At 45.8% G+C, this 71,133-nt stretch overlaps 1 protein-coding gene and 1 long non-coding RNA gene across 3 annotated transcripts; one reads left to right on the forward strand and one right to left on the reverse strand.

Annotated features, from left to right (window-relative positions):
- Window positions 1–6,688: 6,688 nt before the first annotated feature.
- On the forward strand, window positions 6,689–60,013 carry BOD1L1 (biorientation of chromosomes in cell division 1 like 1). 2 transcript variants are annotated; one of them, XM_043572953.1, is made up of 27 exons: window positions 6,689–7,059; window positions 13,289–13,413; window positions 18,368–18,558; window positions 19,041–19,655; window positions 19,838–19,987; window positions 22,103–22,269; window positions 24,546–24,657; window positions 25,311–25,449; window positions 26,136–26,208; window positions 28,202–34,187; window positions 36,458–36,522; window positions 37,392–37,476; window positions 41,365–41,408; window positions 42,900–42,960; window positions 44,510–44,580; window positions 45,202–45,274; window positions 46,516–46,589; window positions 48,220–48,304; window positions 48,670–48,743; window positions 49,707–49,782; window positions 49,985–50,019; window positions 51,082–51,127; window positions 52,902–52,951; window positions 53,049–53,133; window positions 53,547–53,700; window positions 56,281–56,421; window positions 59,240–60,013. In XM_043572953.1, the coding sequence occupies exons 1-27, from the start codon at window positions 6,829–6,831 to the stop codon at window positions 59,355–59,357; spliced, it is 9,126 nt and encodes a 3,041-aa protein (XP_043428888.1). In that variant the 5' UTR covers window positions 6,689–6,828; the 3' UTR covers window positions 59,358–60,013. The 2 variants fall into 2 exon arrangements, with proteins under 2 accessions (XP_043428888.1, XP_043428889.1); XM_043572954.1 differs by lacking the exon at window positions 56,281–56,421.
- LOC122479032 lies at window positions 10,382–12,279 on the reverse strand. The gene is made up of 3 exons (XR_006296215.1): window positions 12,214–12,279; window positions 11,133–11,227; window positions 10,382–10,492 (listed from the first exon to the last, which is right to left on the reverse strand). It is a non-coding gene; the product is annotated as an uncharacterized LOC122479032 (long non-coding RNA).
- Window positions 60,014–71,133: the final 11,120 nt, after the last annotated feature.

A 71,133-nucleotide genomic window follows, 5' to 3' on the forward strand; every position in this document is an offset into this window, starting at 1 on the left:
CAGCTAAGATCATTTAATTGATCTTTTTTTTTAATGTTTTATATATTTTTTCAGTTTTTATTTATTTTGAGATAGAGAGAGAGCATAAGCAGTGGAGGGGCAGGGAGAAAGGGAGAGAGACTCCAGGGCTCAAACCCACAAACGACGAGATCATGACCTGAGCAGAAACCAAGAGTTGGATGCTTGAACCGACTGAGCCACCCAGGCGCCCCAAGATTCTCTAATTGATCCTAATGGCTGATACCTAAAGGCTGAGGGGGTTCAGAAGAAGCGTCTCCAAAATATGCCCCTTTGGCATGGGGATTATCTTTGATTTACTTATTATTTTTTTAAGTTTATTGTCAAGTTAGCTAACATACAGTGTATAGAGTGTGCTCTTGGTTTCTTGGGTAGAGTCCCCGTGATTCATCGCTTACATACACACCCAGTGCTCACCCCAACAAGTGCCCTCCGACATGAGGATTATCTTGAACTAAATTCAGGTAGCCAAAACCCAGCAGATTTAGGAAAATCTCTTTATCTCCACCTCAGCTGCCTAAATTTACACTGGAAAGGGAGCCTATACCAGGAAGAGAACAATTACCAGAAGACATTTATTTTTTGATGTTTATTTATTTTTGAGAGAGAGAAACGGAGCACAAGCAGGGAAGGGACAGAGAGAGAGGGAAGCACAGAATCCGAAGCAGGCTCCAGGCTCTGAGCCGTCAGCACAGAGCCCAACGTGGGGCTCGAACTCACGAACTGCGAGACCATGACCTGAGCTGAAATCGGACGCTCAACCGACCGAGCCACCCAGGTGCCCCAGAAGACACTTTTTTGAATTCAGCTTTTTATTGAACACGTTACAAAACAGGTTTGGTCAAAAAGAGCAAAGCCCATCTCGAGATCAGACTCCTCAGATTCTTCTTTCTTTGCTTCCACTTTCTTCTCTTCAGCTGGGGTAGCAGTGGTAGAGGGGGCGGGGGCTCCTGCTGGTGCAGCACCAGCTGCTGGGGCAGGTCCCCCAGCAGCTGGTGCAGCACCAGCTGCTGGGGCAGGTCCCCCAGCCCCGACACTGCAGCTGAGGCTCCCGATGTTGACATCGGCCAGGGCCACTGCAAATAAGCCTAGCCAGAAAGGTTCAACGTCTATACCGGCTGCTCTACTGAGGGCATTGGTCTTCTCTGTGGGGGTCATCTCCTCACCTTGCAGATTAAGGACGGAGTGCAGGCAGGTAAGCATGCCCTCAGCTTCCTCGGAAGGACCGATCACTTTAGTGCCAGCTGAGGAAAGGGGCTAGAAGATCCCTTCTTACCTAAGAAACTTCCCTGGATAACAGGGCAAGCTTTGTTTTCCAAACGTCTCTCCCCTTCCCGTGAATAGCCTTCCTTCCCTTTGTATCCCCAGACCCCTACCAGCCTCTTTAGCTAGGATGTTACAGAAGCCTGTCACCTGGCTGTCCTTCAGGTGTCACAGGTTTGCGGCTCCTGGATGTGCAGAATTACACTAGTTTTTCTCCTGTTAATCCTGTGCAATCTCCATTTGGTTGTTTGGCCAGCCAAATAACCTAGTGGGGAGGAAGGGAAAATTCTTCTGCAAATATATACTCTCCACGGAGACAATGCCGATTCCAGACACTGTAAATCCCTCCTTTTCAGAAACCTTGTCTGTCATCTCCCCTCTGAAAATATTCCTTTCCCAGAGGTAGAATATTCTCATTACTTAAGTATACAATTTCTTGCTTATAATTACTATTTTCTCCTCCTCCTCAGAATTTCTAACTAGAATTTCTCCCTAGATTCCACTTAGACCTGGATTAGATTTAGGGTATTCAGATAATATCACATAATTTCTACAGATCTTCCTTTCATTTCTGCATTTCCTCGTTTCATTCCTGGAGGTGTGACTTTTCATGTTCAGGGCACCATGTACCTTCTAGACTATTCAAGGAACATATACACAAACTAAAGCTATTTTAAAAATAAAGAGAGTCTTCGTGACGACTAACTCACAAATGCAAAGTTCCTTTCCATCTTTATAAGCACATAAAGGAATATTTTTTTATTTCAAGCCATCTGCTATGTTACCCCAATTGTCAAAACAGCCAGCAACTCAGTAACATTAACAGATACTGGCTTCTTAACTTCATAATAAATCTTACTTTTGTTAATCTGATTACTGTCATTACCAGAAGCTTAAATCTTAAAAGCAAAGAAATATGAAAAAAGTGACGTTACATGCATTAAAGGAGTATTTTCTTATAAAAAAAAAAGTGTTCAAACTAGAAAGCAAGGAATAAAAATATGACAAAAAGGCTATCGCTTAAGGGAAAGATAAATGGCCATCAGAGTTCCCAAATGTAGATGAGAAAATTCCTATTTTAGAGGTCTAGGTTGGTATACCCAGCCCCTCCCTCCTCCAAGACCAATAGCAATTTCCTCACAAAGTAGCAAATCTCCATGTGTGTTAATGGACAGTTTAATGTTAACTGATGGGCTACATCACAGAATATTTCTAACAGAAATGAAATAAATATCCCATAATAAATGAACATGTGTGCCCAGCACCATGCTAGAGACCTGGTTTTCTACCTTGATTATATTCTCATTTATGGAGTGACTGGAGACTGGAACAAAGGCACACTCTGACTCTTTTCCTTTAGAGCGTGTTCCTTCCTCAACAAGGCGTAGCTTCCCCTTTCTCTCTCTATCTAAACTTCTTCCGTTTTGTTTGTTTTTTGTTTTGTTTTGTTTTGTGTTTTTACAGAGAAAGCACGCCCACTGGGGCACGAGCAGGGGAGAGGAGCAGAGGGAAAGAGAGAAGCTTAGGCAGGCTCCATTCGCGGAGCCCTGGGTAGGGCTCAATCCCATGACCCTGGGATCCTGACCTGAGCAGAAATCAAGAGTCGGACACTCAGTCGACTGAGCCACCCGGACTCTCCAAAACACCACCCATTCTTAATAATTCACTTCATCTGGGCTGCACAGTACAAACCACGGTCATTTATAAGACTTGGCTTCCCTGCTAAGTAGGCATTATCTCCTCTGTTGGGAGTACCTTGTTATCTAGTGAATGGCAGAAGTTCTGGAATACAGGCTTCCCAAATGGAAAGCCTCACCACCGAACCTTTGCGGCCTCCTTCCAGCCCAGGAGTTTGGCAGACGTTTTCTATGAAGGGCCACACGGTAACTAGTCTCAGCTTTCCCAACCACACAGTCTCCAGCTCAACTCCAACCTTACAGTGAAAGCAGCCAGACACTGGAAACCAAGCAAACCCAGTGGGCGTGGCTAGGTTCCAGAGAATACTTAATAAGGACAGGTAAACGGGACTAGGCCTGTGGGGTGTGGTTTGTCTATCCAGTGTTTCTCAGACGGTGATCCATCAGCATTTGTTGCAAACACAAGTCTCAGGCCCTGTTCCAGACCTACCAGATTAGACTCTGGGCCTGGATGGGGCCAGCACTGTGCGCTCACCAGGCCTCCAGGAGATTCTGGTGCATGCTAAAGTTTGAGCACCACTGCTAATCTTCCTGACTACCCACACAGGACTCCCTATCACGTAAAGTATGAGTAACTAAGGTGATGGGTACGTCCTACTTCACCAGAAAGTGTCCCTTCCCAGCTCCCCCCACCACACCCCACATCATGATTTCTCTCCTCTGGACTTCCTGCCCCAGTATCCCAGGGCCCAGCCCTGGTTCTCAGTTGCCATCACTGCTATCTTGCTGTGCTAGTCCCACCCTCCACTGTCCTACCAGCTAGGACTCAGCGACCTTCTTGGACTCTGCAGCTCTAGCATATGCTCACACAGCCACCGTTGCCAAAGCACCTCTACTCTTGAGCACTCCCAGACCGGCAAGGAACAAGGAAGTTTCCAGTGCCTGCCAGCCAAATGCTGCCCTGGACAACCAGCCCTCTACCTGACCGTCTCCCCTCTGACACCCATCTCCAGGTCCTGACCCTGGAGCAAGGGGCAATTCTTTGAAGTTCCTTCCAGAGAAGAAAGCACCCCCCGCTCCCCGCTTCTCACATTCACGTTTTATAACGCTCTGTGCAACGGCCACTTCCGTCTTTACTGGGTATTTTATACTACAGCCGAAATGGAGGGCTGGCTGTGACTGCGGAGCTTGCTGCGGGGAGGCAAGCCACACATCCTTTCCTCTCCCCACAACCTGACAAAAACTGTTACAAAAACTTCGTGGGCGGGGCCCCCGGGGGGCTCCCATCATGATCTCATGATCTCACAGTTCGTGAGAGTTCAAGCCCCAAGTCCGGCTCCGTGCTGACAGCTCAGAGCCTGGAGCCTACTTTGGATTCTGTGTCTCCCTCTGTCTCTGCCCCTCCCCTGCTTGCACTCTATCTTTCTCTGTCTCTGTCTCAAAAACAAATAAACTAAAAAAAAAATACAATTAAAAAAAAAACTTAATGGGCATTTGAACCCCACCTAAAAACGTGTTCTAGTGTCATTGAAAAAGTGAACTTTCAGGGTTTTAACTGGGCTTTGGGTGGGTGGAGGGTCATTTAAGAAATGATACTGGTCTTTTTGGATTATCTGTTTAAATTATAATCAGTTCTTACATAGAACATATTTAGGATTTTCTAAAATGTTCACAAAACAAAAAATTTACTAGCCAATGAACCAATTTATTTTTAGTAGCAAAAATGCTTTATTATTTTTTTTTTTAGGTTTGATCACTATGACTGACTATATTCATGGAGTTTTGCTGAATTTTTATGGATGATTCATACTTAGTTATTCCCCTAAAGCTGAATAAGTTTGGTGATACAAGCACCCACACATACCAAATGCCATGCCTTTTATCATACTAGACACACTTAATAAATAATATAAATATATTTAGCAAATTATATTGCACTGTTGATAACTAAGGGAAACATCATATTTGCATCTCATTTTCACTGATTTTGAAAGTGGGTAAAACAATTGTGTCTTACACTATTTTAATCTTTATTGCTTTTAGTAAATCTTTTACAATTCATTCAATGACTTTTTCTCTCCGCAGTCTTCATTACAATCCTCAAAATGCAAGACACTTTATTTAAACTGAAACAAGGAAGTCAAAGTGTTTCTCACGGAAACTAAATCCAATTTGGCTGGTTCGATGGCGAAAACGGGCGCTATTAATTAGGGTATATGACAAACATTTTCCATGCTTGACAAAGTTTCAACTGGAATGAGCTGTATAATTAGCTGCAAAGTCTTGACAAAACAAAACCGAGCTATCCGATAACAAAACAAAATTTAAAAAAAAAATTATCTGCAGCCACTTACGAAAATGAACAATGTCTAGATTTTCCCCAAATTTTGAGTGTGTCAGGTTACACAAGATACATCTCACTGAAAAAAAAAAAAAAAGTCTAATTCATAGTCATTTGATATGTTGTTAAGCCTATTTGTTATATTTCCCAGAAACTGAAAAAGTGGAACAATAAGGACTAGATACACAAATCCTTGACAAGTCGGGTGGCTTTCAATTCTTTGCTTTCAACAAAATTGAAGGAGGCTGAATTGAGTAAGTGAACTCATAAGTCATCAACTCTAATTTTTTGAGATCAAGAATTGAGTGACATTGCTATAGTAAGACTCCATTCACAGGTATGTACTTGTTTATATGAACACGGTTTATATGAACAGGTTTTTCACGTAGAGCTATAAAAACTAGAAATAACAACAGAAGTCATGCTCAGCCTTTCTCCTTCCAACAATGAAGCGTATTCATCCACAAATGAATTTGTAAAAGCAACAGTATCCGCTTAACCAAGATGTATTTTCCAATAAATTTTGCATTCTACTAAATAATTACGAAAATTTGTTAATACTTATTTCACTTTGTGTACTAATAATTTTAAAAAATAGATTAGTCTAGAATCGGGCCATTTGCTTGCTGTGTAACCTTAGGCAATTTACTTAACGTCTCAAGGGCCTCCGTTTCCTGATTTGCAGACCGATGACAGTACTAAGACCTAGTAGCTTAGTGTCGTTCCAAAGACTGAACTAATTAATGCATATAAGAAGCTTTCAGGGCCATGCGGGGCACACTGTGCTGAATGAGAGCTACAGGAGCGTTACCTGTTCCTATCAAAATAATCCATAACAAACCGTTAAAACTAAAAGCCTGGGGGCTTGTCTTCACGGGCAGGAAGGTGCTGTTGGGATGGAGCGAGTTCCAGACCACGGGCACATTCGGAGTAAGAGGGGGACGCCCACGGAAAAACCGGAGGGAGAGAGGGGAAGAAAGACAGGAGGCGGCTGGAGCTACCTGCTTGGAAGAAAACTGGGCAGGATCGTAGGCTGAGCGAAGACGGTTGGGAGAGTTTAGAGAAAGAAGCACTTCCACCTACGGTTCGCATTACAAACGACTATGGATCTCGACTGCTCCGTGTAAGAGAAGCAAGGGCGTCAGGCCTAAATGCCACCGCGCAGGGAACCCGGCCGGCGCCGCGCGGGCGCCCAGTCGGCCCCCTGGCCGGGAGAGTCGCGTGGCTCGCTTGCCCGACCACCCCGGATTCCTGACCTTGATCTTTGGCCCCGACGCCGCGGCTCGCAGCGCCTGGTCGCCGCCGCTTCCGCCGCAAGCGCGCCTCGCGAGGGCGCCCGCGGGCGGCCGGAACTGGCCCCTCGCGGCTCCCGTCGCCAAACCTCCGTTGCTATTGTCACCTCCTTTTCCTCTCTTCCCCTGGTTCCCTTTCACTTCCGGGGTTGCTCTGGATCCGCTGGTTCCGTAACAACATCCCGTTGGCTTCCCTCAGGCGGCGGGACCGGTGCAGCCGCCGCCTCCCAGGAGCGCCCGCCCGCCCGGGCCTGCGCCTTCCCCGGCCCAGGCCTCCATGGCCACCAACCCGCAGCCGCAGCCGCCTCCTCCGGCGCCGCCGCCTCCCCCGCCGCAGCCGCAGCCGCCGCCGCCGCCGCCGGGCCCCGGGGCTGGCCCGGGTGCGGCGGGCGGCGCGGGGGCCGGCGCCGGGGACCCGCAGCTCGTGGCCATGATCGTGAACCACCTCAAGAGCCAGGGGCTCTTCGACCAGTTCCGCAGGGACTGCCTGGCCGACGTGGACACCAAGGTTCGGGGCGCACGGGGGCTGCGGGGGCAGGGCGAAGGGGAGGACCCCGAGGGCGGCCCTCTCGGGCAGTGTCCCGCACTCGTCCGTCGGCCGGCTGCGCCTCGACTTCCCCAGCTGGGGCCCCTGCTGAGAGCGCCTCTCCCTCCCCAGGTTCCCTGGGCAGCCGCTTCCTCTTTGAGCGGCTGCTAGGGGCCGGGCACTGTGCGAGGCTCGGTGCGTTCATTCATTCGCCGATCCTGTCGTTCGTTTAACGGGCTCGTGTTAATCACCTGCCCTGCTTGGACGTGGGGAGTATGGTGGTGAGCAAGACTAAGTCATGGTTCTTCGGGAGACTCGTCTGGAAACACTAATGCTAACAGGGCTTTCGTCTCTGGTCTTTTTTTTTTTTTTTTTTTTCGTGGTTTACTTTGTATCCAAGTTATTTTTGCGTGCTCTCTTGAAGATTTTTGGGCGGGAAGGGTCATGTCTGTGTCCTTTGGAGGAATCCAGTGGTAATGAATCAAATTATTAGCATTGTGCATTGCTGGTCACTGTGTGCGTGGGGGCAGAGGTAAGGAGACAGAGCCGGACGGTGGAAAGGTGGGCTAGAGAGACTGAGACTCTTGTTTCCACCGCTGACTGCCGGATTAAGGTGGTTCAGGCCAAGTCACTTCTCTGAAGTGACAAGGGGCAGGGGGATAGGGAGAACCAAGCCATTCAGTGAGGAAAGGTTGGAGGAGAGGTGACAGCAGGTATTGAAGTGGAAGAAGGACAGGAAAGAAGAGAGTTCTGGAGAGTAATGGGAAGAGGAGAAAGGTCAGCAAGGTGCTTCCTTGCATGGAAAGAGTTAGGGGCTGGGAAGGGGAAGGATTTTGTACCAAATTTCAGAGTGAAAGAGGGTGGTAGCCGGAATCAGTACACTTTGCTGATTCTGCAAAGAATGAGCAGTGGACAACCAGGATAGAGCAGTCAGTGAGGAGGATGGAACACAGAGTCTGGAATTCTGGAAATGATTGAAGCAGGAAGCTTCAGTTGGAAACAATTAGGAAATTGGGGTATTTGGCTTATATCTGGTTGGGTCCCTCAGATTGGAGTTTGCACGGGGTGAGGGTTTTCTCAACACATTCCTCACATTTTCTGAGGAACCTCATGTCTTTGAGACAAGGAGTGTTTGCATCCTTACACGGATTTTTCCTTGTGGCTCTGTCCACCAGGATTTGATGGAAACTGCACATGATTCTGCTGTCTTCCCTGGGGAAACCCTCTGGAGAATCTGGGGATCTCTGATCCACCATGTGGACCAGAAGTAGAATGTGCTTTTTCGGGGTGTTGGGGTTTTTACACCACAGAGAATTCAAGATACTTGGAGATGTTCATCTGTGTAGGAAGTATATAGTTTTCTCACTTTGTTTTAGGGAATATGCACAGCCATCTTTTTGAAAATAATGTCTGTTGCCCTTTTTTTTTTTTTTTTTAAATGGGAGATGAGACAGATTCAGGTACGTGTTATGTAGATGACGCTGATTATTTGTATCGGGAAAATAGAGATTTCACTCTGCTGTTCTGAGAAACCACATCTCTATGTTACCCTTGCTCAGGCACATTGGAAACTTGAATATGCTAAAGGGGGCGCTGCAACACCTAAGGCTCAAATTTATCTTCATCCCCCATCCCCACTAAATGTTATTGTTACATGTTTGTAATGCCCCTGCCAGATCCTCTCAAAGTGGAGCCTGAAAACCTTTCTTGGTGGGAAGGAAGGGAGGACGGTTGCTTGGACAATCTAATGAAGCCAGGACCTTCTCCCAAGAAAAAATGTACCTGTGCATATTAAAGTGAAACTTTCGTCATTCAGAAACGGTCGACTGTAGGCAGTTACATGTGGCTCAACCTAATACCCAGTTGCAAGGACTTCAGGGGCCGCAGAACAAGGTCCCTTGTTTTAATGTTGGAAACTAGAGAACTGAAATAATACCCCTTCCCTGACGGAAAAGGATGCCTGTGTGCAGCGGAAATTCTTTCCTCACCCCTCCTGTGCTTGCTTTCTCCCTCTGTCTTCACTCCTGATGCCTCCCCTCCTCTCTTTTTCCTCCTTGTCTTCTACCTCTGTGCCTCCTGGTTCTGGTTCTCTTTCCTCTTTCCCCCATGAGTGTCTCACTCTTCCTGTTCCTTAGCTTTACTAACGATTATGCAGATTTTAATCTGATTTAAAGTGTTTCTTCTTGTTTTGTAGCATTTTATATCCTTTTTCACATATACGTATATACGTATACATACATATGACTTAAATTTGAAAGTCTCAAAAATCCTACAGAAGCCAAGGTTTTCTTTTGAGCCTGACATTCCTCTCCATGTGATGAGTGGGTCAGAGTAGACGTAAGATCCCCTGTTCATGCAAAGGAGCATCACTTTTAGGGAACTGTCGAATCTGCTCTGTAAGAACAACTTGTAATTGAGACCATTTGTGGTATGGTGCTTTTGATAATTGAACCCTGAAGACTGACCTGCTTTATGTCAAACTCTGACCTGCAGTACAGAATCTATAGGGTTATAGCAGTAACTGGCTTGTCAGTCACATGCATATTTAAGAATCAAGACATTTGACACCTAGCAGGAGCTCTCCAAGAGCAAAGCCACCATCCAGCCCAGTGTGGTTAAAGCAAGATGAGAAGTACGAAAGTCCGCTGGCGTTCCTGCGGGCCAGAAAACCCTCCAGACTGCCCTGGGGTTATTGATGGCCAACCAAGAGAGGGATCTGACCTTAGCAAACCAATCAGCCCTCCTACCCAAAGAATGAGAACCTTAGTCATCCCAAGATCTAACTAAGGCTGAGGCTCCTCTGCTGTAGATTACTGGTTCTCAGATCCCTGCCGTTTCTGACCCCTTGGCTCTGAGGTCACCCTGGAGAGTGTGAAGAGGGAAGATCAAGAGAGGCCTGTCCTTCTGTCCCAGGCAGACAACTCACCAACCAAATAAATATGGCACCTTTCTCCCCAGGTAATAAAGGCCAAGTTTTGTATACTTTCTCGGTTACAAGTGGCTCCTGGTCACTGTGACTATTGCCTCTTTTTTTTTTTTTTTCTTTTTAGATTTGAAAGGAATATTGAAGACAGAGTATATAAACTTACTCACCCAACACATATTCATTATGTACAAAGCACTGTTCAGATGCCAGGATACAGCAGTGAACAAAACCTCCCTGCTTTTATGGAGCTTGCATCCCAGCAGCGAAAAACAGACAGGGGATAACATGTAATAGGTTCTGTGGAAGAAATAAAGCAGGGTGAGGTTGGGAAGGGTTGCTGATTCGTTTTCAGTAAGTTGTCCAGGGAAGATTTCGAGAAGGTGTTACTTGAGCCGTCACTGAAGGAGCCAAAGAGACCATCCAGCCAGCTGTGTGGGGCTCAGTGCTCTAAGTAGAGACCACAGCCAGTGGGAAGGCCTGAGGCAGGACCTGGTGAGGGAGAAAGTGACAGAAGGTGAGATAGGAGTGGCCCTCCGTCCCCCCTCCCCCTTCATGGGTCTGGCAGGCCTTGGATGCCATGGTAAGAAACTGGCTTTTACTGGAGCTGAGAAGCCATTGGCACCTTCTGAGCCTAAGGACGTGGTCTGACTCCCCTTTTAGATGGGTTGGGTTTAGGTGTGTAATTATTAAGGGTGTCCCCTTCACGCTCAATCATGATGTGGTTTGGACAATAAATATATGATTACCCTAATTTTGGAAGATTAACCCCAGCCACTGTGTGAAAAATAGACTTCAGGTGGGCAAGTGGTCAGAAGTAAGGAGATGGGTTGGGAATCGAGAGAGGAGATGAGAGCACCTTGGACCAGAGGGGTGGCAGTAAAGGGGGTGGAAAGTGGTCAGATTCTGAGTGTATTTTGATGCTACTGCGGACAGAATTTGCCAAAGGTTTGGAGGTGGGGTGGAAGAGAAAGGGAGGAGTCAAGGATGACTCCAAGGCTTTTGAGCAGAGCACTGGAAAAGGAAGAAAAGAGGAAAAGGAAAGCTTCTCAGAGGAGTAATGGGATCCAAAATATTGCTGAAGTCACTAGGCTTTTTACTGAAAGGAGAATGTGGCAACAAGGAGACTTACCTGTTGTAGTTCAGATTGGAGCTTGTTTGGGGCAGCAAGAGTGCTGAATGCTTTGTGATGATGTTTGAGTCCAGTGGTTCTGGGATTGGGGGATACTGGAGACAAGAATTATGTTTTAGAGTCAGTGGGGAGAAAGAATTCGTTTTAGTTCACGTTGATTTTGGATAAATGGAGAGGGATGTGAGACGGGATCCTGAGTGTTTCTTGTAGGACAGGAAATAGGAATCAGGAAAGGTCTGGAAATTGGGAGGGATGAGGGGGCATCACAAAGGGATGAAGTCTTATCGTCTGTGCCTGAGATAGGTATCTGGCCATCTCCGTGGACAGCTACTTTTTTAATTGCTTATCTGCCAAGCAGTGTGAGAAGCTATGTGGAAACAAAGATGAAGGGAATGTGAGGACCCGGCTTCCTCTTCAGTGGAGAGATAAATACCCCCCTCCCCAAAATACAGTACAGGGCAAGCATTGTTGGAAAGGGGGGATGTACACAGGATGGGAGGAACATGGGGGAAAGCCAGGGGTGACATCACAGATGAGGGTGAGCTCTGAAGGCGAGAAGTTTGCCAAATAGAGAGTAGAGGGAATGGTAGGTACAGAAGATTGAAGGCGTGAGAATGTTTCACTGGACTACGGGCTTTGAAGGGTAAGGTTAGGAGCCACAAACAGCAGATGAAGCCGTATGGCCATTCAGGGACTCTCACTCCACTACATGAAAAGCCACGTGACAGACCGCGAGTGGTGGGGGTTGGGGGCAGGCTCTAGGAAGGAGGGGTGCAGTCCTGATAGGGTGGTCAAGCACTCCTAGGCATGTCCTTTTAAGAAGTGACATACGGGGATGTCACAGTCACTTAAGTCTGTGCCTGGATGGCACAGTCACTTAAGCGTCCGACTCTTGATGTTGGCTCAGGTCACGATCTCACGGTTCTCTCGCGGGTTGCGAGTTGGAGCCCAGCATCGGGCTCTGCGCTGACAGTGGAGCCTGCTTGGGATTCTCTGTCTTCCTCTCTCTGCCCCTCCCCTGTTCTCTCTCTGTCTCTCTTTCTCTCTTTCTCAAAAATAAACTTAAAAAAAAGTGACATACCATGTGTTCTCTCTCCTGCTTCCCTTAACTTAGGGGTTCTCAGCCTCAGCACCACTGACATTCTGGGCTGGAACGTTCTTTGTTGTTCGGGTTCCCTCTGCACTCTGGGGCACTCAGCGGCATCCTTGCCCTCAACGCACAAGATGCCAGTGGCAGCTCCCTGAGTTGTGGCCACCAAAACTGTCTCCAGACATTGTCTAAAGTGCCCTGGGGTGGGGGTGGTGGAGGCAGAATCGCTTCTGGTTGAGGACCACCGCTTACGTTAGATCGAATGCCTGCTTGCAGTGTTGGTTCAGCCCGTTTCCACTCCCCCGGTACACATCTTCATCGCTGTAGTTACTGCCTCCTTTCCAAAGTATATCGTGTGTCTCTTTACTCTCTCCCTGTCGGAAGATTACTGGACAGAAAGCTCAGCCATAGCATATCCCTCTGCTCACGTGCAGTGAGTTCCTGTCCTCAACCCCATAATCCCAGACGTCTACACGTCTGGGATGCCCTCCAGCCCGTGGCCGCGGGCTGTCTGCAACCTCGTATCTCTGCTTTTTTATATTCTATTCCCCCACCAACTTGGAGGCTCCCAGATGCTCCTGACCCCACATTTTCTCATCCACTTGCACTGCTTCTATTGTTGGCTGTATGTGCAAGGCCTGCGTCTCCGATGACCAGCTGCTTTGTGAAACTCGGAGGGTCCAACTCAAATGCCACATCCTCAGCAAAGACTTATTCCTCTGCTCCCCTCCCTTTCTTGGCTCCAGATCATCTGAAGCTAATCTAACCCAGATAGTTACTTGTATCTGATTTTCGAGTCCTTTGTCTACAGATGAGAGGTATGTCTTTCTTCTTTGTGTCCTCCTATCTCCAAACATCTTGGCTTCGACAAAATTAGCAATATTTGCATGTCTCAGTTATCCTGAAGCAGGAAGGTCCTAAGCTGAGAAACCTTGTGGCCACACTGATGCTGTAATGTAAAAAACGTTAACACTGTTAAGCATCCTCAAATTCCTGAGACTTAGAAATATTGATGTTATGTAACACTTGTGATTTTTAACATTTGTCTTTCCCCCCCACTTCCCAGCCTGCCTATCAGAACCTGAGACAACGGGTTGACAGCTTTGTTGCGAACCACTTGGCAACTCATACATGGAGTCCTCACCTCAATAAGAACCAGCTGAGAAACAACATTAGACAGCAGGTGCTCAAGTAAGTCTTCCAGACCCAGAGTCCCTAGGCAGGCTTGAAGGCATCAGTCTGCTCTGTGGAAGGCAGAGACCATTTTGTGGAAGCTAGATGTCGTTTTATCACGTCTGGTTGGCTGTTTCGAGGATGACGCAGTGCAGTTTTAGAGGGGGCTCAAATCGCTTCACGTTTCCCCATGAATTTTAGCAGTCTGACTTCTGCAGACCTTTGGAAATACCTGAAGGACCAGGATGCCAATGTGACTCCAGAAACAAAATACTAGGGTATAATGTTAATTGCTGGTAAGTGCCAGAATATCCCATAAAGATCAGGCTTTATTATTCTGCTTTGATAAATAAAAAAGGCATTCTAGATCACGGCAGTTAAAATAATTTCCCCTAATTTGAGGCCATGTCTCCTATCTTCTAATACGACGCCCCTCTTTTTTTTTCTTTTGCACTTTACTGTGACTTTTAAGTCTGCTTCTTAGTGATGATATAGCCAAAAAAAAAAAAAAAAAAAAGCAGGAAAGTGTGTTTGGACCTGTCAGAGCCATTTTGGGTAAGATAAAGAGAATGAGAAGAGCTGGAGTGTTTAGAGGGACCTATAAAAAAAATCATATTTGTTCCCAGAAAAGTAGATTTACAATACCATCTTGTTCTTGAATATAAATATTTGCCAAGACAGGAAGACCCGGACCTCGTATCCCTGCGTCACCCTCCCCGCGGAAGGGGTGACTGAGTTATTTAAAGAGTGCCCAGTCTTCCTTTCTTGACAAATATTTACGTTCAAGCTCATCTTTTAGAATGAAATGTGACTTTTAAACAGTTAAACAAATTCATCTTCTACCTCCCACCTCTTCAAACCCTCTAACTGGGTAGGAACCCTGCAAGCCTACCTGGTGTGCAGGCCCCGGGGAAGCCCCACAAACAAAGCTTCACACTCTGACTCAAAGACCCATTTAGCCACACGTAATACTAGACACCTGGAACCTGGGGGCCCTGACTGTCTCCTACTGAATAAGAGAAGAGGGAAATTTAACAAAAGCTTTGTTGTCTGCATTTTAAAGGATGTTTGCGAAACCTATAAAACAGTCCCTGAGAGGTCAAAAGACACCAGAGAAGGCTGCAGAGTTAATACCTGATGGGAAAAGCCAAAGACTTTCCTGAAAACCCGAGGGTCTGTGGCTGCCAACGTTTCCAGGCTTTTCAGACCAGTAGCCGGAATAGCAGGGGGTGGGGGTGGGGCAAACCTCGGGGCAAGGTCGGGGCCTGCCCTCGCTTCTACGGAGCACTCCAGATTACAGAGGGTGGAGCTGCCCCCCTTTTCAAACCAGCCGTTATGTCCCTTTGGAAGCATAGAGTTTTTACTGGGGCGGTGTGGGGGAGGTGCATTCTTTTTTTTCAAAAGTTGAGCGACCGAAGTCATAGGCAGATTTCCTGGCATTGTATTTATCCCTCAGCAGGCAAAACCTATCAAGGAGGGAAGCAGTCCTTCATTCTTTTCTCACCCCTGTAAAATCGAAAGCACTTAACAATTCTTAATAGCCCCCTTATAAGACATTTTCACAGAATCATGCTTAGTGAGGGGTTGCTGTACATTGCAGTAAAGGGTTCTTGTGACCACCAGCCTGGGTCTTGGGAACTATCTTCTAGAGACACTTAAATTTCTTTTTTTAATGTTTATTCAGTTTTTGGGAGAGAGAGAGACAGAGACAGAGCGCACACAAGCAGGGGAGGAGCAGAGAGAGAGGGAGACACAGACTCCGAAGCAGGCTCCGGGCTCTGAGCCGTCAGCACAGATCCGGACGAGGGGCTCGAACTCACAAGCCCTCAATTGGGACCTGAGCCGAAGTCTGGCATTTAACCGACTGAGCCACCCACGCGCCTGTCTTCTAGAGACATTTTATAACAGGACAAACAGCTTCCCTTGGATAATTTAGGAATTGCTCTTCTTAGACTAACATCTGTAAATTCTCTGCTAGCTATGTTGTTTATTATTTTTTTTTTAATGTTTATTTGAGAGAGGAAGAGAGCATGAGCTGGGGAAGGGCAGAGAGAGAGGGAGAGAGGGAATCCCAAGCAGGCTCCACGCTGTCAGCACAGAGCCCGATGCGGGGCTTGAACTCACAAACTATGAGATCATGACCTGAGCTGAAATCAAGAGTCAGATGCTCAACCAACGGAACTACCCAGATGCCCCATTAATTAAAATATTCTCTTACTGAGTAAAGTTACATATCACTTGAGTATATCATTTTCAAGCTTCCTTAAGGAAAGATACCACAGTATTTAGTTGTCCAGCTGTTGTTGTAGAGAGGGACCAGCCCCTATACATACAATTTCAAACAGTTTTTCCTACAAAGACTTTGAGAAATATTCAATTGACCATTAGCCTGAACCGTCTACAATTCCCATTTTTGTAGGACAAAAATACGGCAATTTCAAATGGTTCGACTTAATAATTGATTTTCGGACTCAGTGGTATTTTTTTTTTTTTTTAATTTTTTTTTTTCAACGTTTATTTATTTTTGGGACAGAGAGAGACAGAGCATGAACGGGGGAGGGGCAGAGAGAGAGGGAGACACAGAATCGGAAACAGGCTCCAGGCTCTGAGCCATCAGCCCAGAGCCTGACGCGGGGCTCGAACTCCCGGACCGCGAGATCGTGACCTGGCTGAAGTCGGACGCTTAACCGACTGCGCCACCCAGGCACCCCAGTGGTATTTTTTTTTAATGTTTATTTATTTTGAGAGATTGCGAGTGGGAGAGGGGCAGAGAGAGAGAGAATCCCAGGCAGGCTTCATGCTCAGCGCAGAGCCCAACGTGGGGCTCGATCTCACGACCGTGACATCATGACCTGAGCCCAAATCAAGAGTCAGAAGCTTAACCCACTGTGCCACCCAGGCACCTCTCAGTAGTGTTCTTTTTATGCATTCATTTGAACAGCAGAATCTAAAATGCCAGATAGCTCTAAATAATGATCTTAACAGAATTTGAAAGGAAAAGAAAGTAGCTTTAATCAGGAAAATACTACCTACTGGCATTTCGGCTTTGCCCTTGAGTCCAAGGCTGTAGCATCTCCCTCTGGTGAGGCTGCTGTGACCACACCATACTAGAGTGGGCCCACTAAGAGCAGTGTGTTCATTAGGATGGCCCCCACTTTGATTTAAGATCAGAGCTGACCTCGCGGGAGACTAGACTGAAATAGACGAGGGCCTGGAATAGAGGCAGAGAAACATCGGCTGCAGCAGTGATGTTAGGGTGAGTGGGTTTTATTTTTTTATGCTGTGCCTTTGTAGTGTGCCTGAAAACATTTTTAAGATTGCTTGTCCTTATTTCTTTTACACCTGCTACATGTTAAAGGCACCTCTAAGATGTAACGATGTGTGCAGGATTTGGATTTTTTTTTTTATCTTAGAACTTTAAAAAGCAGGTTACCTACTTTGTCCGGTGTTGACTCATTTTTCTCTATGGCCCACATAAGTAGAATTATAGTATCACAAGGCTGCAAGGTACCTCAGGAAATGGAAATCAAATCCATCCTCCACTCAGAAAGAGCTGCACTCAAAAATAACATTGTCAAGTGTAAGGAGAGATGGCTCCCCCGTTCTGCAGAGAGAGCCGAGGCCTAGAAGCTGGAAGAGACAGCCCCTGGCTCATCCAATACTGTCCAGAAACGTTGGCTCCTCAGGTGGTTGGTTTTGTTTTGTTTTGTTTTAGCAAGAAACGAGGTGTAAGTGCGTTTCTTAAAACAAATCCACATCCTCTTATTTTACTCACGCTTTTGTGATTTTCTGCACATTTCAGCCTGTGTCGCCCCCTTTGCTCCTCCCGTCTCTTGCGTGTATTTCTCTCAGCTCTTTCCTCCTCTTTGCTTCTATGGAAATCAAGGCTCAGTGGAAGTGTCTTCTCTTTGTGAAGCATTCCCAGATCACCTTAAACATATTTAATACTTCCCTATTCCCCTCTTTCCTAGAGTAGACGGTGTCTTATGGTGCCTGCCCTCTGGTATTTTAATCGTGTCTGTCTCTCCTGCCAGACCAGAAACCAGGTCTGATTTGTAACAGACCGATCCCCAGCACGGTGCCTGTTATGGAGAAGACACTCGTAACCTGATTGTTGAATGAATAAATCATCAGTTTTTACAGCAGGAAGATAATGTAATAAAAAGAAAACGAGAAGTCTTAAGTTTTTCTTTATTTTTCTGAAGTTTGCTTTCTTTTCTTTGTTTTATAAGCTTGTTGAAATTACACTCTGTGTATGTTCTTCAGTTTTCCTGGAGATTCTCATATTTCTAAAAGGCTTACATTTTTCTGTTAAAAAAAAATTTGTGGAGTCCATAGATTTATACCCAGAACTCAGCTTTAGTGATCATTTATTCCCATATGCCCTGGCCAGGGTTGGGGTAAGGTAAGCATCACCTGGAAGTGTGGGCTCTAGATAATGTATTGTGTCTAGTTCTTTTTTTTTTTTTTTAACGTTTATTTTTTTATTATTGAGAGACAGAGACAGAGCATGAGCATGGGAGGGGCAGAGAGAGGAGGAGACACAGAATCTGAAGGAGGCTCCCGGCTCCGAGCTGTCAGCACAGAGCCCGACGTGGGGCTGGAACTCACAAACCCAGTGAGATCATGACCTGCGCTGAAGTCAGATGTTTAACCGACTGAGCCACCCAGGCGCCCCGTATTGTGTCTAGTTCTAAAGGTGTTTTGTTTCTTGTTTTGCCTGCTTTAGCGTTTCCACTAGTGACACCGCTGGTAGAAAGTATACAGACTTTCTTGCAGTGTGATCGACCTAAATGCTGCCTGGTGTGAAACTGACTCCCCATTGCCTATTCTTTCCATATATTGAGATGAGTGGATTGGGTAATTTCAGGTTGAACATATATGTGACAGGTACAATTTTATTTAAAAGCAGTTAATGTAAATCATATGAAATTGTGTTTTACCTTTCTGTAAAACTTATTTTGTGTTTCAGATCAGGAATGTTGGAGTCTGGTATTGACCGAATTATTTCTCAGGTTGTGGATCCAAAGATCAACCACACGTTCAGACCTCAGGTGGAGAAAGCTGTGCATGAGTTTTTGGCCACCCTAAACCACAAAGAGGAAGCAAGTGGCAGCACAGCCCCCGATGATGAGAAACCAGACTCTTCCGTCATTACACAAGGTGCTTTGCTTTTACTCTTGGTCAGTTCCTTTGCTTTGCTTCTTGAACTGGGTATCAAGCTAGGGATATAATTATCAATTTTGTTCCTTGGCTACTCTAGTGAAATTGTATTTATTTCAAATATCACATTCCTCAACTGATAGAACATTTCTTTTTGAGATTAATGCAAAATGGTAGACATTTTCCTGACGTGTTGGCTGTGTGTATGTGTGTGTGTTTCAACTGAGGGAATAATTAATATAACCGAAGAGAATTAGACTATTCTCAGATTTGCATGGTGCCTTTCCTATGACACAGTGTTAGAACAGTAGAGGATTTAGAATGTTCTTGGTGTTAGCATTGGTATCCGAAAGTCTAAAAGAATATGAATGGTCTGCACAGCATACGTGTCTTATAAAGATGAGAGCATCTTGTAGCATCAATTCATCAGAGGGGCTTACCTTCTGCATAAGTTTTTTCTAACGCTCATCTTTCCCTCAAAGGTGTCCCAGTGCCTGGACCCAGCGCTAATGTAGCCAATGATGCCATGTCAATCTTGGAAACCATAACTTCTCTTAACCAAGAAGCTAGTGCAGCCAGAGCTTCAACAGAAACATCAAACACCAAGACCAGTGAGAGAGTGTCCAAAAAACTCCCATCTCAGCCCAGCACTGACACTAGTACTGAGAAAGAGAGAACTTCAGAGGACATGGCTGACAAAGAAAAGTCTACACCCGACTCTGCAGGGGAAGGACAGGAAACAGCCCCCAAGTCTGAAGAATTAAATGATCTCCCTTGTCCAGTTGAGGAAATTAAAAATCACACGAAAGAGAGTAATAGTTCAATTCTGCTAAATAAGGATGTTCAACAGGAAAGCATTGACCAAAAAAATAAATCAACGGACAAAGGTGAAAAGAAACCAGAGAGCAATGACAAAGGAGAAAGAAAGAAAGAAAAGAAGGAAAAGATGGAAAAGAAGTTTGACCACCCAAAAAGGAGTGAGGACCTACAAAAAGCGAAAGAAGAAAAGCAAGCAAAGGAAAAAGAAGTAGAGTGTTCAAAACTCCCGTCAGAAAAGAATAGTAATAAAGCTAAAACCATTGAAGGGACAAAAGAAGGTATATAAAAACTTGCAAAAATCTACAACAGTTTACAGATCAAAGAGTGTCAGTTGGGGGGGGGGAGGGCAATTTTTTTGACCTGTATTTAATGCAGAGTATTTTAAATGTAATTTAGGAATTGGGTGCTGAGTTTGTTCTTATAACATGACTTATCTTTGTGTTTTATTTCCTCCTCGAAGATTGCTCTTTGATAGATTCTGATGTGGATGGACTTACAGACATCACAGTTAGCTCTGTCCATACCAGTGACCTTTCATCTTTTGAAGAAGACACCGAGGAGGAAGTTGTAATGTCTGATAGCATGGAAGAAGGAGAGATTACATCAGACGGTAAAGCATTTTACTTAATAACGCCTCTGGGAAGCTTCCTGTCGAGCATTGTTTGTATATTCACATGGCTATATCGTGAAAGACAGTGTGGTATACTGGCAAGAGCATGGGACTTTGTAGTTGGAAGATGTGTTTCTGAGTCCCAGCTCCGAGGTTGTCTGTCTGAGCAAGCTTGGTAAGTTACTCCACAAGCCTTGGTTCTCCATCCTTGAACTCCATCCTGCAGGTTTATTAGAAGATGTAGAGGAGACAGTGTATATGACAGTGCTGTGGGTGTGGGTGTCTGTGGGTTTGTATGGGTGGTGTTGGGGGAGCACAGTCCCCAAGGCTGCTCTCACTTCTGACACCATTTGCAAAGTTGAGGTCTCCAAGCCTACCCTTAGGTTTGACGATTCTCCAGGAGGACTCCTAGAACTCAGTGAAAGCTTTACAGTTCATGGTTGTGGTTTATTACAGTGAAGGGACACACATTCAGATCAGCCAAGGGAAGAGGCACACAGGCCAGAGTCCACGGAGCTTCCGGAAGCCCTTTCCCTGCGGGGTCACAGAGAGCATTACCTTCCTGGCATTGATGTCAGAAATATGTATATGGCTAATCGCCAACCAGGGAAGCTCACAGAAACCTTGATGTCCAAAATTTCTACTGGGGCTCCATCATGGAGACATAGCGTCAGATCTTAATCTCCAGCCCCTCCAGAGGTCAAGCTGATATGCCATGGCCCAAAGCTACTGACCCAGATCATACCGTGAGTTGATTTAGCTTGACCCAAGACCCCCAGGCAGACAAACACTCGTGTCAGACATGACATTCCACAGACTTAGAGATTACCTCCCAGAAGCTACGGGCAAGACCATACTTCTCTGTAGAGTTTGTTGTTCACCCAGCCCTTACTAAGCACTTACTGTGTTCCAGGCACTGTGTACTATTCTGTGTCCTAGCTCCTGTAATCCTCAACAATCCTGAGAAGTAGGTCCAGGTGAGGAAAGAGAGTCACCAAGAGAAGGTGTCCTGTCTAGGGTCACGCAGCTGTTGAGCTCCGGTGTCAGTTTCAACCCTGGTCTGGGCTTCTGACCAACACTTTGTGCTACTCTGTATCACGTGATTAAGTTCTGTTTACGACCTTTGTTAAAAATCAAATATTATTTGCAACTACTTGTAAGCAGCATTTTGTAAATTTGCCGTGGGCTTTTGGATAGGACACCTAGAGAGAAAATCCTAGAGGAGAAAAAGTAGAAGCTTTTAATTCCACCTTTTAATTTCAGTCCATCCCAGTTTGCATCCTTAGTATCCCCCTAAAACCGAAATGACCAGCCCAGAAAACAACATCAGGTATGCTTTTCATACCTCGTTGCGAGGTCAGTTCCGTAGGCCCTGTGTATGATGGATATCACTCATCCTGTGTGTACCCCACTTTCTGAAGCCTGACTAAAATTCTCATCCTAGGTGCTTTTGTGGGGCTTTCCACGTTTTTTCATGGGCAGGACTAGGTTTTATATGTCTGAGATCCAAGAAGTAAGAAGGTGACTGGTTGGAGACTACTAAGTGGTAGAAATGAAGACCTTGTTTACAGGTTTTCTACTTCACTTGCTGTGTTGTGGGAAACATACCCACCTTCCTAGGGTAGAGAGCTTTTAGTACATACTTGGTGTGGGCCAATTATTGACTCTTGCCTCTTGCGTAGTGAGAGACTCTCAGGTGGTCATTAAAATCTCAAAATTAAAAAAAACAATCTCAAGCCTACTTTAAAGTGTGGGTTCAAGTGAACTTGTTCAGTTTTACAGTGGCAAAGCCGCGTCCGTACCAAGTCTACTGACATACTAATGAGAATTAAGTATTTGTCAGGGAACCCTGAATGGTGACAGGGTCTAATTTTTTTTTGCCTTCTTTATGTGTGAGAAGCTCATTGGAAGAAGTAAATTTCAATATGGATGGGATGATAGCCTTTAAAAATGTTTATTTCTGATTTTTTTTGCATCCTGATATTTTCCATTGGGCTGACAAATGCACTTGAACTCTATCGATAACTGCTTTTGTTGCTTGATGTTGATCAAGCATGGTGTCAACTTTATTGGTAATTCACAGAAGCACTCCTCTTTCTGTTGGCTTTCTTCCAGATGAGGAGAAGAACAAGCAGAACAAAACAAAAACTCAAAACAGCGACCCCAGTGAAGGGAAAGCAAAAAGCGTGCGGCATGCTTATGTTCACAAACCATATCTTTACTCAAAGTATTATAGCGACTCTGATGATGAACTTACCGTAGAACAACGACGCCAGTCTATTGTAAGTCAGATTCGATCTGTCGCTATTTTAACCTGTCACATCAGGTTGACAAACCTGGCTAGTCTGTGTGCAAGGTACTGGGCAGCAGACAGAACCATGACACGGAGGTTCTGCCTTCAGCAGCCTGTCATTTAGGCAGAACAGACATAAACGTGTGGCGTAGGTGTTTGTGTCATTATGGTTAATAGTGAAAACCGGGCAACAGGTGTTTCACAGTATGGAAATGTTTGAATCAAGTGTGGATCCAGCCCATACAAAGATAGGATGTGCAGCCATTAACATAAGATTAAGAGAGAAGTGCAGGTGGGTGGTTGAGTTGGTTAAGTGTCAGACTTCAGCTCGGGTCACAATCTCGCTGCTTGTGGGTTCGAGCCCTATGTCAGGCTTTGTGCTTGGAGTCTGGAGCTTGCTTCACGTTCTGTCTCTGTCTCTCTCTGCCCCTCCCTCGCTCATGCGCTCGCTCGCTCTCTCTTTTAGAAGTAAATAAACATTAAAAAATTTTATTTCGGGGCGCCTGGGTGGCGCAGTCGGTTAAGCGTCCGACTTCAGCCAGGTCACGATCTCACTGTCCGTGAGTTCGAGCCCCGCGTCGGGCTCTGGGCTGATGGCTCAGAGCCTGGAGCCTGTTTCCGATTCTGTGTCTCCCTCTCTCTCTGCCCCTCCCCCGTTCATGCTCTGTCTCTCTCTGTCCCAAAAATAAATAAACGTTGAAAAAAAAAATTTTTATTTCAAAAAGAGAGAAGTGCAGTCTACAAATGTCCTAGGTACAAGATGTGTCATTGGATTAACAGCTTCTTAGAGAAAAAAATTTGCTACCTTATCATAGGTGTACGTCAGTTTTAAGATGACTTATGGTTTTAGAAACATTAAAATATGGAGCTGCACATCTTAGAGCGAGGAAATGCTGTTACCTACGATGGTCATTTGAAGGAGGTGGAAATGCTGATAGTTGCTTGTCTCTGAGAAGTTTGCTTCATCAGAGGTTATACCAATACTTAGGGTTTTGGCCCTCTAAGACTTGGAGTTCTGGCTGGAAAAGGGTGGGGGGTGTAACCCACGATGACCAGATTCTTGTTTTTTTATATTATTTTATTTTATTTCTTTTTTTTTTTTTTTTTTTTTTTTTTTTTTTTTAAATACTTGACAGAGAGAAAGACACATCATGAGCGAGGGAGGGGCAGAGTGAGAGAGAGAGACACAGAATCTGAAGCAGGCTCCAGGCTCTGAGCTGTCCACACAGAGCCTGATGTGGGGCTCAAACCCAAAAGCCATGAGATCATGACCTGAGCCAAAGTCGGATGCTCAGCCGACTGAGCCACCCAGGCGCCCCTTGATTTTTTAACATAGGATAGCAGAAAGTCCCATGTCCAAAACCTGGGTCCCAAGAGCATAACCCACAAGTCATATTTGTTGTAGAACTAGCCTGTCTCTTGAATCTGCACTTCAGTTTCTCCTTTAAGAATAATTTAAAAATTTGAGGTGCCCAGGTGGCTCAGTCAGTTAAGCGTCTGACTTCGGCTCAGGTCGTGATCTTACAGTTTTTGAGTTAAAGCCCCGCGTCGGACTCTATGCTGACAGCTCAGAGCCTGGAGCCTGCTTTGGAATCTGTGACTCCCTCTCCCTCTGCCTCTTCCCCGCTCACTGTCTCTCAAAAAGTAAATGAATGTTTAAAAAAAATTTTTTTTAAGAATAATTTAAAAATGGGGCGCCTGGGTGGCTCAGTCGGTTAAGCGGCCAACTTCGGCTCAGGTCATGATCTCGCGGTCTGTGTGTTCGAGCCCCACGTCGGGCTCTGTGCTGACAGCTCAGAGCCTGGAGCCTGTTTCGGATTCTGTGTCTCACTCTCTCTGACCCTCCCCTGTTCATGCTCTGTCTCTCCCTGTCTCAAAAATAAATAAAAACGCTAAAAAAATTAAAAAAAAAAAAAGAAGAATTTAAAAATTATTGTACACAGGAGATTTGCCTGTGTACATATGTACATTGATGTTCATATATATTTTCACAGCCAGCCTTTTAATTGAAGTAACTGGTTTGTTAAACCACCATTTCCCAAAATGATACCTTTCCTATTCCTTAAACTAATGGCAATCTGAAAGAGTAATGGAAAATTTTCTGATCTGTCTCTTCTGGTAGCTTCCAAATTATATAATGTGTATGCACCTTTGCAAAGCCCATTATTTTGTAAGAATATTTGAAGGGTAAACATACTTGTTTTCATTGTTTTTGCTTTTGCCTAATAGTTGGTCAGGATAATTGTGAATATTTTGTGGTTTTAGGCTAAAGAAAAAGAAGAGAGGCTTTTAAGAAGGCAAATTAATAGAGAGAAACTTGAAGAAAAACGAAAGCAGAAGGCAGAAAAGACAAAGTCTTCAAAAGCTAAGAGTCAAGGTATAGGAGGTGTTAACTTTAATATTTTAATGTATCTTGTATACTCCATTATTTTCTAGATATTCATATTACTTATGAGATGATTTAAAATGATCTAAATTGCATCTCAATAAAGCTGTTGTATTAAAGTTATTCTTAAATATGGAAGGTTTTTTTTTTTATTCTGATGTATCACTTTTTAAATTATATTGCTGTATCTAAGTTATACATTCTGTCAGGTACCAGCTTATACAGCTCTCATTAGCAATTTATTTTCTAGCCATTGTGGAATGAATTATCACTGGAAAATGGATTGTTTGCATGTGAGTAATCAAGCCTTGCTGGTGATATTAGTGGAATTAATCTGTGCTTTTTTGTTTACTAAAGTGTCAAACATTTATCTGGAATATTTCATTGAATGAAATTGAACTTTCTCTGGGCACTGATCCTATGTAGCATACAAAAAAAAAAAAAAATACACACACATAAGCATTTGAAATAAAAAAGCTAAGACTTGTCCATCTAAAATATTACTTTTCTTCTAGTACAACTTAAGGATATTAAAGCCATTCAGCACTTTTACATTGATCAGAAATTCTCAATGAAAAATAAATATTACACTGTTTATAAATTCCATTCTAAAGTACAACTTATTGATATTGCTTCTTTCCTAGGCAAAAATAGTGTGGACTTAGAAGAATCATCAACAAAGACTTTGGAACTGAAAACCCCCAGAATTAAAGAAGTCCTTAAAGAGCGGAAAGTATTAGAGAAAAAGGTAGCCTTAAGCAAAAGAAGAAAGAAAGATTCAAGGTACATGTTGTATCTGGTAGTGCTCCCATTATAACTTTCCCCTGGCATACTTTCAGAAGGGAGGCATTGGCAGTGACAGTAAAGAACCTTACCTTGAAAGTGTGTGTTATTGTTGCACATTTATGAGAACCATGGGGGTTCAGAACTCTTTATATCCTCATTCCTTGTGTTAGTATCTCTAATGTAAAATAGTGTGTTTTAATGTTTTTGGGAGAGGGGGGCCCGGAACTTTTTCATAATCTGATGGCAGTTTTGGATCTCCCCAGAAAAATGCATGTGTATAAACATACAGTTGTTTTGAGAATTTTAGAGTTTATGGACCCTCTAGAATACTCAGGAAGTATCCCTACAGTAGCCACTTAACCACTTATTTATAGTGACTGCATCCATTTTCTAGTCTTGCTAGGCATTCCCTTCAACAGTGTCTCATGCTTCTCCCTGTAAACCAGAGGGCTGAACCAAATGCTTATCTGTCATTGCATTGTCATAGTGAATTCTATAAGAATTAGAAAGCCAAAGAGACTCTGAAAGTGGCCTGAAGGCCCATGAGCCATAGGCTACAGTCAAGTTGCATTATGTACATTTGTCACAGACTTGGATGTAGCTGAACCAGTAACTAATCTTACTGAGAAATTCTTATAGTTTATTCAAATTAAGCTCATATATGACTTTTTCTTCCCACTTAGGAATGTTGAAGAGAATTCTAAAAAGAAACAGCAACCTGAAGAAGATTCCAAAGAAACTCTCAAGACAAGTGAGGTGTGTCTGAATTAATAAAACCCATTTTAAATGTTCTTTTGTTAGATAAAGGCCATTCAGTCCTTCGGAGTAAAACTTGGAATGCATTTGATCTTTTCCAAGTTAGATAAAAAATGTATCACCTTCAGCATTCTTGAACCCCCATCTTATTATGACCTGAATTCCTCATTTTGACCAAATTGATTCACGTGATCTTTTATCCAAGTAATAGCTACTTTTCTACTTTCCTTTCCCTCATTCCCCAGCCCCCCACCCTCATTTGTTATGTTAGCAATAGCAAAATTGCCAGTAATGATAATGGAAAAGAAAGAGGGTAGCTAAAATCCCTCCTCCAGGGCAGATTATTCACTTCATTCTCCTACATTCCTCCACAAATGTACATAATTTTGTAGAGCGGGTGTAATCTTGCAAAATGATTTTAACATTCCCTCTTGCTCATTTCATGTTACCTTGTAAGTTTCTAGTTATTATATTTAATGACTGCATAGGGTTGTATTGAATAGATAGACTGTAACTTAAGCATTCCCTTATAGTTGAGCACTTAGATTACTTCCAAGATCTGCCAATGTAAGTACTGAAAGTATGTTTAATGAATACATTTTTTCCCCGTTTGGATTATTTTCTTGGGATAAACTTTTGCTTTCACTGGATTCAGATCCTTATTTACCCTGCCATATTTATAATTCTATAGCCAAACTATCTTTTTTTTTTTTTTTTTTTTGAGCAGACTCCACGCCCAACCTAGGGCTCGCTCTCACGACCCTGAGATCAGGAGTTTCACACTCTACTGTCTGAGCCAGCCAAGCACCCCTATACCAAAACTATCTTCACATTTCCAAGGGAAAACTAATAATTTAGTGATTATTTATTCATAGCCAGTAAATAATCTTGATTTCTTTATTCAGAAATTAGAGGCATATTTATAAGAATATCCTGATGTTTTAATGGCATACTTTAAAATATTTAACTTCATTTTGTGATAAATTTCTTTTAAAAATGACTTCATAAAATTTTGTTCATATAAACTGGTTGAAGCTTACTGTAAAATTAGGCGATAAAATCCTTGTTAGTTCTTTCTTTGAGGAATTTCACTTTAAAGTGTTTTTTTAAGATCTTTCTATGTCCTACTCCTGAATCTGTAGAAGTGCATTAATCTTTGTGTTAAATTGTAAGAAGTTGCAGTGATAAACTAACCCAGAGACACAGATCCTTCTGAGAACTTCAGCTCATTATTTGAATGAGAAATTATAGGTAGTGGTCAATGAGACTATAGTATGTGTGGTCTGCGTTCACTGACTAACATTAATAATGTACTCGGTGCCATACTGTGGGACAGGGAGGAAGGGTCGGATGCTCTGGTCCATCATTTTCTTCCTTCAGATACATAAACATACACGTGCTTGATATGTGATAAGGTTACTGTTACAATGAGGTTTTGCGTGCATTTGAAACTTCCTAACTAGAATGTCCTTTAAGGAGCCTGAATTCATGAGGTTTCCACAAATCATTCAGGCTCCTAAATTAAAATGTAAGAAACCTTCATTTCAGTATAGAATTTTTAAATTGTCTTCATCATGTTTTGGAACTGAAAAGAACATTGAGCTCTCATTCATGCAGCTTATATTTATTAGTGGCTGCTGGGTGTTAGTGAGCTTTAACGGTTTGGAGTTCAAGGAGGCCTCCCAAATGCAGGGACAGGTCTCAGGAGAGATAGCTGGTCTCTGCACAGATCTCTGCGGTGCAGTGGGAAGAGCCCTAGACTGCAAATGAATTCATCTGAAGTCGTTGGCCTGGGGACAAGGTCATCAAGTCCCACTGAGCTTCGGTTTCCCGATGCACCAAGTGGGGTCACCAGTACCTACCACAGGCTGCTGGTGAGCTTAAGTGACATGTAACACGTGATGGCACTCAGCATATCAGGGGTACCCAAATGCTAAGTTTGATTTTAGTATTGCTCATATTTTACCTTTTTTTTTTTTTTTTTTTTTTACAGCATGGCGAAAAGGAAAAAGTGTCCTCTTCAAAGGACCTGAAGCATGTTCACACAAAAAGCGAACCAAGTAAACCTGCCCGGAGACTTTCCGAGTCGTTGCATTCAGCTGATGAAAACAAAAATGAGTCCAAGATAGAGAGAGAACACAGAAGACGCACATCCACCCCCGTCGTGGAGGAAGGGGCACAGGAAGAGGCTGACGCAAGAGATGGGAAGAGGCAGGCAGAACGGTCAGAGGTTGGCACCGAAGAGCCCCAGAAACAGAAGAGCACACTTAAAAATGAAAAGCATCTAAAGAAAGATGATTCTGAAACACCACATGTGAAAAGCCTACCTAAGAAAGAGGCAAAGTCCTCAAAGGACAAGCCTGAAAAAGAGAAGACTCTGTCAGAAGACAAAGTGTCTATGAAACATAAATATAAAGGTGATGGTCTGCATAAAGCGAGTGAGGAGACGGAGCTTCACTCTTCTGAGAAAAGCTTAAAAGTGGATGAAAATACTCAAAAGCAAAGTCAACAACCAAAACTGTCTTCGGATGATAAAACTGAACGAAAAAGTAAACATAAGAATGAGAGGAAATTATCAATTTTAGGCAAAGATGGGAAGCCAGTTTCTGAATATATTATAAAAACAGATGAGAATGTTCGTAAAGAAAACAACAAAAAAGAGAGACATGTTTCAGCCGAGAAAACTAAGGCAGAACACAAATCAAGAAGATCAAGTGATTCTAAAGTTCAGAAAGATTCTCTGAGTTCAAAGCAACACGGAATCCCATTGCAGAGAAGAAGTGACAGTTATTCAGAGGACAAGTGTGATATGGACCCAACTAATGTAGATAGTAATTCGAAACCAGAAGAGATGGTTCACAAGGAGAAGCGAAGAACAAAGAGCCTACTGGAAGAGAAGCTTTTGTTAAAGTCGAAACCAAAAAGTCAAGGCAAGCAGTTAAAAGTAGTTGAACCGGAATTACAAGAAAGTGTCGCGAAACAAGTGACCACTCCAAAACCAGATAAGGAGAAGAACGCAGAAGAGATCAACCCAGATAGACAGCGAAAGTCTAAAGTTGAAGACAAACCTTCTGAGGAAACTGGTGTAGAAGCTGTATCGGACAGTGCCGCTTCTTCACACGGGGTACAGAAGGACTCTTCGAGTCACAGAGCCAAGTTACCATTAGCAAAGGAGAAATATAAGGCTGAAAAAGATTCAGGCCCCTCCAGACCTGAAAGGAAGTTATCAGATGGGCACAAAAGCAGAAGCTTAAAGCATAGCAGTAAGGAAGTGAGAAAAAGGGAAGAAAATAAATCAGATGACAAAGATGGTAAAGAAGTTGACAGTAATCACGACAAGGCCAGAGGGAATAGTTCGGTTATAGAAAAGAAATTGAGTAGGAAGTTGTGTGAAAACCGAAGAGGAAGCTTATCCCAAGAAATGACCAAAGGAGAAGAAAGATCAGCAAACACCTTGGGCACCACCAGTAGTTCCTCCATTCAGAGACCAAAAAGGAGTGGTGATACCACATCGATGCCTGAACAAGAGCCAATGGAAATTGATTCCGAGCCAGCTGTTGAAAATGTGTCTGAAGCATCTAAAACCCAAGACAACAGCAATACTATCTCTCAACAAGACGTTGACTCTGAAAATGTTACGAAACAAAAAACCGCAGTCCCGGTTCTAAAGGATGAATTAAGAACTTCCACAGTAGACTCAAAAACAGCAGCTCCAGCCTGTAAATCAGGACGTGGAACAGGAGTTGTTAGTAATTCTGAAAAGCACGCTGACCATAAAAGCACCCTGACCAAGAAAGTGCATATCCAAAGTGCTGTGTCCAAACTGAACCCTGGGGAGAAAGAACCCATTCACCAGGGAACTCATGAAACAAATACAGACTCCGAAACTAGTCCTACACCGTTTCCTCGAGCCCCGTCCGACAATGACAAGGCACAAAAGAATTTGAAAAATACAACCAGACCCCCCGAAGAACATGCTGCCCAAGGAGATGCTGATCGTGTACATTCCCCAAATTTAGATCCTTCACCATCCTTAAGTTCAGTAACTGTCGTGCCTCCAAAACAGTCTCCTGATTCAGACGTAATTCCTTTGGTTGATGGGAGGACTGTTTTAGAAGGCGACCCAGCCAGCCCCTCACTTGTGGAGCGCTCTGGTATTCCTAACACAAGTTTGACTGCTAGGGAATCACAAGTCCTTTTGACAGGTGACAGCAAAGAAAGTGGGGCAGTTTCCACAGTAGATACACCAGCAAAAGCAAGCGTGGATAGCAAAAGACACATTCCAGAAGGTTACCAGCCCACTATGTTGCACAGTAAGCAGGGACAAGTAAACATGCCTGTTGGTAGCAAGTTAACTGACGCGAGGATGGAAAATGAGAGTGTTAACGCAGAAGATGGCTTGATGGATGTGGCCAGGAAAGAAAGTGACTTAAGCACAGAGCCCAGTTCAAAGCCGACAGTGAGAGCTGTGCAAGAAAATGGCAAAAAGCATGGCGTCACTGTTGACCCAGTGCTCGGCACGCGGACAGACATAGCTGCCGAGACAGTTGTGCTCAAGTGTAGTAGTGGCCCAGGTGAAATAGAAAACACATCAGTTGATGTTGAAAGAAGGACTGAAAACAGCGAGGTGGACACCAGTGTTGGATGTAATGCCGCTTCCCCAGTTTTGCAGCAAAGGAGTGGAAATGCTGAGGGTGTGACTGCCGGGCCTGGCAGAGCAGAAAAGTCTTCTTTTGCCACTAGTTCCGAAGGGAAAGATGAAGGTGTTCCCTTCAATACCGTAAAGGCGGGGGATGCTACAACCACGTCCTCAGAAACAGGACAGGGTGAGGTGGCTGTGCCCTGCATGAGCATTGAGGCAGACGAAGGCTTCGTAGCAGGTGTCTGCTCTGGAAACAGTCCCCTTCACGTCGGGGCAGAAGCCAGCGAATGCACTGTCTTCGCGGCGGCCGAAGAAGGCGGAGGCGTTGTCACAGAAGGGTTTGCCGAAAGTGAAACCTTCCTCACAAGCACCAAGGAGGGAGAGAGTGCAGAGTGTGCTATGGCGGAATCCGAAGAAAGGGCAGCAGACCCCATGACTGCTCACGCAGTAACAATTGAAGACAATGTCAATAGTGGGGTGACAGAAGAGAAAGATGATGCTGTCACCAGCGCCGGCTCTGAAGAGAAGTGTGACGGCTCTTCACGTAGTGCATTGGAAATGGCAGAAAGAACTGTCACCTTTATCAGTGAGGTTGAAAGCGATGGCGCGGTGACAAGTGCTGGGACAGAAGTAAGGGAGGGCTCCTTAAGCAGTGAGGAGGTGGATGGGTTCCAGAGAAATGTGACGAGAACGGGCCCCAAAAAAGAAACCGAGGGGACCGTGACATGCACCGGAGCGGAAAGGAGAAGCGCTGCTTTTGTCATGTGCTCCGTCACAGGCGCAGAGCGACAGGAGGAGCGTGTGGTTACAGGCGCAGCTGTGGCCCTGGCAGGTAATGACGCGCCACCAGGAACCAGCGCCCCCCAGGACGGAGACGCTTCTGTGAATGACGGCGCGGAAGGTGAGAGTGCCGTCACCAGCACTGGGATAACAGAAGAAGATGGAGAGGGGCCAGCCAGCTGCACAGGCTCGGAAGAGGGCAGCGAGGGCTTTGCTCTGAGCTCTGAATCAGAAGAAAATGGAGAGAGCGCAATGGACAGCACGGTAGCCAAAGAAGCCACTAACGTGCCTTTGGTCGCCGCTGGCCCATGTGACGACGAAGGCATTGTAACGAGCACCGGTGCAAAAGAGGAGGACGAGGAAGGTGAAGGTGTGGTGACCAGCACCGGAAGGGGAAATGAAATTGGGCATGCGTCCACCTGCACCGGGGCAGAGGAGGAAAGCGAGGGGGTATCGATTTGCGGAAGTGCCGAAGAAGGGGACAGTCAGATTGGTACTGCGGCAGGGTGCGTGGGAGCTGAGGCCGGAGCCACCGTCACCAATGCCAACGAGAGCAGTGTTGACAGCTTGAGCGGTGCGGAGAAGGGCATGAAAGATCCGGAGATCTGCTCCAGCGCCAAAGGCGTCGTGGAAAGCAGCGTGACCAGTGCAGCTTCAGGGAAGGGTGACGTGGCCCCAGTTCTCGGAGGTTGCGAGGCTCCCATGACCAGTGCAGCTTCAGATCACAGTGACAGTCTGCTCACCAGGAAGGAAAAAGTGGACGACACCACTACTTCCACTGGCTTGGTGGGGGGCAGTTACGAGGCACTCGGGTCGGGTGCGGGCCCACAATGTGAAGCTGGGCACATGTCGCCTGGTGGGAAGGAAGACGAAGGAATCATCACCTCTGGGGAAAATGAAGAGTGTGATGGCCTTCTGGCCACTACAGCCAGTGACACCATTACCAACCCAGCTGGCGTAGCTGGGGGCAAAAGTCCAGGCAAAGGCTTGCTGATTTCCACCAGCACGACAAACGATTGCACCCCTCAGCTAAGCACAGTTGCTGATGTACGGGAGGGTCATTCAAGCGCACTGAGAGGTGGGGCAGATCGGGAAGGTGCCGGCATAAACGGGGAAGAATTCGAGGCCCCCATGCCCAGTGCGGTGTCAGGTGAGAGCCAGCTGGCTGCCGTGAGAAATGAGGACAAAGACGAGTGTGCCATGATTTCCACGAGCATCGGCGAAGAGTTCGAGGTGCCGATTTCTAGCGCGACGACCCTCGCGTGTGCCGAAAGTCAGCCGCCGGCGGCCGCGGCGGAGGAGAGTGCCAAAGGCGCCGGCTCGGCGAGCGCCGACGACTTCGAGGTGCCCATGCCCAGCGCACCCACGCAAGCCGAAAGCCCCCTTGCCTCGACCAGCAAGGAGGAGAAGGACGAGTGCGCGCTCATCTCCACCAGCATAGCGGAGGAGCGCGAGGCCTCCGTGGCAGGCGCGCGGCCCGCCACCGCCCTGGAAGAGAAGGACGGCAGTGCCATCATCTCCACCAGCTCGGGGGAGGACTGCGAGGGCCCCGTGTCCAGTGCCGCCCCGCGGGAGGAAGGCCACCCCTCGGCTGTGCGGGCGGAGGAGGTCGGCGACACCGCCATGATTTCCACAAGCACCTCCGAAGGCCGCGAGGCGGTCATGCGGGGCGCTGTCCCACGGGATGATGAGCGGCCCGCCGCTGCAAGGACGGAGGACTCCAGCGACACGGCCATCATCTCCACCAGCACGGCCGAGTGCGTGCTGCTTCCTGCCGGCCTCGACAGGCACGAGGAGAGCCCGCTGACCGCCAGCGTCGCTGACAGAAAAGACCCCTCGGCCGCCAGGAGGAGCCGGGGCGAGGCCCCGACGCCCAGCCCGATGGCCGCGAACAGCCCTCCACACCCAGCACCGCCACCAGGGGCCAGAGCCATGGGCCCCGAGGACCGTCCCTGCGAGGTGCCACCGACAGTGACAGAACGGAGCGAGAGCCCTTCGCCCCTTGTCGGCTTGGCAGAGAGGAGCACGTGGCCGAGCTCCATTCAGAGAGGGCGGGGGGGCCAGGGGGCCACCGCGGCAGGGCATGACACCTGTTGGGCAGGGAGGGGCGAGCAGAGGGGAGCGGGCGCACCCGAGGATGGACAGGGGCGGACGGCCGGGGAGGCCTCCCTCGGGAGCCGCTGTTTGCCAGCAGTGAGTCCCGGTGCCGGGAGGGCCGACAACGTGCCTCCTGTCCCAGACGCTGCAGCGCGGCCGCCCTCTCCTGGGCACTGTGGGCCGGCCGACCCCGGGAAAACCACCACCAGTGAATGTGTTAATGGCCGAGAGTCAGAAACTGGTCCTTCCCACGGGGTGCCCCTTCCAGCTGCCTGTGCTGTAGCTCCGTCGGCTCCAAGACGTGAGCAGGACTTGACCGTGACAAGTGACCACAACGGCAGACGGACAATCCAAGGGTCCAGTGAGAAAGCAGGAGACAGCAGTGGCATGAGGAAATCATTCCAGGAGGAAAGAGACCTCAAGGTCATTGTTCCTCCTGAGGAGAATTTGCACGATATAGGTGAGACTCTCCCTAATTGCACATACTAGCGTTTTACAAAGGTGATTGCACGTAGAGTATGTTTAAAACCATCTTTCAAAAGGTGGGTTTGCTTCCAGGATGTCACAAAATAACTTCTCAAGTAGGAAGATTGAGCTCAGAACATGGGTTTAAAAACTTAAAACCTTAGACCCGTTTCTCATGTGCCAGGAGAGCAGAGGCAGGAAGCTGGGGGAGGGGAGGTCAGCCACCCGTGTGTGATTTGCATGACTGCTGCAAGCTACTAAACCTTGAAGCCTCGGGTTTTTGTCAAAATGAACACTACCTTACAACAGCCCTGTGAAGTGAGCATTTTCTTACCACTCCATTTACACATGAGAAAATAGGTTCAGAGAGTTTAAATAACTTGCATGGTACTTAGGGCCCTTTAGAAAAAAATTACTTCCGAGCCTTAGTTTTCCATCGTATAAAAGGCGGATAATAGTGCAAAAACAAACACGATTCAGCCCTCATCTAACGTCCTATAGATTTGCGATGAGTGTCAGTTCAGTCCGGCTGGCTACTTGTCATCAGGGGAGCACAGTATTTTTTAACAGAGTTTTTCATTCAGGTAAAGTGAGCTTCTGGTTTGGAATTTGAAAGACAAAAAGAAACGTGTTCCCTCCTGACAGATCTCAGAGAGTAGATGTTGGTAGAAACAGTTGGTAACTTTCAAAGGGGTAACCTTTAGGCTCAGTCATTCACTGTGCCATCCAACTTGGGACACCCTGTGCCAGCCAGGACTGTGCTGGGCTTTGGGGAAGGGGAGCAGCTGTGAATCCAGCTTTGCATTTTAAGTAGGCAGGGACGCTCTGATGGCAGGCGCTTAGATGCTGTGGAAACTCAAAGGGACGTCGTGGGCTAGACCTGAGGGAGTCAGGGACGTCGACTTCTTTTCTGTGGGTGTGTGAATTAGAGTGTTCTGGACTTTTAAACTGCAACAGCCCTTAGATGTCATCAAATACAGCCTCAGGAAGCTGAGGCCAATAGATTGAGTCCTGTTCATTATAGGGACTTAAGGGGCATTAAGAAGTGTTCCAAGGGTTGAAATAAGGGACTTGAAATTTTTCCATTGCTTTTTGCCTGGGAAAATTGAGTGTTCTGCCAATTTTGTTTATTTTTGACAGAGGGACAGAGAATGAGTGGGGGAGGGGCAGAGAGAGGGAGACACAGAATCCGAAGCAGGCTCCAGGTTCCAAGCTGTCAGCACAGAGCTCGACAAGGGGCTTGAACCCACAGGCCACGAGATCATGACCTGAGCCGAAGTCAGACACTCAACCGACTGAGCCACCCAGGCGCCCCAAGTGTTCTGCAACTTTTTATGCATTAACCATTGCTACAGTCTGCTACTCCTTTCTCCCCTGCTTTGTTTCCCTGAAGGAACAAGATAGAAGAGGTTTGGGGCGCCTGGGTGGCTCAGTCAGTTGAGCGGCCGACTTCAGCTCAGGTCATGATCTCACGGTTTGTGGGTTCGAGCCCCGTGTCGGGCTCTGTGCTGACAGCTCGGAGCCTGGAGCCCGCTTCGGATTCTGTGTCTCCCTGTCTTTCTGCCCCTTCCCGCTTGTGCTCTGTCTCTGTGAAAAATGAATAAACGTTAGAAAGAAAAAAAAGTAGAAGAGATTTTAGCAAGGAAAAGCCCGCATCCTCTTAGAGAAAGGAAGGATTTTCTTTGGAGGCTTCTGTGCGGGTGGATGAAAGAACTGGAGGCCACAGTCACAGAGGGACGAGGGCGAGAGAGAAAAGATCACAACAGGGATAGGACTGAGTCTTACCAGAGAAAATGCCATTTTCTTTCTGTCTGCCTCCCGGTTTCCTAACTTTATTTTCAACTCTGCTGTGTCAGGGTGAAGCAAGCAAAGTGAATCTGTTCATAAACATGTTCTTTGTTGAGAATATAGCTCAGCGGCCCAGAGTTTTTTCTTTTAGGGCCAAACTTGATGCAGAACACTGTAGAAAAATATTTGGAAATATCACGTCTCCAGAAATAATCTTCTGTTATTCTTTCTGGGCAGCCATCTTAACAGCGAGAAACAATTTCACCCCCAAACTTAGCAAACGACTCCTGCCTTTCAGCCACGATTTTTCACACATCCTCCTTTTGTTGTTTTCTACTGACAGCAAAATAAAACAGCGGAGGAAGAGGTCACGGCAGGCTAGGGAACAACATTGTTACCTTTTGATTCAGCATGTTTTTGGTTTTTTTTTTTTTGCAAGCAAATTCTTAAATTGGTAAATGGTTTGGCTTTCTTTAGGCACTGAAGAATCTCCGTCGAGTGTTTTGGGAGGATGGGCACTGAAAGGCAGCTTGAAAACTGAGGTATGGCTGACAGTTCAGTTCCACTGGGCTGCACGTGGTGTAAGTACTATCTCACCACGCGTAGACGTGTGCATCCTTCAGCATCACACGGCTCCTGTTCCCACTGTACTTTGGACGTTTACACGTTGTCATGGTCATGTCCTGTGCAAGGAAAGCTAATAATCTCAACACGTAGTGCCGTCATCAGTTCCATGTACTCAAACCAGGAGTCACCCGCAGTCTCGGTGTCACCCTACATTTAAGCCATTGCCAGTTCCTACGCGTTCCATGTCCAAAATGTGACTTGAATCTCTGCAGCCGGATCTCACGGCCCCCTCTGAGTGTGTGAGACAAGGTAGCAGTAAGCACGGGAACGATGCACAGTGCAGAGGACGGTCAACTTACCAGCAGGAGCAATGGTGCGCAGACAGGAGGGCTTGCAAAGAAGACATTTGAGTGGTGGTTCACAAGCAGAGTAGGGGTTTACCAGAGGGGAACGAAACGGAAAAGAGCCTTGCAGGCAAAGAAGTATGTTCTGGACGTGGAGCAGGAGGGCAGTTGTGAGCCCCAGACCCCGCAGCGGGGCGGGAACGGAGGCCTGACGAGGGAGGGGACATGATGGGGGCGGGGGGTCGTCTAGTGTGTCGTATTACGGTGGCGTTTCACTTTTAAGGGGACGGGGCAACCACTGATGGATGAAATATGAGATTAGACTGACTTTCGTTTTCAAAGTTTGGCATGTGTTCGCTTTCAATTCTGCACAGACTTGAACGTGGTCTTTTATATTGTTACAAGATGCAAGATGCCTTCATTACCTTGAGGTTAGTCTTGCCTTCTTGTCGTCAGAACCTCAGTTAACTTAGTGTTTTATGGTGCTTTGGACTTTTTAGACATTTGTACCATCAGAGGAAGAGAAAACCCAGGAAATTCTAGCAGCACCAGAAAGTCTGTATGGGAGACAGCCAAGTGGAGCAGGTAAGCCCTTTTAAGTGGTTGTCCATGTTACTGTTTTCCTGGTCTACAGTTTTTACTTTCTGTTGCAGCTTAAAATCAGTAGCTGATTCATAATTATAAAACACAGGCTATATGAATTTTATTCTCACTTTTTAAAGTAGGTTGGAGAGAGTTCTTTCCTATTTCATTTTTAGCATATACTCTTTCTTATCTTAGCATATACAGTTTCTCATCAAACTGACTCTTTGTCAGTTTCATGTAAGGTACTTGTTTAAATCTCTTCTTACCAAGTAAGTGTGCAAGGAGGCAAACTGCTCTGGAGCAAACTCTTGCTCTTTCCCCAGCACGTGGCTCCCTGCACCTTCCTGCCACGGAAGATGCTGTCACAGGTCCTTTCCAAAAGCTGGAAAGCCCGTGCATCCCTTCAAAGCTCTGCTTGTTGTCCCTTGGACTCTGGCTGGGCCCCAGCGAGCACAGAGCTGCTCCCGGCACACACAGGCTCCTCCCGGTCTCTGTGTGCTGTCTCCAGGGTCCACTGCAGGCTTCATAGGAGAGAGCCCCAGGATTTACAGCAGCTCCCAAACTCTGGTCTCGGGACCCCTTTCCATTCTAAAAAATTATTGAGGATCCCAGACAGCTTTTGTTACGTGGATGATACCCATTGGCATTTATCAAATAAGAAACTAAAACTGAGTTAATATCACCAGCTCACTATAGGTTAAGCACAAGTAACATTTTTTTCATGAAAAATAGCACATTTTCCAAAACAGCAAAATGTGCCAAGAAAAGTGACGTTGTTTTGCATTTTTGCAAATCTCTGTAAGTCTGGCTTTAATAGAAAGCAGTTGGTTACTCGGGGCTGTTTCTTTATTCAGTGTATTGCTGATTCTGTCTTGATTGAAGTATATGAAGAAAACCCAGCATCACACTTAAATGGTTGGCTTTTAATAGCATTTTCAGATAATTCTGGGAACATTACATGTCCTCTAGAAAAACTCCATTGTGGACTCATGAATTTAAAAAGTTAATAACATCTTAGTGTGTTGACAATAGTTTGGACTTTGTGGACCCCTTGATGGAAGATCTCAGGAGTCCTAGGAGTCCTGGGACCACACTTCGAGAATCACTGGGTTAGGGAAATAGATATGAGAATGGTGACAATGGGTAATTATTTCTGGTTTGTTTCTAATCGGTACTGTAACATCTCTTCTGGTTTGCACATCAACCAGGGAAAAAGATACTAGGAACTTGAGAGTATGTGACCAAATTTAAGTCTGTTCTTTTTTGTTTGTTTTTAAATGTTGGAATGTCCATATAAGCCACGTAGAATGGTCAAGGCGATTTTGGTTGCAAGTAACAGAAACCCTGCCAATGTTTATGGGGAATGTGTGCGCTCAGCATCTTAGGCAGTTCAGCTGCTAGAACAGAATTCCATAGACTGAGTGTTAAAGCAACATATTTATTTTTCATGGTTCTGGAGGCTGGAGGTCCAAGTGAAGGGGGCCAGCGTGGTCAGGTTCTTGGTAAGGGCTCTCTTTCTGGTTATGTTCTCACATGTATGCATGCAGAGAAGGAGATTTCCTACCTCCTCTGCTCTCCACAAGGACCCCACTCCCATCACAGTGTTCCACCTTCATGATATTGAAACCTCCCAAAAGCCTCACCTCCAAATACTATCACAGTGGGGACTAGGGTTTCAATATATGAATTTGCGGGGGACTCAAACATCCAGTCCATAGTATTCACACAACTGCAAAGTTCAGGCAGAGCAAGATCTCGGAGCATGATGAGGTCCCCAAAGACCCAATTTCTTCCCTTTCCCTCAGCCCCCAACAGAGATAATTGCTTTCTCATTTGTGAGCCTTTAGAGAAATATCTTTGTCCTGTCATTCCTGGCCAAAATCCTGAGACTTACTCTGATTTCAGCTTACATACCTTTGTCCACTCTAAACTAACTGCTATGACCAGATGAATATGATTTGCTGGTTGACTCAAAGTGAATCAAGTGCTCTCTGGTCCTGGGGTAAGAGTAGAGTTAGTGTCTTTGGAAGCACGTAGTATCTGAGACCACGGTCTGAGTTCTTGGAGAAGGGGCTAGGAGAGCAGCTATTATATTTACTATGATGACCTTGGCTCTTTAAATTACTCCCCTGACAAACATTAGTAAGCGGGGTTCCTTGTGAGTACCAAGGAAATGGAGGTGGAGAGTATGGTTCCTGTGCTCAGGGAGTTTGCAGAAGTAACTGCCAGTGAGGAAGGTTCTCTGTGTAAGACAGATACATGCATGACTGGTGGGGCTAGCTCTGCTGGGAGGGCCTTGGGGAGGGCCTGGCTTTAAGCTGAACCAGTCTCTCTCTCTCCCCTTTAATTATAGAAAGTAAGATACATAGAAGTGCATAGCAAGGTTTCCCACATTTCATGATACCCACCTTAAATATAATTCTGTATTTAAACAAAGATGAAATCATAGTATTTGTAGTGTTCTGTAATTTTTTTTTTTAACTCGGTGTTAGCATATACAGATTGACTTCATTTGTTTTAACAGCTGAAAGTAGTCTGTAACGCATTTTCCCATTTGTTAGAGCTTTAGTGGTCTCCAGTTTTTATGGTTTTTACTATTATAAATAAAGCTGCGATGAACTTTCATAGGCATATAGTTCTGTGTTTCCCCCAAGTATTTCCATGAAAGAGAATCGAAGGGTCAAAGAATATAGAAGGTTTAAATTTCCGTAAGTGCTGGTCACTCCCCCTAAGTTGGAGCCAAATTATGGAAGGATGAGCAGGTGTGCATTAGGTAGACAAGGCGACAGAGGAGGACGACGTGTAGGGAGCGGTGTGTGTGGATCCTCACCCAGGACTGTCCAGAGTGGTCAGAACAGGGACCCTCCAAGGCAAAACCATCTGAAGGCACAGCCTCCAGAGTATGTGATCTCAAGAGCCTTATAAGCAGAAGTATCAAATAGTCCTCGGGGAATCACCCCAAGACCTGAGAAGCCATTCATGGTGACATGTTAAAAACAGTGACTGGGGCGCCTGGGTGGCTCAGTCGGTTGAGCGTCCGACTTCGGTTCAGGTCATGATCTCACAGCTTGTGGGTTCGAGCCCCGCGTCGGGCTCTGTGCTGACAGCTCAGAGCCCAGAGCCTGCTGCAGAATCTATGGCTCCTTCTCTCACTCTTTGTCCCTCCCCGGCTCATGCTCTGTCTCTCTCTCTCTCTCTCTCAAAAATAAATAAACGTTAAAAAAAAAAAAAAAAAGTGACTAATTTATCCAAAACCTAGATGCATTAGTTAAAATTGGTCTGTATGTGTTAGAGTACAAATAATTAACATCCCCTTGTTAATTGTCAAGGTGATGTTTTTGGATTCTGAAGTCTTTTTTCCCACAGTATAATCCAGATGACTTCACTGTGTTTAGGTACGATTCAATAAGAGATCTACTTACGTAAAAGGAAGTTGTTTAAAAGAAAAATGTGTGTTCTGTCATTGTTGAGTAGAAACAGTAGACCTTGTACTTCAAGTTTCCAGAGAATATAAATAGACCATTGCTGTTTGAAGGGATAGAATCTGACTTTTTGCTTGATGACATTATTTTTAAATGAACCCGTGTCACTTTGCAAAGGTCTCCCTTTCTTCTAAGCTTCAGATCACCAACATAGTTAAATAGCTGCAGCGATTTGATGGACCACTGCCATTATTATAAAAATGCAGACAACAATAATTCCTGTTTTTCTGGCATAATGGCAGACACGAATTGTAGAAAACAATTGGTCAGAATCTCATAGTTCACAAGGCAGCTAGGCCACTTAGCGGCATAGCCCCTACCTTACCTTAGAAAGTTCTCAATTTGTTTCTCTGTGGTTCAGAAACCGTATTCGGTTTCCTTATTTCTCATTTTTGTTTTTGAACAGCTGGACCACAGGGGGAGCCTTTCTCAGTGAATGAATCACTTAACGTAAGTCACCGTCATGGTTTGGGTTTTGTCGCGGGGTCTGGTGTTCTGAGAGCAAATGTATAGGGGCGTCTCGCAGAAGGGCAGTCTTGTGCATTCTTTAGGAGACAGGAGGCTGCTTGTAATGTGCTCTCCACTCGAGAGCAGCACGCTGACTGCTCTCGCTGCACTGACTGCCAGCCAGCGTTCAACTGTGTCCCCTGATGTCGTGAAATTTAGTTGTTTTCCTCAGAAGAAAAGGGTCTCCCTGAATTCAGCAGTACCACGTGCTAGTGACTCCTTAGACCAATGTCTTGAAGCATTTAAGGAAACAGAAGAAGGCCTGCGTACCTCAGACTAGGAAACTCACCTGGTAATTACTAATGCAGTCCTTCAAAGAACTATGAACTTTCTATTTTTTATGAATGGTAGCAAGTTTGATCATTGGATTGCGGCCTCTGAAATTATCCTGGTGCTGTGGACAAAACCGTTTGAAAACTACAGGGCGTTTTATGTTTGGGGAAAGCTTTTCTGAAGATACTCAACTGTGATTGTCATGCATACATATTCTTTCCCAGCAGTGGCTGTCATAATCCCTTTTGTGCTGGGAAGAAATTTTATGTCTCTCTTAACACACAAGGGACCTGATATCTTACCAGGAGAGAACATTTTGTAAAATGCTTGCAAGTTGCAAAGAGACACATTCTTGCCAGTGCCCCCAGAGAACTGGGGGAGCTCTGCACCAGCAGATATCAGAGGGCTAACTTCACCCCTTTGAAACATCCTGTATGGTAGCTGGAAACTCCTCCACAGTCAGCTGAGTGAGAAGGAAGAGAAAAAAGCCCACTGGGTTTGGTTCAGCTTTATCCTCCAAAAGGATTCCAAATGTGGAGGCCTCCACCCCGCCTCATTTCCCTGAGGCCCCCTGGCAGCTGCCTTTCCCCAGTCAGGGCATCACTGTCCTTTCCAAGTATTCATAAAGTTCTGTAGCTAAGATTTCGAGTGTTGTAGGGTATTCTAAGACTTCCCTCAGCTAAAAAAAATAAAAGCACAATTGACAAGATTTGCCAGAGAGAGATGATGACAGAAAGACAGAATCCTTCAGCATTTTAAATAAAGAGGGGGAAAAAGTCATGAGGGATCATTGGATGGGAAGAGAATTCATAGAAATCAGAAAATTCTTCTTACCTCCTACACTTTTACCATAACCATTTTAAAGACAAGGAGAGTAAACACAGTGGGATAATAATTTGTTAAACCAAAACTTCTTCAAAAGCACTCTGCCCTTATGCCTCTGGGTGAAATTTATTTTTTAAACTTTTTTTTTTTTTCTGGGTGAAATTTAGTTTTTGAACTTTTTTTTTTTTTCTGGGTGAAATTTGAGCATGTGTTCTAGTCCATTTCAGCATTCCCACAGACTACCAGATTGTGCCCACTATCTTCCTTATTTGTTTTCTCTGCCTTTAAGACTTTGGTGACACAATCTATAAATAACCTTTCCTATGGTATGTTTAGGTCAAAAATTCAGGCTCCAGAACAAATGAAGAAATTCATGGCAAATCTCATAACCAAGAAGGTAAGTTAATGAATTTCGTACTATTGACGTTAGTATTAATTGTGGTTACCATTTGTCGAGGGCCTTCTGTCTGTCAGGCCCTATGCTAATTACTTCACAAAGTCGCTCTTACTCAAGTCATATCATTTGGTAGGTGTTAGCAGCATCACTTCTGTAGCTGAGGAAACTGAGGCTTGGAGAAATCCAGTGTTTGTTCAAGGCCCTCTGGCAGATAAGTGAGTGGTGGCTTGCCGTAAATAGCTACTAGAACTTTGCCGGTAACTTCACAGTGGACTTAAATCCGGCGGGAACACAAAACGCATAGTTCCCCGTGGTCTGTACTGTAAGAGCAGTTCCTAGTACTTGTGCTCAGTACTTGTGCTAAGTACCTGTGTTGCCTTCAGACAGACAGTCCCAGTTTGGTAGATCAGGGGTGTCACGGTTATGTGGCTCTTCTCCCGGGAGTCAGGCCTCCACGAAACCTATAGAGGCTGCCAATTGCAGAGGGGTTATTCTCCTCTCAAGCAGAACATAGACTTTAGTCGATTCCTGCTGTGGGCACCTTACTCCAAGAATGGGGAAAGAGGTATTTTTGTAACACGTTATGTACCGTGTTTCAAACCAAAGTAAAGCAGCGGTAATTCTACACACTCAAATACTCAGCACCTACTTTTGTCATATCTTAAAATTTGGTATATCTGCTCTATCGGCTTTTTGGAAAAAAAAATGTTACAGATAGAATTGAAATCACATTGTATGCCTCCCTGATCCCAATTCCTCTCTGTCAACCCACTCCAAAGGGAACCACTCTTCTACAATCGCTGTATGTATTTCCCCAGAAAATTGTAGCCTGATGTTGCATACACGGAGAAGCTGACCACCCCACCCCACCCCCGCCTTATTTGGAGGCCATTCATTCGGCATCACGTCCTGAAGTTCTGTCGTGTTGACGTGTGTAACTCCAGTTACTTGGTTTCGGGTGCTCTTTAGTATTCCACTGTGGGACTAGACCACCTTCATCCTGTTTTGCTTTGGTTGGTGGACGTTTGGGTTCTAGCAACTTTTCCCAATTACGAAGAGTGCCGCCGTGCGTGATCTTGTACCTGTTTCCCAACGCGTAGTCGTGTGGCTGTGACGTGGGTGTGCAGTTGCTGAGTGGCTGGCTGCCTCCTCTGCTTCACAGACTGTGCCCAAGTGTCCCCAGGTGGTGTACCAATTATAGCTCCACATCGTCTCCTATATTTAGTATTATCAGACTCAGGAATGTTCGCTAATCGGAGGACTGTGAAACAAGGACTTGTTTTCCTTGGATACGTCTTCACAAGATGTTGCTACATGAGCTGGAGGAAAATGGCGCTACTCTGTGTAGAGTCCAGTGACCTTCATCCTTCCACAAACCCATTTACTCACATTTTACAAATGGAAATCACGGAGCTTACCTGACGTAGTTGCCGTGAGGACCCCGTCACAAAGATTTATGAAGTCCTTCCCCCTGCCACACACGCCCCTCAAATAAGTACCAGAATGAATAATTTAACCTTTTTTTTCTTTTTTGTTGTTTATTAATCAGAGATGTCCAATGGCAGAAAGGACAACACAGAAGCCTTAAGAGATCACAGTGTTGAAGCAAATCCTAAAGAAGTGAGTTTTCATAAGAAACTCAAGTATTGCACGGTTTGTACCTAGTGTTTTCACCGGTGCACGGAGAAAGGCTTCACTTTTTTGTATCTATTAAAAATTAAATGAATCTCCGTATCCCTTTTACCTGTATATGCTCTTGTGTTGTGTAAGTAGTTATTGGGATGTGTCCACGTTGTACAGTCAGGAAGGTTAAGTGTTACTTCATACCTGCCTTTCCTTGGCTCTTTGCTGGGCCACTGAGGAGGAGAAGAGCCCTACCGATTCATTTATGACATGCCATTGATTATAAGACACAGCTGGACTTCAGGGATGGTAAAAAGGAGATACTTCTTTAAGAACATATTTTAGAGTTGTTGGATTACAGTATCTAACCAGAAACAGATTTAGATGTTTCGTATGGATTTACATTCAGATCCAAAAAAAAAAAAAAGACTCAGGCTCACAAAATAAGTCTCATCCAAATCTAGATGCCAAAAATGCTATCCTAGATTTAAAAAAAAAAAAAAAAAAAAATTGCATGAAAATTTATTTCAAAGGCTAGAAGCTAATATAATGTGCTGTCATTTCAATAGATGTGGTCCTAGATTGTATTGCCTTTAATATAGTCATTCTTCATTCCAGGTTGAAGAGGAAGAAAGGCAGATGCCTAAAAGAAAAAGAAAGAAGCATTACCCCTCTTCAGAAGATGAACAGGGTATGTAGAATATATATGTTCCTCTTTTAGACATCTTTGAAGATCATATTATTTTTACATCCAAAATACTGGGCAAACATCCTAGAAAATTTTTGAGGGTGATAATTACTTACTTTACAACTCTTGAGTCCAGTTTGTGTCCAGACTGGCTTGGCACCTCAAGGATTTTTCTGGACTTGATCTAGAAACTACATGCAGAAGACCCAATCACTGGGACTGACATAAACCCTGGGTTTTATGGGTCCCTCTGTAACCTGTGCCTGGACCCTGCCAGGGGCCACCAGTTTCCTTATTTTATATCATAAACAGATGCCCCACAGAGCTCGTGAAGTGTGTTAGTGAAGCTTAAATGCAGTAGGCCTTCTGTGCTTCATATTGTTGATTTTCCCACGGTCTGTAACAGTGCCATCCAATAGAACTTGTTGCAGGGGTGGAAATATTCTGCATTTGTTTTGTATAGTACAATAGCCAGAGCCACATGTGGCTGGCTGTTGAGCAGTAAAATGCCGTCAGTGTGAACGGAAGACTGGATTTATAAGTTCATTCAATTTTAATTTAAATTTCAACAGCCACATGTCGCTAATGGCTACCGTATTGGATGGTACGGAGACTGATACCTGACACAAAATAGAAATGCAATAAATGCTTATTAAATAATATGTGAGAAAGAATATGTGAAAAAGAATTTCCTTTTTTGGTTAGGAGCACGTAATTATTTTTTAATTCTCGAGTTCATATTTTAGGCACCATTCATGTTATTTTATACACGTTCATAATAACTGTGTGAGTTAGACATCATCACCATTTTGTAAATGAATTTGTAAATGAAGGTTTGGCGAGACGATGACTTCATTCCCACCAAGTAAATCTGATTCCCAAGCCCGTGGTCTTAATCCCTAAGCTACACCTTCTAGGTGGTAACTCATTGAGGGTGCTAACGTATCTCCAGGAACTCCGTGTGCCCTAAGCCCTTTCCATGGAACCTGCTGCTTTTTTGGTGTCATCTGAGCACTTGTGGATTTCTTGTTTTATTTTTTGTATTTTGCTTTCTTGGTTTTGCCAGGGCCACCATCAGTGTTCAGTGCTCAAGTCACGTGACATAAATACATTTAGAGTAACTTTTGGCTTCACTATATCACAAGACTAAAAAAGAAGCTTTAAAGTGTCTTAAAATAGAACTATGCATTTCATTTTTCATTTAGCTTTTATCCCTTTGTGATTCTGTCCAAACTGATTTACAGATGAAAATCCAGATGTCCTAGATTCCAGAATAGAAACAGCACAGTGTTCTGAAACTAAGCCGCAAGATACAAAGGTATTTTTTCCACATATTAATTTTAGGTTTTGGGGCAACCTAATTACATCACTGTGAATACTTATTATGATATTCTTTCTCATTCTCGTATCCTTTTTACTTCATGTATCTCTAATAGTCACTTTATCATAAAAGGTATATTTTTTAGGATCCTGCAAAACAACAAATACTGCACTTTATCATTTTAAGCTGTAAGGGCAGTAACATCACAGTTTATATGTAACCATTGCTGAGGTTTCTGTTCAGTCATATTCACTGACTTAAGGTTTCTAGGTGTTTTCTTCCAAAGTGTCATATGCTACCGATGTGCTTGCACCAAAACATTGAAATACAGTGACGCATCACATTATTTTAAAAATTCAATATTCTGCCTTCTACTTTACTTCCTGGACTTAAAATAGAAGTAGTCCAAGGATTGGCCTCACCCACTGCCTCTCGTTCACATGGTCTTATTCTCCCCTGAGGACTCAGGGAGGCGGCTCACAAATTTGTATTTCTGCCCTTGCTCTCCAGGCCCCCGTTTCTGCATTTCCTGGCGACACCTCTTCTTGGGCACGCTTCCATTTCTGAGACTCAGTACTGCTTTTTGTCTCTTCCAAACTAGTTCCGTCTCCCTGTTCTCTCTTTCCCTAATTTATTTTTTCCACTTAGTTCCAGAAGTATTGAAGTCAGCTTATATCCATACATGCAGTTGAATTCTAGCTTAGTAAAACCAGTTCAGAGTCTCTCTTTTCTCCCAGTGACCAATGAACTAAATAAAAAGTAATGGCAGGATTTTAACAACCAGAGAGGGAGCCATGTAACGTCATGAATTTCAATTGGTCATGGTGAAGGAAAGAAAGAGGATTTTAACTGCATCCCTCCCCCTGCCCTGTGCTGAACAAGAATCCTGAGACAGTACACCTAGATTTGGAGAGACCAGGTTGAAGGGGTACCTTTATATTTTCCCTTCAATTTCATGTAAGTTTTTTCATGTTAAATTTAGGTCAAAGATACCAACCATTTTCACTAAAAAAATCACATACCGATAATATTTTCAATGTTGTAAGACAGAATTCTCATTTTATATTTTAATTTATGTGGTTTTGTTTACGTACTATGTTAGTATTACAGTATAGCATTTCGATGTTTCTTGCTCAAAACTTTTTTGCCCCTAAGGGATGACTTCATGTGTTGCGAGATCATTGCTCTAAATCAGCCCAGCTGGATCCCCCCAGATTCTCACAGGCACTTTCCCCTTTATCCCTCCCCACCCCACCCCCTACCCCCTCCTCCACCTCCCAACGAACAAAAGAAATCTGTTGCAAATTCCTATCAGTTCTTCTCTGGAGTTTCTCACAAAAAGACAAAATCCAGCCTGAGGGAGGAAGAGTGATTTCTGTTTTGCAGGGGAAAAAAGAATGGCCTTGTTGCTGTAAAGTCTAGCCTTATCTCCTGTGGGTCTACCTTGGGAATTTGTATCTTTTGGTATAGCCTCACTAGCAGCAAAAACAGTTACTTTTTAAAAATTGTGCAACAAACTTCTACAAAAACTCCTAGGAAATACGTTTTGAAATAGAAAGGAAAACTTTGGGAAGGACAAAAGGAGGCAGGGTGAGGAAGCTTCTGGTCTTGTTCAACCTCTCCATAGGAGGAGAACGCAGGAGATCTGGAAGAATTATCTAAAATGAGCTCTAAGACGAACAGCACTGCCTCACGGGCCACGGACGAAAAAGGTGAGTGATACACAGACTTAGATACGTTGTTGGGAGAGACTAATCCTTCCAAGTGTCAGCGTCTCTGTCCCCAGGCTTCGCTGGCCACAGCTGCAGATGACTCAACTGTCCTTCCCGGAGAATCCGGTGGCTCACACTTCAATAGCCCCAGGGCTTGGGAATCGTTTTGAATTTGGATCTTAACTCTACCCAAAGTACGCTTATCAGTTAGCCAGACTCCAGCGCCTTAACTTGGGCTGCATAGGCCTGAGGATGGCGTGTGTGCGAGTCGGTGACTGGGACCGCGTAGGCCACTTGGACGGGTGTGGTGGCGACGCGGCTGCCCGGGGTCCCCAGCAGTGAACTGAGCTGTGCTCTTTCTGCAGATGAATACAGCGGCGGGGAAGCTGCTGGCGAAAAGACGGAGCAGAATGACGATGACACGGTGAAATCTCAGGAGGTAAGCAGTGTCCTTCCTATCTTCTTGTTCAGATACGCGAGTACTAACGAGAAATAGAGTGCGTTGAAGGCGATTACCGAAAGTTTTTGCCAGGTGCCTTTGAGGTCGTTTGTTTTTTCAGCGCGCTGGGCCACCGTTTCACGCCGCGCATCGTATCATCGGTGTCGTTGTGGTTAATCTTGTTCTCTTCGTTTTCACTTCATTTCATCCGAACATTTTAAGAGACCTATTTCTGTCACGACCATGTAGGATCAGCCCAGAGCTGTACCTCAGTGTTTAGGTCAGAGAGCAGGACTGCTGAGCCCTGGAGTCTAGACAGGACGAAACGGGGACAGCACAGCCGGGTGCACAGAAGGCCCACAGCGAGTGCTGAATGGGACCCACTTTCAGGAGGGCAGGCCGACCTCTAGCCACATCCCCCTCTACTCTGGGGGATGTGCAGAGCCTGGGGCGGGGGTGCGGTGGAGGCAGAATCCCGCTGGCCTGAGACAGGCCCATAAATCAAGGGAAGCAACCTATACACCAGCCACATCCAGATGACTGTGACCAAGTTTGCCTGACTTGATACAACTTCTGAATAGTTCTCTTTGTTTTCTCACACTTGTGTATGAGAAGATCAGTGGCCTGCTTTATTTTTTTTATAAGGGATAACATTTGGTCACAAGTGACTAGGACTGAATTCATATTTAAGTGCACATATATGTCGACTGCAGAAGTAAAAGCTGACGCTAAGCACTCACTTCCGTTAGCTCATCACCTAATCCCCAGGACTCCATGAATTAGTAGTACAGCTCTCCGTGTTTACAAGGTGACAATGCACGACTGGGAATGGAGCCCTGAGCCAGGTATTTTTTTTTAAGTGACAGAGCTGGGATCTGAGACCTGCGTCTTAGGAGAGAACTCTAAATCTCATTTGGAGACAACAACAAAATTTTATTGCTCTTTGTTTCCTTCCCCCCTTAGGAGGATCAGCCAGTAATTATTAAAAGGAAAAGAGGAAGACCCCGTAAATACCCCGTGGAAACAGCGTTAAAAACAAGTAGGTATTTATTTTCATGTGTTCTCGGTTCACAGGAAAGATGTTTCCAGGGGGGCGTGGTTGGCTCAGTCGTTAGATTCTTGATCTCAGGGTTGTGAGTTTGAGGCCCACATCGGGCATAGAGCTTATGTTAAAAAAAAAAAAAAAAAGGATATTTTCAAACTGATTTTCTAAGTGAGATTTTTATTTTTGTATTTTTTAGAAGAAGATTGCAAAACAGATCCTGGTGTTGTCACTGTGAGTAATTGCAGCGCATGAGAAATCTGGGAGCATTATGCTCTGGACCTGGATAGTATATACTGCAGCATTCATGTTCTGAACCACTTTACTTTTTTTTAATATTTGGAAAGCATTGAACGAGTTCCTCAAATAGAATCCTGAATAACCATTTAAATAACATTTCAGTTACCAGTAACTTTACATAAACATACTGTTTTTCAGTCCGATCCCACCCTCACGTGTAAGTTTGGTTATATAGAAATTACGTAGGGACTTACCTTCTTGTCATCCTTGATTAAGATGTAGAAAATGGCTGTTGTATGTGATTTTTAGATAATGGCTTCTTTATGGAAACCCTCACTGTGTCTCACCTGTTACTACTCCCTATGGAGTTCCTTTCATGATAAAATGCACCCTGATATCAGTGCAGGAAAATCCTCAGCGATACTTTATCTTTTCTTTGTCTTTGGCCCTTACGTGTACCGTCCAACAAAATCATTGCGTCAAGGCTTCACTGCATGAGTTTCAAGGGCAGCGTTATTAGAAGGACAAACACACGTCCAGTGTTTTAACAAAACCAAATGGAACTGGAGTCTCCACTCTGCCACTTCCTGCCAGAGCTGTGCACTAGGCTAGTGATGTGAGCCTCCAGAGACTCCCGTGTCTTTGGATGTAAAGAACTGTAACAGTACTTGCCGTGCTTCTCTCAGTAGAGTTATTAGAAGACAGCAGGACCGAGGAGCCACGTGTGAATGCACTTTACAACGTGTAGGATGGTTTGCCCGAGTTGGGGAATATTAACAGTGGGCCATGCCACGTCCCCTCCGGTGCTTCTCTCCCAGCATAGCAGCAGAGCGGCCGGGGACGAGGCTCGTGGCAGCCCCGGTCCTCCTGTGGAAAGACCATGCGTTCACAAGCACGGCATCCATGTTCTCTTGGTAGACCTAGCCAACGACAGGAGACAGGTTCCACAGGTTCTGCCTACGTCGTAGCGATCTTGAACCTTCCTTACGTAATTGCTGACTTTCTTGGTGGTGACAACTAACTGCTGACTTCAGTTTTTTCTTTGTTTAAATTTAGGTAGAACAGTCTCCACCTGGCAGCAAACCAAAATTAACACAAGCAGGTATGCCTCAAGCGTTGCTCTGCACGGGATCTAGGGACAGAGCGGAGGCGGCCGCCTATGGGGGAAGGTTTCAGAGTTTCATTGTTTCTCAGTGAAGTGGGTTTCAACAGTTGCCCTCGTAGCCCTTGGGAGACTCTTGCTACTGGCCTCTCTTGTGACAGGAGCCCTTTGGCTTCAGGCTTCTTGAGGAAGCCTCCAGAGAGGAGGGTGAAGGCAACCAAAAGTAAAATAGGGGCGACACTGCCGTGTCCAAACCATAATTTACTAGGTATGTTTAAGGAAGAGACGGGTCAGGCTGGGGACTGGGCACTCGTACCAGGAAGATAGGAATTGATATTCAAAAGCCTGTTGTTCTCACACAGTTTTGAAAGTAGCCTGTGCAGTTCTAGAGGCAGAGTGCAAGAGATAAAATTGCTTCCGTTATTTTGGTCCTCGTTCCAAGGAGAAAAATACTCCAGAATGTTGACAATGATTGGCCTGGGGTGGTGGGATCATGGGAACATTCCGTGTTCTTTTCGTTACCTGCATTTTCCAGAATTTGTACAATGTGTATATATTACTTTCGTGGTTTAAAACTTTGTACTTAAAACCAACAAGACCCATTGGTGGGTTTTAAAGGATTGGCACAGGCAAAAAGATGAATGTGACCACGATTTGGGATCAAATAAACAGCTGGTTAGATCAGGAAAGTACATGTTCTCAGCAAGGTAAAGCAAATACGTGATTTAAAAACTTCTCCGCATTTAACTGATCACATTTGATCTTGTGATCAAATTCCGGTTTTTCTTGTCTCTTGGAAAATTAAGGTTGGCTGATTATTATTATTTTTTTTTTGTTTTGTTTTTTACAAAGAGGACTTCTTATGTTTGGTTTTTAACCAGTTTTTATTCATAATTTTATAATATCTTGAATCCATATAACAAGAAACCTTTATAACTTGAATCCCCTCGAAAGAGTCTAATCTGAGCTGCGTGATCAGTGGCTTGGCAGCGATTTTCTGAGTCTCGGTAACGATGGCCGGTTGAGGCAGGCTTCTCCACTGCCAGCCTTCTTGACGTGACTGTTCCATCTACATAACTTTAATAACTTCAAACAGCGCCTTAAACTAAACTTCAGATACACCGTCAGAAAGCTGTAACATCTACAGGAAGCATGTATGTAAAGACCAGGCACACACAACCTAAAATCGGCCTCTAATATGTGCTTTTCTCATTGCTCCGATATAACTGTTTACAGTCAGAGCATTCCAGCTAGCATGCGCTTGTGATGTGACTCCGAACAAGTTACTCGCATCAAGTTACCTGGGCCTCATTTTTCCTAACTGTAAAATGGGGATTATAACAGAGAGGGCGCTACACTGAGGCCTCTGTGAGGTCTCTCGTCCTGATGCGCAGCTCCCAGTGTGTCCCGAGGTGTCCCAGATGTCCCTTTCCTCCTCCTTTTCTGGGTTCGAGCATTCGAGCTAAAAGGGTGGGCTAAGCCAGGTCCTCAGCTTACAGGTGAAACACTGAGGCTTGGGGAATTTAAATAATTTTCCCAGATGGCGCAGGTGACCTCTGACGGGTCTGAAGCACAGATTTGGAGGTCTCGACTTGGATTCAGATGTACTTTCTGCTGGGTATTCTGACTCGAGCTCCGCTTGCCTGATACAAGATGGTGACAGCTGGGGTAACAGGGCATTAATCAGCACTGGTACATTCGGAGACAACAAGCCAGACTGTTGAAAATTGATTTTACACCAAGTATTAATGCAGAGATTTTCCTTTTCTTAAAGATGAGTCCAATAAAGAAACCACTACCCCACAAGAAAGAAGTACAAGCAATGTAAGTGTTAATTTTCTCATCAAGGTCCATCCTTCAGGAATAAACTTAGTAAATGTTCAGTTAACCACCCTTTTCACTTTATCGTTACTGCTTCTAGGATGATGGTGAAGAAAAAGCAGTAGCGAGCGTGCGTCGGAGAGGAAGAAAGCCCAAGCGCTCGCTCACTCTGTCAGACGACGCTGGTATGTTTCTGGCACGTTCTTAATTGCGGAGTCTTACCATTTCAAAATCACCTTTTTAAGAGTTTTTCTCTGGATGAGGGAAAATCCAGTGGGGCACAGCTAGTATTAATATTACATAAATATGTGTGAAATGGCTCTAATCCCATGTCAGAAATGGTACATCCCAGATGCTTTTCTGAGTACATGTGGATTTTTCGTGAATGCTGGCTGTGAACTGCCTAAGTAAACTATCGCAAATGTGTTTGAGATTAAGTTAAACAGTTCTGAGTTGCAAGTGCTGAAACAAAAGGAAATGGAAAACCGCTTCTTCTGCCTCCAAGTCCCTCATATCCTACGCTCTAAGTGCCATGACTCTCCTCTGGAAGTGTCTCGGGGAATTGTAGAATCCAGGTGTTACCCTTCTGTTTGAGCAGAATCTTCAGAGCCAGAAAGGAAACGCCAGAAATCAGTGTCTGAAGCCACCGAGGACAAGAAAGACCCGGAGTCTGAGGAGGACGAGGAAGAGGAGGAAGAGGATGAGCCCTCGGGAGCCACCACGAGGTCCACCACCAGATCCGAGGCTCAGAGGTAACGGGGGCAGAGAGCTTCCAAAGGCCTTCACCAGCTTCTCCCATCAGAAAGCAGCTTCGGGTTTCACGGGATTCTCTTTTCATTGACCCCCTCGTGCCGCGGTGTAAGCTGTGTCCTTTCCTTGTGTCTTGAGCAGAGAGCACGTGCTCTCAGCCCTCGCACCCTGCAGTTCTCGGAGAAACCCTCCTTCCACCCTCACATTCGAGTCTTTGCCAGGGTCCCAAAGCCCGTTTGGTGGAACCAGTTCGGTCCCGGTACAGCTCCTTACTGAGCGTCACTCGGTGTCTCGGATTCCGTGCTGGGCCCGTGGGGGAAGGGAGGCGCGCACACAGGCCCCGCCTGCAGCCGGCTCAGCTCCAGCGAGAGAGGAGGCAGGCCCACCCGTCACTGGTGAGGCGCGTGCAGCCGGTGGCCCGGACCAGGTTGACCGTGGGAAATTGCCCGCACGCGACCATTTTTTCCTCACATAAGTTACTTCATGTTTCCCAGAGTTCATTCTCCCAGGCCCTGGGTCAGCAGAAGCCTCTGGAAGACAGAGTGCCGTGGGCAAATGAGTTTTGGGAGTGCCAGTGAATTCTTTGTCCTTCAGGAGTCCCAGTGCACATGAGAATATCAAGGGCTTGGCGTGGTCCTAAAGGAAAGAAACCTGTTGAACTTTGTCTGAACAGACATTATTCGCCAGTTATACCCCCACCCGCACCTGTTAGTATCAGTCAGTGTTCTTTTCCCCAGGGCACATTTTGAGACCTGTTGCATCACTTTATGGTTTATTAACCTACTAAAGCGAGAGTATTTTCCATGTTTAAGGTGATTCACAAGCCGCTAATTGTGGCATCATCTTCTGTCCTTTCATTACCCAAGATTCAGCAAAAAGTTCAGGAACATTTATTTCAAGAGTATCACTTGATTATATCTGTCACCGTCGTGTAGCAGTAATAGTGACGTGTGTTTACGTGAAAACTTAAAATCAACCTATTTCTTTTAGTTTTTTTTTTTTTTAATGCTTTTTTTTTTTTTTTGAGGTAGAGAGAGAGCAAGCAGGGAAGGGGCAGAGGGAGAGAGAGAGAGAGAATCAGTGCAGAGCCCAGCACAGGGCTGGAACCCACGAACCGTGAGATCGTGACCCGAGCCCAAATCAAGAGTTGGAAGCTCCACCGCCTGAACCAGCCAGGTGCTCCGAAATCACCGTTTCTGATCACTCCATACTTAACTCATCAGCAGCCACTGGCGCCACAGTTTGGTTTCTCCAAGAATCAGATTTCAGAGCCACAAGACTTCAGGAGCTCGCATGGTGAAGAGAGGTGGCGGGTGGCCTCATACTTGGTTTTTAGCTGGAGCAGCTCAGATAAGCAGAAGAGCCAGAGTCCGGTCCCCTGTGCGTGGGAGAGGGCGGGAAGTGGAGCGCAGTCCCCTGCATCGGGCTCAGAACCACTGCAGGGCCACCGCCTCCGCCGGGACAGTTGGGCCCGCCTCACGGCCAGTCTGTGGGCCTTCTTGTGGTCTCTGAGTGAGCATCTGCAGGTAGCGGTCAGGTGTTTCGAATTCATTCTTTGAAAACAAACCTGACTCGACTTCGGATTCTGTGATCGCCTAGGTTGTCAGCGCTCTCCTTAACGTCCCTTCAGGGCTTCTGACTTACAAAGGGATTCTCTTGTCTTAGTTTCATTCCTTGGCATCCGTTGATTGGTTCCAGGGCTTTGGCTCTGGTTAATTCCAGATGCTGGGGGTTGGCCGGGGTCTCCGTGGGTTAGTGCTGCTAACCTGTTGCGCCTGCGGCTCCTCTCGGAAGGCCTTCCCGCGGCGGGGTCCTCGGGGGCGGGGAAGCCACCCCTGCTTGGCATTCTATTCCTTGTGCGCAGTAGGAGCTGGCCTCCCAGAGGCGTCTGCCCTTGTTCTGGATCTGCTCCGGGGGCTTCTCTCCAGCATTTCCCTAAACGCTTGTGGGCAACTTCTAGGTGTCCTCTTACTTTGAACCCCCTCATCATCCATGTGTTCCCCAGAGTTTCTGTGTCCCTCCGGAGCACTTGCTCTGCACACGTGTCCTGCACAACGTGTGGGCTAAGGAACCCGGGAGAGGATCGCCCCACCTTATCTCGTAGGGACGCGCTGCAGCCAGCCGTACAGCAGCTCACACGAGCTTTCTCTCCCGGGCTTCCTGGCGAGCCAGCTCTCCGGTCTCCTGTTACCTGTGCAGACCGTTACTCGGCCCAGTCCCAGGGCCTCATCCGTTAGCCTTGTGACTTGTACTTCTGTGACTCTGGGCCCTTACTCTCCCACGGGGAGCACTGTGGGGATTGCTGTCTTGTCAGCCAGTGTATTTGTTATTATCACAGATTCCTCTTCCTCTAAATCATGGAAAAACCTCCCACACAATCAAAGCAAATCCAGAGCCGTGCGGGCAGTTCGTGGTAGACGACATCAGGTCCACTTTTTACCATCGGTCCGGAAAACCAACCATTTTCTGCTTTTAGTCCCCATTCTCTGACTCACCCACGAGGAGCCTTGTCCTTTCGGGACAGGCCCCGGGACTGGAGTGCTGAGGGTACCACTGCCCGGTGTTTCTGTAATCTGTTTCAGAAAGCATCCTAGCAAGCCATCGGCACCTGCAGCATCCAAACATGGCAGCCCAGAGACAGTTTCTTCTAGAAATCGCCAAAAATTAGCAAAAGAGAAGTTATCTGCCAGCGAGAAAGTTAGTAACTCTCCCCCATTAGGAAGGTAAGTCCCTGCTTACACTCCAAGTCTTTTTTAATGCCCTGAGCCTATTTTTGGTACGATAATGTTTTCTTCCCAAGTTCCTTTAAGATCTGTCTTTTGGGATCATTGGTTTCCCAAATGGAAACCTCCTCCAAAAGGAATTGGAGTGGCTGTGGAAGGAATGTTGGCCCTCCTACATGGACTTGCCCTTGACCCTTGTGCGCCTTCCCTGCCGGCTCCCGTCCACCAGGGCCGAGGGCGAGGCGTGTTTCTTCCCAGGTGGCCACGGGTCTGAGTGCTTGGCTAACCCAGCACAGCATGGTCGGGCATCTCATAGCCCAGAACCATTTGTGTTTTAGCCGGAGCGTTGGCGAGGCGATGGGGTAACGAGCAAAACGGCCGCTTCTGGCTCAGCCCCCACCGTCCACAGCCCCCTTCGTCCTGCCGCTTCCCACAGGCTGCGCCGAGGCCTCCTTTTTGGCCTTGGCTTGTGCTGGGTCTCCAGCGCCCTTGCCACCAGCCCCCAGTAAGCCAGGCACTGCCATCCTGACTCTCCCTCCTCAGGAGCACCCCACCCCCCACCCCCCCCCCACCCCCGCTGCTTCGGTGTCTTTGCTGTCCTTCCTGCCGCACCTCTCGCCTGCTGTGCAGAGGATGGCAGTGGGTCCCCCTCGGACTGAAAGCTTCTTCCTTGAGATGCGGGGCGTGTCTTACTTTCTGTACGTCATAGCACCGAAAGATAGAAGACTCTTCACGCTGTACAAAGGCTGTCGCGACCTGTCCTACGACAGTTTGCTTCTCACAGCATACGGGTGTGTATAATGTGTACATGCGCTGATATCCCCACGTCCTGGAAAGGGAAGCGGACTAAAGGGCCAGGCGCCTTTCACATAGATTCTCCATTTAATCCTCATTATGTGGAATGTAGTATTTATCCTTATTTCATCAGGGAGGGGATGAATCTCAGGAAAGGCTGGTCCGTATTTCCCAAAGCGGAACTGCAGACCAATCATGGACACTTTTGCTAGGAAGAAGATTGCCAGATTGCCATTCTGCGGGGTGGGGGGGCCGAGAGTCTGCGTTGCCAACAGCCCCAGGTGATGCTGGTGCCGCTGGTCACAGACCACATCCTGGGGGGCCCACCGAGCCCCCCCTGGCCGGGAAGAAGCACCCTGACCGAGAGCTGCTGTTCCCCACCACATGGCATGGGGCACAGGCCCGGCATACACCGGCTGCCCGGCAAATAGGTGTTCACTTAGTGGCCGGCGGCTTCCCCGACTCAGCTCGAGGTAGACGTTCGCTCATGCGGGCCCGCCGGAACCGCGTCCTGTACAAGCGCAGCTGACTCCGTTTGAGTTCTGTCCCTGTGCCGTCAGAAGAACGATAGAGCAAACGCATTCTCCTGTCGGTGTGGCCCCACTGGTCTGCCCCTGCAGACTTGGCTTCCGCGGTGTTCTCCTTCCCGGGTAGCACACGGACAGGCGCAGACACGTGCCTGCGTACCCGGTACTGGACCCAGCAGCCGCCCTGGAGAAGCAGCCTAGGACGTGGACGCGTGGACGTGATTTTCAACTTTCCTTGGCCCCAACCGCGCCAAAACGGTTTTGCAGCATCACCTGTGTTCACATTCTGCCTCTATCACCGAAACAAAATTTTCGTGAACGAAATTTAATAGAAGCAATGCCGGTGGCATTTCCTATTGAGGTCTGTTCACGTGTCATTCTAGAACGATGACTGCGTCCTCTAGTTGGAAGAGAGCAGCTCGCTCTGTGATGACAACAGCTTCCCGGAAGGAGTTGCTTTTGAACTGGGGCCTAAAAACGCGCACGTTTGCTAGATGGGAGGTGTGGGTGATTCTCCAAGAATTCACATGTCAAAGCACGAAAACATAAAGGAATGTCGTGTTTGGGAACGGCAGGACTTCGGCAGGACCGTAGCCCAGGGTGGTGTAGAAGTCAAGGGCTAACTGTAAAGGACTTTTGAATTCTCAGGATGACTTTATCTTGAAAGCATCAGATAGTCAACAAGGACATCCATATAATACTAAACAGGACAGTGACACGATTCGTTGGGGTTTCCAACAGATCATTGTCACGGCAGACAGGAGAGCGAGGAGATTGGCCAGAATGCTCTTAGGAATTTCCAGTGCCTTTTTTTTTTTTTTAAACGTTTATTCATTTTTGAGAGAGAGACAGAGCATGAGCAGGTGAGGGGCAGAGAAAGAGGGAGACACAGAATCTAAAGCAGGCTCCAGGCTCCGAGTTGTCAGCTCAGAGCCTGATGGGGGGCTCGAACCCATGAACCGTGATGTGAGCCAAAGTTGGACACTTAACTGACTGAGCCACCCATGTGCGCCTCCCCCCCCCGCCCCGAACTCCCCCTCCGGTGCCTTTTCTACCATTGCCAGCCCTTCTCTGTAAACTGGCCTGTGAAACACGATCAGGCCCTCGCCCAGACGTAGCGGACAGCCCTGCTGGGGTCCCGCTGGCCATCTCAACTCGGGGCAGTGCGTGGAGGACTGGCTGTTGGTTACTTTGTAGACAGAAGAACTAGGACCCAGAGAAGAAGGTGCTTGGACCCAGGCGGGCACCCGGAGCGTGAGGGAGCTGGAAGCAGATTACAGGCCTCCGAGCTGCCCTCGTGCCGTTTGTATGAGGCGGTCAGCGGATGACCAGTCAGCACTGCTCCCCCCTAGAGCCGCCTCTTCCTGCGGAAACGTGATCCGGGCTTTCTCCTCCTGGCTCTAAAGTCCAAAACCTCCCCTTGTTTAAAGAACTCCCAAGTTACTGAAGCCGTTCCCTTCAGCTCTCATCACTGCCTTGACTTTTCTTTCCTGCAGATCGAAGGCCCAGCTCTCCCCTCCTAGCAAGCGCAAGAGGGAGGCCAGCCCCCCCGGAGCCCGAACTAGAGGCCAGCAGAGGGTGGAAGAAGCCCCTTCGAAGAAGGCCAAGCGGTGATCCTGGCCGCCGCCGCCCCTGGCTTGTGGAGGACACCGCGGAGAGAGGAGGGACGAGCCTCGGGGCCATAAGCTTTTTTTTTTTTTTTTTTTTTTTAACCAGGGAAAGGACATGCATGTGCTCTGAGTTTCTAGGTGCAAGCTTTTTCTTGTTCTGTTTTAAACAGCTTTATAAACTACTGTTCATAGAAGATATTATATACATTTATTTCAGATAAAGGAAAATAAGTTTACTTTGTATCTGAACTCAAAACAAAGTAGTTGTATATTTTAACATGTGAAATTGGGATTTCCCGATGGGACACGTCACTAATGCGAACCCTTCCAGCCCATCAGACACCAGGCTGCCTACTGGTAATCTGTGTACAGTATATAAACATGTAAAAATAGGTTGTATTTTACTCTATGTATGATGCTAATCAATGAACACTTTATTTATTTTACAGAGAAAACTTATCTGTGAACTTTACTATATATCTGTTTATTTTATTTTATTATTTTTTTTTATAAAAAAAGGGGGGTGGGGTGGGTTTCAATGCTATGCAGTCATCAGTAGAGATGTTTTAGGACGCTGCCTGCCTTGTAACTATATGAATATGACCCGGCAGGAAATACAGAACCTTCTCGCATGTATCCCAGTAAAGTAGTTTAGCTCCAGAAAGGGTCTGCATTGCTTTTCTGTTCACAGCTGTGACTGTTTTTAAGAATGTACCTTGTTTTTAGATTATGCTCGCCTCTGTGGCTCTCCTGCCAGCCCCACTGGCGTGCGAGGTCCTACATCCCGTCACCTGCAGCAAAAACCTCTCTGTCAGTGTTCGTTCCTCCCCTCTGTGCTACTCCGAGGCTTCTACCCATTTTCTTTCCATATTGTCCTTTCTCGGTGACGAGAAATGCATTGAGATTAGGTCACTCCTGTCTATCAAGCTTCAGGATTTTATGTTGTTTTATACACGGTGATTTCAAGATAGAAACTGGCTTTATCGCCAGGTTCTTTTTTAAACATGTTTTAACTCCCATATGAACAAACTGTCCAACCTAAGTTTTTTCATAAGATTAAATTTTTCTTAAGATCAAATTTGTCTCTAGCAATGGATGTGATGAGTTGCCAAATAATTGAGATTATTTTAAAATGTTTTGTTCATATTGTTTTATAATTAAAATTTACATTCAGTGTGTGTGAATTTTTTTTTTTTGACTCTTAATGTAAGGTGGATATTTCTGTCATTTTACATGGTTTCTTACAAGATTTTATATATAAATTATAAGATGTTTCCAAAACTTGAGCGGTAAGATTTTTTTTTTTTTTTCCGTATTTTAAATGTTCTTCCTGTGAAAAACACTTCTTCTCTTCAAATACTTGGTGTTGGAGATACTGTTCCATTTTCACTTTCAAATATGAGTCCATGGTGGCCCCTCGGTAGAACTGAATGTTGGATCTGGAAGGGACCTTGGACACAAGAACAAGAGAGTTACTCGTTTTCATTTAAGTGGATGAATTTAACCAAAGCTCAGAAATGGAAAGTGGCTTTTCTTAGTCAAGGGAAGGAGCCAGAGTTGGTTCCAAGGCCCCAAAGTCCTGGAGCCACAGTCTCTGCACTGTGGGGTTTAGATTGGATTACCAGAAACACCTCAAACTGCATTCTCAGTGCGAAACCTGCTTATGCGGTTGGGTCACAGCTGTTCTGGGCATGGCCCGACAGTGACAGAGTCGTCGGACCAGGAGGAAGTGCTGCCTCTTTATAAAGTTGGAGCTAAATATGGGCACTGGGAAATGCAATTTTCTGGTGGGAACTCAGCTAGGCCATTGTGGCTTCCAGTTCTAAAAGCCAGGTAGGGAGGGGACACCGTCCCATGGGGCACCGGAACTACAGGGGAGCAGTTCTCGGTCATCACGATGATTCAGTCCTGCTGGCATTTAGAAGGGAGGAGGTCAGAACGCTGAACGTTCTGCAGGGGACGAGACCGCCCTCGCCTCCACAGAAACGTCTGCGCCAAATGCCTGTAGCTTCCCCTGGAGACCCGCACAGACCATCTCCGTGTTTGCCATCCCCTGGTCTCCGCCCAGCTACCACCGTCCCCACCACTCTCTGCCCCTCCGCGAGCAACATGAACACCAGCACATCTCGGAGCTGAGACAGGGCTGGAATAAGCCAGCAAGACTTCCCGAAGGGGCAGAAAAATCCCCTGGTGGAAAGTGATGCGGCTAATTCCTCTTGAGCTAAAGCTGGTCGTGCACGACCACAGTCCTTCCCTGCCAACTTGAGGCCTCTGCACGTTATGCCCCCCACCCCCACCACCACCACCTAGGCTTTGTAAAGACTACAACCTACTAACGATGTCCTGCCCTAAGCACCCCAATTAGGAATGGCCATCTAGTGTTCCTCTACCCGGTGAGATCTCAAAGTGGGTTGGTGGCAAAGTTGGGACTCAACTCTCCTAACCCCCAGGTCGGGGTTCTCCCTGCTAGGCCCCGTGGGAGGGGACCACTGATGGAATTCAACAGCAGGCCCACCGACCTCAGGACCATCCTGTAGTGGAGCCCAGACATCGAGCGACTGGTCAACCTAACCGATTTGAGACTGGCGGTTGACGATTTGAACTCAAATGCCGAAAGGTTTGCTTGCTTTCTGTGATTTTCGTGTCTTCTATTCATCCTATGTGCAAGAGCACTTTACGTTTCCCCGAATTACTGCTTAGCCATCATTATGATGAAGTCAAGAATAAGGCGTTCTTCACCATCCACTGACAACTCCCTGAGGCGAAGGAAATCGAGGGCCTGTCTTCCCATCGAAGCCACCGTGCTGGGGAATATGTATCTGACAAGCTCCTGCACCAGGCCTGGCACCAGGGATTCGAGTCTGAACCCAGGTGTTGAAGGGTGACGTCAGTGAAACAGCTGTGCTGCACAGAGATTGCTGTCCAGGCACAGGACCCGGAAGGGGGAAGAGGGAAGCCAGATGAAGGACTAACTCCTGACAGACCAGAGGAAGAGGTCGTTATTTGCTTTAAGTATAAGGCGAGTTTTCAGCAAGGTTAGAACCTACAGAAGAGAGCATTCTAGAAGCTGACGAGCAGGGTGAACTGGAGGCCATGATGGGTGCCATCTTTACCGCCAGGTCAACTTTCCAGAAAGTTCCTGGAGGCGTTAACTGTTTCAATAGCTTCACATCACACAAAGCACTAGTTCCAAGAGAGGCTTCCTCACCCTGCGGCCCTTCTGGAAAGTTCACTGGATGTATCAGCAGTGCACATAAATTTCCAAGAAATTAGGTTAGTTTATTTAACCCGGAAGTTACTAAACCTAAAACCCCTGTTTCCGCACCCCAACGCACACACATACACCTGCACACCCAGAAACGTAATTCAACGTCCACGGAAACTGATGAGGCTCAAAACTGAAAACTCCACTCGGTTCTTAGCCCTGTGAAGGATATCGGCCCCCCCTGTTCTATGGCAAGGAGAGGCGACACTCAGGTTGTATCACTGACTTCTAAGGACACATACACTACGTGTTGCTGGGACTGGAACCGAGATGCCGTGAGCCTCGTCAGCGTCCACAAGTGTGGCCGTGACAGTGTCTGCTGTGGCAGGAGCCAGGTGACCCGCGGACACACGTAGGCTGGAGCATCCTCGCTCCCTCTTAGTTGTATGCTTGACCTTTTTAAACAAATGATATAAAACCTGAATTTTGTTAAATAGTAGCATTTTTGTTCTAAAAGTAATGTCTTGGTTGTGGAAAAAATTAAAAACGAAACCAAGCAGGGGCACCTGGGTGGCTCAGTTAAGTCTCCAACTCTTAATTTCAGCTAAGGTCATGATCTCATGGTTTGTGGCATCGATCCCCTCAAACAGAGCCTGCTTGGGATTCTCTCCCTCTTTCTCTGCCCCTCTCCACTTGCACTTTCTCTCTCTCTCTCTCTCTCTCCCACGCCTCTCAAAAAATAAACATTTTAAAAAACAGGAGGCAAAGATAGAAACAAAAAAAAAACACTCGTAAGCCCACAAGTCAGATATGTTATTACTTTGATTGATACACAATTCCTCCAGACTTTTCTTTTTACGTACATATAAAACTCATATGCCATATTTCATGAAATCTAAGATGCTATTGACTATAAAATGCATCATCATTACTTTATATACTAAGAAAGAAAAAACTGAGAGTATGACACTCATCATAGTCTCACTAGAGGCATGAATCCATCATACCCACTTGTTGCTTTGAAATGAAAGGGTTTGATGATTTCCTCCCACCGTTAGCTGTGTGCCTGGGAATCCACCACATAATCCTTTGCACATAGCTCAGGAACAAGATGGAATGGCCTCACCTGCTCTGGGATATCTTCCTTTCTTGTCTCACACGGAACTTGGTGGTTACTTTGCAAGAAAAGATGAAATCACAGGTATTTTTCCTCCAACACAGTATCTGCCTCCCTGATACGTCAGGTATTTCTTGCTGCCAGGTTCCTGGGACTTTCTGAATACACACTACCTCTGTTTTATTGCCAAATCGTGATGCAATCTTTGAAAAGACACTTTAAATGATGTTCAAAATCAAAGCACACAGAATCCATGATGCACATCATTCACAGCAGTATCAATAGTTAGAAACGAGAACACATGACGATAACTGTAGCCCAACTGCCACTTGATCAGTAGCAATTTTAAGATACTTTCTGGGGTGCCAGCGTGACTCAACAGGTTAAGCAGCTGACTCTTGATTTCGGCTCAGGTCACGATCTCACAGTTTGGGAGATGGAGCCTCGAGTCGGGCTCTGCACTGACAGTGTGGAGCCTGCTTGGGATTCTCTTTCTCTCGCTCTGTCTCTCTCTCTCTCAAAATAAATAAATACACTTGAAAAAAAAAGATACTTTCTAATTCCAGAGGTGTTAAAACATGGGAGGTAAAAGTGTGCCCTTGAATTAATGAAATAGGTAGATAGATTTTTTACAAAAATGAGATTTTACATATCTACATTTTTATACTCTTAAAATATTACGTATTTATGGAATATTTCTTACAATCAAAAGGATAGAGAGCTTTTATATATACGTATATAAAATATATGTACATACATATGATATATACAAGTATATAATAAGAATATCATATGTCTTAGATAATATACATAGTATGTAAGTATGGATATATGTATATACATATGCTATAAGATTATATATATAATGTATATGTGTGTATATACGTATATATGATGTATGTACATATGCTATAAAGAATTTTTTTTAATTTTTTTAATGTTTATTTATTTTTGAGAGAGAGAGAAAGCACAAGTGGGAAGGAGGAGAGAGAGGGGGACAGAGGATCCAAAGTGGGCTCCATGCTGACAGCAATGAGCCCAATGTGGGTCTCGAACTCACAGACTGCGAGACCATGACCTGAGCCGAAGTCAGACACTCAACCGACTAAGCCACCCAGGCGCCCCATGAATGGGTTTGTTTATGTATTTATGTATGTATGTATGTATGTATTTTCGAACGAGAGAGAGTGTGCACAAGTGAAGGAGGGGCAGAGAGAGGGAGAGAGAGAATCTTAAGCAGACTCCATTGACAGAATTGTTCTTTAAAATCTCATTTACTCACCCTTCAGCTTGAGACACAGAATCATAAATACCAACACCTCCTGGAAGTTCCCAGCATGCCCACAAGGTTACCACGACCATTATAAATACAAGTTTATCATTTTACTACATGTGCATACGACCCTAAACAACATTGCAAGTTGTGAACATTTTTACACTTTACATAAAGAGAATTTTTTTTTAATTTTTTTAATGTTTATTTATTTTTGAGAGGGAGAGAGAGACAGTGTGTCAGCGGGGGAGGGGCAGAGAGAGAGGGAGACACAAATCCGAAGCAGGCTCCAGGCTCCGAGCTGTCAGCACAGAGCCCGACGCGGGGCTCGAACCCACAGACCGCGAGATCATGACCTGAACTGAGGTCGGCCACTCAACTGACTGAGCCACCCAGGCGCCCCTCACACCGTGTTTTAAAAGTCATCTCCAGGGGCGCCTGGGTGGCTCAGTCAGTTAAGCGTCGGACTTCGGCTCAGGTCATGATCTCATGGTCTGTGAGTTCGAGCCCCATGTCGGGCTCTGTGCTGACAGCTCGGAGCCTGGAGCATGCTTCGGATTCTGTGTCTCCCTCTCTCTCTGACCCTCCCCCGTTCATGCTCTGTCTCTCTCTGTCTCAAAAATAAATAAACATTTAAAAAAAAAATTAAAAATAAATAAATAAATAAATAAAAGTCATCTCCAGTAATGGGTGTGGCTCCAGTTGGCTCATTTTCACCACTGTGTAGGATTCCAGTGAAAGACTTTACCACAATGTACTAAAGCCATTTAGTTGCCTGTTACTGGTCTTTGTGTCATTCCTGGGTTAATGCTTCCATGAGCATTCTATGAATATTTTGTGGGCAGACCTTCCCAAAGTTACTCATATCGTTGTACTCATAGAAAATTACATTTACCGCAGGGGCAGAATTCTGAAGTAAGAAGGACGAGGCTGGTTGCTGCCTGGGGAGACCATCAGCCTGCGAACCAGAGGACCAGCTCAGACCGACAGCTTTGACGGCCAGAAGATGAGCGTACCCCCATTTTCCACTTCAAGACATGCCCAGCTTTCGGCCCCAGGGGCACAGCCGCTAACCTCTAAGGTAAGCATGTTTTCAGCTTTGCGAGGTAAGGTCCAAGTGTTTCCCAAACGGGTTTACCACCTGTCCTCCTGTTGTACGCTTCCCTCTCTTGACCTTTTAGTTGAGGACTTCGTGATTTTTGCCTATTTGGTGGAGGTAAAATATCTCACCGGGGTTTTTATTTGCACTGGTTTCCAGAAGGTGGAAGGAGTATCTTTCCATGGGTTTATTTTCCGTCTCAGTTCCTCTTCTGAGAAATGCCTGTTCATGCCTTTTGTCCATCTTCCCATTCAGATCTTTGTGTTTTGCTTATTGATTTGTGAGAGTTCTTCATAGATTTTTATATGAAGATACAAACATAGGATGCCTGGGTGGCTCAGTCAGTTAAGCATCCGACTTCAGCTCAGGTCATGATCTCACGGTTCATGAGTTCGAGCCCCACGTCGGCCTCTGTGCTGACAGCTCAGAGCCTGGTGCCTGCTTCGGATTCTGTGTCTCCCTCTTGCTCTCTCTGTCTCTGCCCTTCCTCTGCTCGTGTTCTGTCTCTCTCTCTCAAAAATAAGTGAACATTAAAAAATTTTTTTTAATTTTTTTTTTCAACGTTTATTTATTTATTTTTGGGACAGAGAGAGACAGAGCATGAACGGGGGAGGGGCAGAGAGAGAGGGAGACACAGAATCGGAAACAGGCTCCAGGCTCCGAGCCATCAGCCCAGAGCCCGACGCGGGGCTCGAACTCCCGGACCGTGAGATCGTGACCTGGCTGAAGTCGGACGCTTAACCGACTGCGCCACCCAGGCGCCCCATAAAAATTTTTTAAGATGTAAATATATAGTTTTAGTACTGGGGGCAATAATCTTTGTGTATATGTGTCACAAATATCACACTCTCAAACACACACACACACGTGCACATATCGTGTAGATTATCTTTTCATTTCTTTGCACTACTTTCGGTGAACGGTTTTTAATTTTAATGTCACTGAATATAAGTTTCATTTTGTAGCTAGCTATTGTCTTGAGATTCAAGATCAAATAGCTATTCTTCTACAAGTTTTATGTTTTGCGTCTCACATTGGGGATGCGGAGAGGAAAGCAAGGGCTGTGTTCGTGTGAGATCCAGGCAAGCCAAGTACCCAAAGAAATCTGGCCAAGTTCTCCCAGTCTAAAGCCGGAAGGTATCTTGCTGAAAACAGCTCTCTACCAATCAGTCTTTTGAGTTCCAGTTCTCCAGTGTGGACTGGCAGCCCTCACGTCCTGGGGTCCTCTAACCACTGCCCTGGGGATGCCCTTCACCGCTCTCGTCCCTCGGATCCCCTAAGACCTGTATCACACACCTTCATCATATTTTGACAAAGCCCCGGTAACATTCTGAGAAATTTCTTCTGTAAGAACACAAAGGACCAACTGTCAGGTCAGACTCATCATAAATGGGAGCTCTTGCCCAGCGTCAAGGGTTGTAACAACGTCAAGCACACGCATAGCTGCTGGGCACAACTCAAGCATGGAGGTCTGGGCCAGGACACGCACGTACCCACGTTGGCAGATAAGGTCTCTAAAAACTACCTGCAGCTCCATTGCTTACACAGAAGGAAGACGTTTCAGTCATGGCACATCCCTCCCCAGATGGCGACACAGCCTGTGTGACATTTTCCAGGGAGCTATGCCCATAAATCACAGATTCCAAGGGGTGGGGGTCGTTTGTTTGCTGTGTTGTTGCTACAAGCAATCCTGGAGGGCCCAGGTACATCCCGCTAAAAGCATTCTGTGAGTATCAAGTCTCTAGCAAAAGCCATCACTTGTTTGCCTGGAAATTTCTAGCTCCAGGTCACGTAATCCATTCTCAGGGCATCTCTCAGTATCGGATTAAAGGCCTGATGGTAATCATATTCTTCGTATTACATTATAGCAAATCATTTTATTTTTTGATTTTATTTATAAATGTAAGTTAGTTAACATACCGTGAAATATTGGTCTCAGGAGTAGAATTCAGTGGTTCATCACTGACATATAACACCCTGTGCTCATCCCAAGTGCCCTTCGAATGCCCATCCCCCATCCAGCTCATTCCCCACCCACCCCCACCCCCATTAACCCTCAGTTTGTTCTCTGTATTGAAGAGGCTCTTATGGTTTGCCTCCCTCTGTTTTTACCTTATTGTTTCCTTCTATTCATCTGTGTTCATCTGTTTTGTTTCTTAAATTCCACATGAGTGAAATCATACTATATTTACCTCTTTCTGACTTATTTCGCTTAGCATAATACACTCTAGTTCCATCGACATTGTTGCAAATGGCAAGATTCCATTCTTTTTGATCGCCAAGTAATATTCCGTTGTGTATATAGACCACATCTTCTTTTTTTTTTTCTTTTTTAGAGAGAGAATCCCAAGTAGGCTCTACGCTATCAGCATGAGACGAACTCATGAACTGTGAGATCATGACCTGAGTTGAAATCAAGAGTTAGACACTTAGCCGACTGAGCCACCGGGGGTGGGGGGAGGGAGGGGGGTCCCGATACCACATCAGTCGATGGACATTTGGGCTCTTTCCATAATTTGGCAACTGTCCATAGCGCTGCTATAAACATTGGGGTGCATGTGCCTCTTTGAGTCAGCATTTTGGTATCCTTTGGATAAATACCCAGTAGTGCAATTACTGGGTCCCCGGATAGTTCTATTTTTAATTTTTTGAGGAACCTCCATACTGTTTTCCAGAGTGGCTGCACCAGTTTGCATTCCCACCAGCAGTATAGAAAATCATTTTAGACCTGTTTCATCACGGTCCAGTCGGATATGAGAACCCACATCAGTTATTGTAATAAATCATTTAATATAGGGAACTGGCTTTGACTAACAAGCTCAAGGGGGACACACAGACGTAATACAGAGTAACTTCAGAAAGCAACCGTCACCCCAGCGTGGCTTGGGGGAACGCAAAGACAAGACTGAGTGTGGCAGGAGACGGAGGGGAAGCCCTGCAGAGCTCAGGGACTCAGACTCAGCAGCAATGCTGTCCGGGTGGTGCTGGCATGCCCGACACAGGACGGGGGGGGGGGGGGGGGGTCTCGTTCCAGGAGACAGGAAAAATCGGACACTGAAGCCAACGGTGACCCATCAGCTGCCACCGCTGCAGCGATGAAACGTTGCAAGGGTGACACTAACAAAAGAGGGAGCCAACAGGAAGCAGCAAATCCCTTCCCCGGCTTCAGCCTCAGTCTCTTTTTAGTGCCTCCAGCTGACAGATGGTAGAGAGCCAGCCGCCCAGGGAGAAACCGGGGCTGCAGACGGCCTGTCCCGATGCCACGAAGCAGCATTGAGAGGCGTGGCTCCGGGATGAAGAAACAGTAGTTTAGTAATTGGCACACGCCACACTCCTGACGACTCATCCCCCACACCCTGCTCTGCACCCAGGAACAACAGGCGGCTTGTACATTTCCCTCGTTCTCCAGCAAGCTCAGCAATGCACTTGACGTCTGCTTGCACTTGACGTCTGCAATCCCAGCATGTAATTCATCTAGCATCTGGGCGTTTCGTTGCAGTAGGGCCTTGCTAAATTCTTTCTGTGCCATGGTTCCTAAAGCGGAAACTCCAAATACATTTTTCAAAGCCTCTGCAGAAGCCTGTGTCCTCATTGACTCAGTTTATATCTCCTGACGGATCAGCCTCTCTGCTCACTTTTAATAAATGTGTTTCCTATGACCACTCGCAGAATCCATGCAATGCTTTTTTTTTTGTCATCTTTTCAAAATGAGTTTATCATCAAAACTCAGAGTTGTTTTTATTTGCGGAAACCAATTTGTCAGTCTTCCGCAAGCCTTACTTGAAATAGTCAACAGTTTTTCAACCGAAAAGAAGTATTCAACAAGACCTTGCCTTTTCCTATTTTTGGCTCACGCGTCCCTGTTTGCCCTCAAACACCGTTGTTCATTTCACCCCCATCATTGTGGGGGCCCTCTGGTCCTTTAAAAAATTCTTTCCCCAGTAAACACGATTGGCCTTTAAAAGGATACACTTGGGGCGCCTGAGTGGCTCAGTCGGTTAAGTGTCCAACTTCAGCTCAGGTCACTATCTCGTGGTCCATGAGTTCGAGCCCCGCGTCGGGCTCTGGGCTGATGGCTCAGAGCCTGGAGCCTGCTTCTGATTCTGTGTCTCCCTCTCTCTCTGCCCCTCCCCCATTCATGCTCTGTATCTCTCTGTCTCAAAAATAAATAAAACATTAAAAAAATGTTAAAAAAATAAAAGGATACCCTTAGTTGTTTTGGGTTCTTGAAATTAAAAAAAAGCAAATCTAACCTTTAAGTGAAATCCATGTCTCAATAAATGTGTCCCCCCTCCAATCCCCGGAACCCTACTTCCTTCCGGCCTGAATCTGGACTGACTGCAGAGTCGTAGCTTAGACAGAAGAAAGTACCTTTGTGTACTTCACTAAGAATCCTTTCTGACCTACAAGAAGCCCGTGTCTCCAGCCCAGGTCACCTGCACTTGTGCAGGGATTTCTCCAAAGCCTCCTCGAGCTTATTCCTTTGACAGTTCCCAGGACAGCTCAGGCCCATCTGTTCATCTGACATTCCATGAAGTCCACGTGCTACCACGACATCCTGTTTTCGCCCTTCCTGTTCCTCGCCACACTTACTCAGACAGAATGACAGTTCGCTGTAATTCTTTGACATAAATCTCCCCAGTGAGCTTTCTCCCCCACCCTACACCCCTTTCTCTGAAAGCACAGCCTTCTGGCCCTTTCCCTTTCAAAGCCTAGTCCAAAATATCTCATAATGGAAATAAACATCTCCAAGTTGGGCCTCAGAAGATGATTTAACAACAACAAAAGAAACTGAAATATGTTATTTGTGTTAAAAAGCTAGGGGAAGAGCTATGTAACTGAGGATGATGGAGAACTAACCCGTTTACAGAGCAGGCATCCCAATGCAGTGGCCATGCTCTGGATGACCTTGAATAAACCACTTGGCTCTTCTGAGTCTCAGGTTCCTCATCTGTAACTAGAAATTCTGATTCCTGTCCCACCAGTCTCATTGTGCTGTATGAGGATCAAATGAGACCATACACTCAATAAATATTTGCCAAGGGCCTATGATGTGCCAGACCCCCCCCCCCCCGCCCGCCTCCAG

Source organism: Prionailurus bengalensis, chromosome B1, assembly GCF_016509475.1.
Source record: "Prionailurus bengalensis isolate Pbe53 chromosome B1, Fcat_Pben_1.1_paternal_pri, whole genome shotgun sequence".
NCBI lineage: Eukaryota > Metazoa > Chordata > Mammalia > Carnivora > Felidae > Prionailurus > Prionailurus bengalensis.

Bases quoted from the DNA above. Each gene is read 5' to 3' on its own strand.
- BOD1L1 (XM_043572953.1), top strand. From the start codon at position 6,829: ATGGCCACCAACCCGCAGCCGCAGCCGCCTCCTCCGGCGCCGCCGCCT. The intron at 22,270-24,545 runs GTAAGTCAGATT...TTGTGGTTTTAG, and splicing joins AACAACGACGCCAGTCTATT to GCTAAAGAAAAAGAAGAGAG. The intron at 52,952-53,048 runs GTAAGTGTTAAT...TACTGCTTCTAG, and splicing joins AAGAAAGAAGTACAAGCAAT to GATGATGGTGAAGAAAAAGC.